General features: G+C 43.3%; 3 protein-coding genes and 2 long non-coding RNA genes across 7 annotated transcripts; 3 read left to right on the top strand and 2 right to left on the bottom strand.

Annotated features, from left to right (window-relative positions):
- The first annotated feature begins 441 nt into the window (after positions 1-441).
- LOC109646692 (CDK5 and ABL1 enzyme substrate 2-like) lies at positions 442-8,829 on the top strand. 2 transcript variants are annotated; one of them, XM_069527510.1, is made up of 9 exons: positions 442-1,326; positions 1,668-1,760; positions 3,368-3,445; positions 3,588-3,687; positions 4,532-4,700; positions 4,802-4,899; positions 5,550-5,656; positions 5,781-5,985; positions 7,153-8,829. In XM_069527510.1, the coding sequence occupies exons 1-9, from the start codon at positions 749-751 to the stop codon at positions 7,291-7,293; spliced, it is 1,569 nt and encodes a 522-aa protein (XP_069383611.1). In that variant the 5' UTR covers positions 442-748; the 3' UTR covers positions 7,294-8,829. The 2 variants fall into 2 exon arrangements, with proteins under 2 accessions (XP_069383611.1, XP_069383612.1); XM_069527511.1 differs by lacking the exon at positions 3,368-3,445.
- A 287-nt stretch (positions 8,830-9,116) lies between these two features.
- LOC109644454 (proteasomal ubiquitin receptor ADRM1) lies at positions 9,117-14,193 on the bottom strand. Of its 2 annotated transcripts, none has more exons than XM_069527513.1 (10): positions 14,007-14,193; positions 12,713-12,940; positions 12,514-12,630; positions 12,239-12,362; positions 12,061-12,147; positions 11,867-11,972; positions 11,529-11,770; positions 10,183-10,340; positions 9,857-9,959; positions 9,117-9,451 (listed from the first exon to the last, which is right to left on the bottom strand). In XM_069527513.1, the coding sequence occupies exons 2-10, from the start codon at positions 12,920-12,922 to the stop codon at positions 9,348-9,350; spliced, it is 1,251 nt and encodes a 416-aa protein (XP_069383614.1). In that variant the 5' UTR covers positions 12,923-12,940; positions 14,007-14,193; the 3' UTR covers positions 9,117-9,347. The 2 variants fall into 2 exon arrangements, with proteins under 2 accessions (XP_069383614.1, XP_019965406.2); XM_020109847.2 differs by lacking the exon at positions 14,007-14,193 and adding an exon at positions 13,668-13,955.
- LOC138410616 (uncharacterized) lies at positions 10,229-11,070 on the top strand. Its single transcript, XR_011243316.1, has 2 exons — positions 10,229-10,363; positions 10,906-11,070. It is a non-coding gene; the product is annotated as an uncharacterized lncRNA (long non-coding RNA).
- Positions 14,194-14,754: 561 nt separating the features above from the next.
- LOC109644455 (oxysterol-binding protein-related protein 2-like) lies at positions 14,755-23,901 on the bottom strand. The gene is made up of 14 exons (XM_020109848.2): positions 23,806-23,901; positions 23,382-23,531; positions 23,180-23,279; positions 21,291-21,366; positions 20,643-20,777; positions 20,200-20,297; positions 19,914-20,096; positions 19,550-19,657; positions 19,378-19,467; positions 19,183-19,288; positions 18,567-18,686; positions 17,883-18,006; positions 17,690-17,780; positions 14,755-17,118 (listed from the first exon to the last, which is right to left on the bottom strand). Exons 2-14 carry the CDS (start codon positions 23,419-23,421, stop codon positions 17,016-17,018), a joined length of 1,374 nt encoding a protein of 457 aa, XP_019965407.1. The 5' UTR covers positions 23,422-23,531; positions 23,806-23,901; the 3' UTR covers positions 14,755-17,015.
- Positions 16,628-18,351, top strand: LOC138410615 (uncharacterized). The gene is made up of 2 exons (XR_011243315.1): positions 16,628-17,198; positions 17,350-18,351. It is a non-coding gene; the product is annotated as an uncharacterized lncRNA (long non-coding RNA).
- Positions 23,902-51,654: the final 27,753 nt, after the last annotated feature.

The following is a 51,654-nucleotide window of genomic DNA, read 5'->3' as shown; positions in this document are numbered from 1 at the left end:
GATGCATAGACATAGATGGATGGATGGAGGGGAAGACAGACTCACTCTCGCTTCATGTTTAAGTCAATAAGGTGTGAAACAAAAATGAAAATCCTCTGCGATCACACCATCACAGTTTCACAGGGGTTTCTTCACTAATGCCAAATAGATGGCTGGAGATGTTCTCTCAGAATAAGAAACACTGGTGTTAGATACCTCAGAGGTGGAGGTATGCAGGTATAAATGGTTGTGAAACAAACCTTTAGCTCCAGGCTCTTTGGGGCCCTGATCATGTTCCAGGTGCCTATAGTTCCTCTCCTATAACCCCCATTAATAATGCATTAATCATTATTATAATGAATCACAATATTTGTTATTATAATCAGCATTGAAGCAGCACAAATATAACAGTGAACGTTCCTCACTGCCCAGTAACCAAAAGGAAAAATATGATTATTATTAATTCAGAATTTAAACATTTATTAAAATTTTCTATAAATGACACAAGATTAAACAGTTTTTCAACCATAAAATAAACAAGTTTAAAAATCAGTTTTTATTTGAGTTAGTGCTGAGACGTTTCCCACTGTTTTCATTCATCCAATCAAATCCGAGCGGCGGGAACGTGTTCCGCGTCTCTCAACCAATCAGCTTACAAGCAAACTACAGTATAGTTTGCATAAACACCATCTCAGCCAATCAGCGCACAGAGAGGGCGGGGCCGAGGTGCCGGTATCCTCTTCCTCCATCGGCCACATTTCAAACCGGAATGGCGACCGCGCTGTGCGGAGTCCAGGCCGCCGGCAGCGGCACGAAGCCGGCCAGGACTTACCGAGAGCACCGGCGGAAAGCGAAGGACTCCAGGCGGAGGCAGGCGGCTCTGCTGTTCCTCAACAACATCTCACTCGACGGGCGGCCACAGGGGGTTTCAGACGATGGGAGCACGGAGCAGAGAGACGCCACAGAGGAGCTGCGGCCGGGGGACAGAGACGGAGCCGCCTCGGTCTTATCTCCTCCGCCGCCGCCGACGCCTCCTCCTCCTCCTTCTCCTTCTCCGCCGAATGTCCAAGGAGCGTCCGCCCAGGTGACAGAACCCTCCGGCAGCGGCTCATCCTCCAGCGTCCCCGGGGTGGATACTCCCACCGGGCCTTCTTTGGTCATGTCTCCGGGACCTGCCACCACCGTGGGGGCCAACGAGGTATTTTTGGACGGTGTGAATGTGTCCGAGACCCCGGACACCCCCTTGTCTCCGGTGCCCACCGGCCACCTGCCCTGCTCCCGGGCCAAGTCCACGCCCGCCGCCCTGAGCCCGGTACCGGCGGGTACATGTCCGGAGTCTCGTCAGAGGTGAGTCACGGGCCTTTAAAAACCACCGGTTCTCATGAGAGGATCCTACTTTCACTCTCTTGTGGTTTCTCTTTCTCTTTCTGATGTAAACTGATCCTCCTGTCTTGTATTATTATTATTGGTAGTTAATAATTATTATTATTGTTTTGACTATGAAAGATTTTTAAATCTCTAGTATTGAAACATCACAAATCTTAAAGCTCTTGTCTAAAGGTGGGTTTGACTTGTCCTCGGTTACATTACATCCACACCTGAGACATTACTGACCAACAACACGTGAACGTCCTTTGTTTGGTTGACGAATGAAATAATTTTTAACTTCTTCCTTCTTCTCTGCTCAGGTTGAGAAACGTCTCTGGTTCTCCTGGACCCAAGGCGCCAAAGAAAGTCCACTTCATCAAGAGCATGAGGCAGTACGACACCAGAGGCTGCAGGTCAGGCTGCTGCTTGTGTTTACACAAACACACACTAAACATTTACATACAGCTGAGGAACACATGAGTAACTCTCACCTACATGTCAGAGAATTACAAAGAGACAAAGGCTGTTTCATTTTGGACTCAGGCCGTCTCTGGCAGGGTTACACTGCTCCTGCTACTATTGTAATAAGCTGCTTAACTCTGGCAGAGATTTAGTTTGGTCTGCGGACGACTAACAGCGGTGCAGCTGCTGAGTTGCAATTGCTACCGTGAATTTAATCACCCCTGGGAGCGGAGCAAAAGCTAAAAGAGGTGCAGTGGAATTGAAACAGCCCATTGCACCAACGGTGAAGTCACACCATGACCAAGACCGGACCGAAGTATCCCACTGCCGGCCGCTCCACCAGCGTTAGAAAGCAACAGCGTGGTTATGGATTTGTTATGATTCTGTTTTTATGCCGAGTCACTGACATAAACACGTCACAGAGATGTTTCTTCTTTTTCCACAGTTGTTGTTTGACCCCATGTTTTTCATTTCTCCTCCACATCACGTCACCGTCTGAGAGAAATTCATGTTCATATCCACCCACATGCTAATGAGTCACATGTTTACTGCGGGTGTGTGCGACACAATGATATCTTTAAGTGTCCTGCAGGTTTGTCGTTGTTTGAGGCAGGTACACATTGCAGGTATGAAGGTTATACAGTATATCTGAGATGATTAACAGTGATATTGTTCCCAGTAAGAGATTTGATATCTCTCCCTCAAGGTCTGACCTGAGTGTTTACTGCTGAGACGACCGACTGTATGTTACTGACTGACCGGTGTGTTGTGTGGAGATGTTTTTGTCGTCCCAAAGAGTGTTGTTGTGTTCACTAGTTGGGGCGAAGTTAGGTAGACTGTGAGAGATCAGTTTGGCAGTGGAACCTGTTTGCTAGTTTCCTGTTGAATTTATCTCTCAGCCCTGGTTTGTGCTGCAGAGATAAAAATATATATATGAATTAAGAAAAGGTGAATGTTTGTGACCCCTTTTTTAAGGTTTTTTGTTTAACTCCTAATCCAAATGGTTTAGTGAAGATATATTTTAAACTAAGATGGCTCTCTCTAAAGATATTATAACAATAAAATGTCTAGTGACGACTGGATCCATGTTTTATATTTTGTCAACTTATGCACTACAATACAAATTTACACTTTAATATTTTGATTATGTTTTAAAATGAACTGGTCTTTCATTTCCATTCAACTCTATTCTGAGATACAAAGATTATTTGATTATCAAAATAGTTTCCAGTGAACTGTAGGTTTACTAATGATTCAGCTCCACATGCTGTTTCTCTGTGACTTGAATTTAAAGATTATATGTGGGAGGCACCAAACTGGGGCTGGTCCTGCTCTCAGATTTCCCGGCTCCTGCTGTAAACTCTAGATTGCAGTCGATCGTTGTTTAGCTGTGGGAGTGATCCAAGTAGAAGTGGCTCTGTGACCGATTTCGCCGTCGCTGCAGCTCCAGCGCTGATCAACGTCGGGCGTACAGAAGCAGTTGAGTCGCAGTGACTGTCGTTGCTTGTAGACTGACGCTCCATCTGTTCTGTCTGCCTGTACTTGCTGTGTCCTGCAGGATCATGCTGATTTGTGCCAAGCGGTCGCTTTACGCTACTTTCTCAGTGCTGCCCTATGGAGAGAGTGCTGACCTCAGGTACAAAAAGAAGCACCATCCCAAGCAGAGAGCACCCATCCCTCACTTTTGTGTTTTCATCACCCTCCATATCATTTTCAGGAAAGGTCAGTGTGTGTGTGTGTGTGGTGAAAATGACGTAAATGTGATTCTTTGTGAACAGTGATACGAAGATGGAGACTCAGAGACAGAGGCTGTCTTCTGTAGGGGCTGCAGATCTTCTTCCCTCCTTGGAGGGTGTGGAGCTGGGCGCCTGCGGCAAGGTAAATTGTCTCGTCATACACAAACTCTTTTTTATTTTTGCATCCATCACACGCCCACTTGTTTGCTGTGAAATGTCCGGATCATCTCCTGACATCTCACATACAGCCCCTCAGGATAATTTCAGGAGATTATCCAGAGTTCAGTTCATGTCTGAAAGCAGCTTAAGGGAGTTTTCATACACAAATGTCTGGACTAAGGTCCAAACATAGATTATAGGACCCAAAGTATTTACCTACATCCTGTCATCGTCACCTGCATGTGTCTCTCTCTATTGGTTAGAGTAGAAAGGGGCGTGACTTCAGTGTGTTTCTTATGACAAAGAAAGTAACTGATAAATCTGTCAGGCTCTGAACCTGACGTAGTTTTTCTGCTGTCCTTCGTCCACCTCATGTTTTGACGTGTTGTTCATTGTAAGATGCTTTTCTGCTCACCACAGTTGTAAGGAATGGTTCTGTAGCCCTCCTGTCAGCTTTTCTGTCCTCTCTCCTCAACGAGGGGTTTCCGTCAGCAGAACTGTCGCTCTCTGGATTATTTCATTTTATTTGGCATCGCTGACTAAAGAGAATCACAGGAGAGCTACAGTTTCAGAAATATTCAAACCAGCCTTACTAATGCCAACAATCACGTCACTCTCAAAGTGAACGAGATCACATTTTTCTGACCTGTATCATGGTTTATTTGACTTCACTGCTGCCACATGATTGGCTGAGGCTGAGTGGCTAATCTTATGAAAAGGCAGGAGTGCGGGTGTTCCTAATAAACTGCTCGATGAGTATAAAGCGCTGTGGTGACCCTGACGTTATTCAGATAAGCCTGTTTGATTCTCTTGTGTTTCCTCCTCAGACGGTGTCGTACGCTCAGTTCCTTTATCCGACCAACGCCTTGGTGAGGCAGAAGAGCGGCAGCGTGCCGGAGAACGGCACAGCTCAGACCCCTCAGTCGCGTTTCCGTGGCAACGGGCAGAAGAACTTCACCCCGGGTCGTCTCAACAACAGTGTGACGCAAGAGCCGAGTATGTTTGAAATTCAGTCCAACAGAGACACACCTGCTTCTCGGCTCTTTGACTGACCAGACATGTTTTTACAAACGCTGTTCGTTTATTGTGGTTTCCAGATGTTGAGGAGGTGGTGGAGTACGACCCGAACCTGCTCAGTGACCCTCAGTGGCCCTGTGGGAGACACAAGAGGGTTCTTATATTTGCATCATACGTGGTGAGTTTATTTTTTTATTCAGTTCAAAAGTGTTGGTGTCTGGTCACCAGTTAAATGTCCAGTAAAATAAAAATCAAGTTTTTGTAATTAGGATAGGGGTTCAGAGAAATGTGGTTTCCTCAGGTGTTGTTCTGTGCAAATGTTTTAGCCTCTAGAAGTAAATTAATAATAAGTTAATCAAAGGAAGTGATGAGTGCTGTCATCGTCTTGTGGCCTCGCTCAGGTTAAACCCTTTGAAAAAACAAATGCACTGAAACTGTCGGCTCTGGAGAATGCTACGCTTCTGGAAATCACTTCTTCTTTGCTGCTCTGAAACCGAACTCTGAAACAGAACTCTGAAACAGAACTTGCATCATCTGTGTAATGACTCGTACCTTTTTAAAATGGCCACAGTTCTCTACACACCTGTCTGTCGGTCCCTCCTCTCACTGTTATGATAAAAACACACACATAAAAAATTCTCAACCAACAGGCTCTATTATTTTCACTGTTAGGTGAAAATAATAGAGCCATATTTTCAAAATATGGTTGTGGTTAGGGGAGAGGTCTGATGTGCTGCTTGTTTATTTGAAGTTCTCTCCTCTGTTTTACCTGGTGTCTCTGTTAAGTCATGTGAATTTGCTAATTGTTGTTTGTCGCTGTCTCTGCAGACGACTGTCATCGAGTATGTGAAGCCCTCTGACCTGAAGAAGAACATGAACGAGACCTTCAAGGAGAAGTTCCCTCACATTCAGCTGACACTGAGCAAGATACGGAGGTACAGATATCTTCAGTTCCACGTAGATGTTCAAACTTTCCTCTTTCTGAAGGTTGAACCTCTCTTTACCTCCTCACATGACAAACTCTTCTGATCGGTAACTGTTCCCCTTCCCCTGCACTAGCCTGAAGAGAGACATGCGGCTCGCGAGCGAGGAGTGCGGTCTGCAGCCCGTAACCATAGCGATGGCCTTTGTTTACTTTGAGAAGCTGGTGCTGCAGGGTCGCCTCAACAAGCAGAACAGGAAGCTGGTGGCAGCAGCATGCGTGCTGCTAGCTGCAAAGATCAGTAGTGATCTGCGGAAGCCAGAAGTCAAACAGCTCATTGATGTGAGTACACACACACACACACACACACACACACACACACACACACACACATACACACATACACATCTCTCTGTCAATGAAGCAGGATGATGTTTAACTTGTCAGATGTGAAGACAAAGTAGTAAAACCTGTAACACTCAAGTTATTTAACAAACTCAAACATTATTATTCAGGAATGAAAACAGGTCTTGTTAATGTTATGTGAGTAAATAGTGTGAAATTAGAATCTGAATTATTTAAGTTCATTAACGTTGAAGTACGAAGTCTTTATTTTACTGCACCACCGAGAACAACGGCTTCTGTGACTCACAGGGACCTGACAATGTAACCACACATTTAAATTTTAATGAATCCATTAAATATTGATCTTATGTTCACTGTATATAATGAGCAAACATCGGGACTACAGGAGGGAAGAATCTGACATGGTTTATATACAAACATGTCAAATACAAACATTTGGCACATCCCTTCACAACCCTTAATTACAAACATCTTCCAGTATTACATATATCAAAGTTGGAAAAAGAGGAAACACACATTATACTGAAATTTTCACTTACAGGACTAGAATGTCAATCAGTAGAACCACATTTAAATTGAATAGATCCAGAGTTTTATGTCATCTGCACTAGGGCTGGGCAATTACCCAAAAATGTACCAAACCCAATTTTGGTTAATACTTTCCACAAAGCGTGTATTCGCGAACTGACGTGTTTCTGCTACGTTCATTTTACAGCTGGGGCCCGGGTACCTTGTGCTGTATTACCCTGCCTCACTCCCCCACTGACCTGCACTACCATAACACTTCAACAATAAACACCATGACTAAAATTATTAGGACCTGAACAGTACTACTACTACTACTACTACTGCTGCTGCTGCTGCTGCTGCTGCTGCTGCTAGGCAAACATGACACAGATACGTCAGTGAAACAATAAATCTCGATGTGACGACTCCATCATCGACCTTAAAGACATGAATATTATAAAATGCACTAAATTCCACGTGAGTCGGAGGTCTTGGTAGATTTGGTACGTTGATAGAGTGACGTTATGTCTGCGTCGTACACCTGCATGAATGTGATTGGATGTTACACATCATAACATGTGTCCCTTTAAACTCCTCCTCTGTGTGTTTTTTTTTTTCCTCCCTGCGGACGAGCAGAAGCTGGAGGAGCGTTTCCGTATTAACGGGCGGGAGTTGATTCCCCTGGAGTTTCCGGTGCTGGTTGCCTTGGAGATGGGACTTTACCTTCCTGAGAGCAAGGTCATGCCGCACTACCGCAGACTGGTGCTGCAGGGTTAGGTCACGCCCAGCACGCCGCTGGTTTCATTGATAACACCAGGTGTGTGTGTGTGTGTGTGTGTGTGTGTGTGTGTGTGTGTGTGTGTGTGTGTGTGTGTGTGTGTGTGTGTGTGTGTGTGTGTGTGTGTGTGTGTGTGTGTGTGTGTGTGTGTGTGTGTGTGTGTGTGTGTGTGTTGAATCGACCAGTTTATAAGCTGTCATGTTAAAAACAAACTATTTATTTCCTGTTGGTAAGAAGAACTCGTTTACACTCGATCTGAATGTTGTTTTTTGTACATGTGGCGTTTTTGATGGTGATCCAGTCACGAGCTCTATGTTAGAGACGTCCAATCAGCACGTTATTTGTGCTTTTATTTTCTCATGATTTTTCTGGTACGTCATAGTGTTCCTCACCTGTTTTTTAAATGAAGTGCACGCTGTGATCTTTGTGGAAAACTCTTCGCTGGCACCTTTCTCCGGACTAAACAGTTTAAGTTTAGTATTTACTACAAATGACAGAGAACCACACTGCTGATTTTTGTGAATGCCTTTTTACAAACCACTGTGACGCCGAAGCATTTTTAGCCATTAGACATAAAACTGTAGATTGTGGTTGTGTAACACAGTTTTAGTTTTAGTCAGTTTTTAAAGAAGCGAGGTTTAAATTTTAAATGTATGTCCCACAATGATGCAGCCACATTCATGCATTTATCAAGAAAAAACCCTGTGGCAGCTCCGTGTTTAAGAATCTGTTGTTGTCGGTGATGAATCTGTGCTGGTTTCTAGTGTCTGTGGCGTCACGTGAAAGGTAAGAGGATTTCTGAGGTGTCGTATTTATAGAACTTGTATGTTTTTTAATGTCTCATTACCCAGGGATGTGTTTTTTGTTAGATGCACTGGAATCTAATGCTAGATGTCATATTTTTCAGTTCTCAGGAATCGTTGCTTTCTCATATCTTTGAATAGCTCATGAAGTCTAACCCAAAGAGAGGTGTAAACATTTTACTGCAGCTGTTTTCACTGAAATCGCCTGCGCTCCGTTGTGAGCCAGAGGCCGGTGTCTCAAGGAGGAATCCAACTGTCGTAACTCTGCAGTAATTTAATGGATGTACGAGGTTCTTGTGCCAATAATGGTCGAACCTGACCGCGGTGCCAAGCGTTCAGGTTTATGTGCCAAAAGGCGGATGAGTATGAGGGGAGGGGAGGGAGGGGAAAAAGTGCCTGAAACCACAGTGGCAGTGAAATGGTTAACCATCTTATCGTCAGTGATATTTAGCGTTGACATTTCTCCGTCTTGCTGCTGTAGAGATTTTAAAATGTTGAGGTCGTTCATGTCTGGTGATCACACACACTTTCTGGATACGTTTGTCGTGGACATGATGGTGATTCAATTTTCTGTGTCTGTGGTGGTGGAAAAAAAAAAACGTGTTGTGATGAAGAATCCAAATAGAAATGTGTAACTGCAGAAATCTGTATGTTGATGTCAGACTGTGAAATAGTCAGTTTTCTTACTGTAAAATGAATGTTTTGGTAAAATATATTTTCAGACACTGAAAAGACTTTTGAGTTTGTTTTCAAGTCCAACAACTTTGTGTGTGTCTGCATCAGTTTTTCAGTCTTCAGGGCGAAAAAACATAAATGTAAAGATGGAACGACATGACAGCTCCCAGAGTGAAGCCAAATCATCTAGATCGCCCCCTGGTGGCTGGCTACAGTGTAAGTAACAAACCCAGCCTCCTCCATGTTGGTGGACTTCACGTCAAATACATTTTAGTTAAAGATGGTCTTACAGGTGCTCAGTAAATTCTTCTGTGGCTCCGGATAGAAAATAAACGACAGTCGAGTATGTTTCTCATCACTTTACTCGTTCCCTTGTGTTAGGACAGCCGACATGCAGGAAGAACACATGTTCGATCGGTTAGATTAGTATATATGAGCTCAACACACTGTTACAGGATGAACACAGCACTATCTGCTAAGTCTTAACTATATTAACCACATTCCTTATCCTGGTAATATTAATAAACTGTAAGAAGCAGCTAAATAAATTAAATAAATAATAACGTCATCAGTTTTTAATCCAAACTCATGTCTTCATCGTCGTCTTTCTTGTCTTTGGAATCTCCGTCCTGGTCCGACTTTGTCTCCGTCTCCATGGCTTTAGCAAAAGCCTCCACATCTGCAAAGACAAATGTTTAGAAGTGAAGGCTGCGAATAAAGATTGCATTGAATATCATTTATATCACTGAAGATTAAGTTTAAGTCTATATTTTTAGAGTCTAAACAAACGTTTGCTAAAAACCAGATCTTTTAAAAACCTTTTTATGATCAAATGTTTAAAGTGTTTAAAATCTTGATCTGCAAAGTAACTATAACAAATGTGAATTAAAAAAAGTACAAATATAATATTCCCTTTGTACTGATGGAAATACTCCAACATCATTCCACTTCTGCTAAACAATAGTGTCTGTGTATTTAGTTTTCTAACGTTCATTTAAATCACGTGAAAAGAAAAAATGGAAGCGATCTCGTACAGAGAAAGAAGAATGAATTTTCCTGTGTGTGATGTGGGTATTACACTGACCTCCTTTGTTGGCGGCATCCACAGCCTCTGCAGGCAAACCAAACTGGTTCATCAGAGGTCCTAACTGCCCGGACGCCAGAGCGCTGCTGAACATGCTCATTGCCTGCAGAGACGATAAATACTGAGAGTCACAACCAGATGCTAAATACCAACAAGAGCAGATTCTGCTCAGAGCAGAAAACACAAAGTCAAACTCGAGGACAGTAAAATATTTAATGTCAAACTTGAAATAAAATCCTCGAGTGGTTTGTGGGTTTATCAGATGTAACGATTGAAACTGATTCACACGCAATAAATACAAAGTCTGTTTAAAGGAATGACCTGACCTGCTGAAACTGAGGAGAGCTGAGCGTGTTCTGCAGCTCGTCTGAACTCTGAGGCAGAGACTCTCCGGAGGGCAGGTACGGCGTCAGCCTCTGCTGCACCTCAGGGTTTGCCAGGATGGGAGCCATGACCTCCGGTGTCAGGACGCTGGCGAGGTCAACTGCAGGTGACAGACAGACGCTGGTTAGTATGAATTAAAAACATGCACATGTGACAACACACATCCTATTTCAGGGTTGGCAGCTTGATTTTGAGTAAAATACTTTAACAATACAACCATTTTAAGGAATTCACACATATTTTAATGGGAGAACTACTTGTAGCATTCACACCATGTAATCCAACTAATTCATATTTCATACTCAGATTTGTTTTTAAAATAAGAGAAATATTAAATTTCAGACCCTGTTTATCCTCCTGTCATGTCAGACACTTTTCTTCTGTCAGTTTCCAGTTCAACTCAAGGTTTTTTTATTATAACCTTATATTTCAACATCCAATGCACTTTGAAAGAGCTCAACTGTTTTCTGAATACATCACTTCATTTTATTGCTCAACTTATGTTTTAAACCTGCAATAACTCTTGTAATATACAGTGTTTATTTCCCTCTAAACCGATATCTGAGAAACGTTGAGTCACTGAATGTTCCTCTAGCCTTATCAACTAAAATGTTTGTCTGTCTGCTCTTCAGTGATAAACTGAGCTCATCACAGCTTTTCCACAGGAAACTGCTGCAGCTGAAAGCGACATGATGAGATTGAGAACTGCAATAAAGATCCACAGAGCGGAACTGAAGACTGAGATCGTTCCAGTTCGTCTCCTCTCACATGCAGAAAGTCGTGTGATCCACTCTTAGTATGAAAATATAGATTATATATTATTATTATTATTTTGTTCTTTCAGCCTCTTTTGACTCCTTCTATTCCCTCAGCTCGATCCAGTTCTGTTTGTCAATCTGTCGGCAGGGTGACGGTGATGAAGTGAGCCGGACTAGAGTGTGGATACCTGTGAGGTTTGAGTCCGGCTCAGCTAATTCTCTCTCAGGCTTGGTCGGGTTCAGACTAATGCAGAGTGATGCCTCATTTAGTGCGACACAGTCAAACTAAACCACACTAGGACAGATTGCAGTGTTTCCTGCTTCTGCAACAAACTGGATGTAATATGTTGAAATCACAGTGTCACAGAAACTGTTGTGTTCACAACTGTGACCATTTGCAGCATAATTAGTTGTAATTGAACTAACTAGGTCTACTGATGTTTTACTCCCTTTGGAGGCTGTTTAAGTGTTAGTTTTCTCTCAGCTCTGAGGACAGAAGGCGTTGGGCTTGTGTTGAACCGGAGTCTCACCTCCCTGGCCGCTGGCGGGGACGTTCATGGTGGCGAGGATGCTCTGCAGGTCTCTCAGCTGGATGGGCTGAGTGGGGTTGGCTGCCCCCGCGGCCAGAGACGACACCGCGGGGGTGGTGGGGGTGGTGGCTGTGGGGGAGGCCACTGAGGTGGCAGAGGGGGTGATGGGAGTGGTGGGCACCTGGGAGGAGCCGAGACGACTGGCAGCAGAGGTAGAGGTGGGGGTGACGGCTGTGGACGGACTGAGAGAAAAATAAAAACTCTGTATCAGAGAACAAACTTCAAACATGATGTAAACGTGTTTAGGGGAATATTTGAAGTGTAATTTTAGTTTCTACCTCGTTGAGGAGTTGCTGGCTGCAGGGACGCTGCTGCTGCTACTGCTGCTGCTGCCGCTGCCCAGGAGGTTGGCCAGGCCTGGACCGGCCAGAGCCCCGAGGCCACCTGATGATCAGAGAACGTGAATCAGAATCTAATAAGATGTTTTAACGAGATGTAACAGTGTCAGCTCCGCAGTCTGAGGAAGACGTACCAATCCCGCCCAGTCCGGTCGGTCCAATGAGCTGCATGAGCTGGTTGTGGCTCATGTTACCCAGAAGGCTCTGCAGGCCGCCCTCCCCTTCACGAAAACAGAAGATGTGACATTATAAGAGTGAAAATCTGTTTTCTGATGTATAAGTAGATAGATAAGTATGAGAATATGTGTTTACCTCCCAGAGCAGACAGGTCATGTCCTCCACTGCTGCCGCTGCCCAGAGCACCGGGCATCGGCGGGTTGTTCAGATACTCGTTCACTTTGCGGCAGTGCTCCTCATCCTTGTCGGTCTTTGGCTCCTGAGATCAGAACAAACAACTGAGTGAAGCACCAATCTAGTCACAAAGATTCAAATGTATGCTTAAACAAAAGATTGAACGCACTTAGATATTTATCTTTATTCAAGAGGAAACTAAATCTACATGAATGATGTAGCTGACAGCTTCATACCTGCATCCAGAAGAAGAGTCTTTTGGAGCCAGCCTTGAACTTCAGCACATAGACTCGTCCTGTGGTGCACTGGTTCACCCGTTTGAACTCGCAGTCGTCGGGGAAGATGATCAGGTCCTAAATTAACAAGATAAAACTGTTACTATAAAAAATATCGAACACAGAGCAGCCGGCGCTTCATGGAGATGGAGTTCCGTACATCATCCACGTTCCCGGTGGTCCGATCCTTCCAGCAGAAGTGGATGAGGGAGTCGTCGGTCTGCTGGATGTAGACCTGACCTTTGCGTTTGTCGGGGGTCACCGTGCTGCCCTTCATGGTCATCTTACCGGCCCGGAACTCCACCAGGTACTTGCTGGAGGAGCCGCGGGACCCGGACACCATGCTGGGGAACAACGCTCCAGACGCCATGATGAGGAGGACACACTTCTGCAGGGACAAACATGAGGAAGACACACAGTAAGTTATTATTATCATCAGCCAAAAATATGACAATACAAACACAGACTATCAAAAACTAAATCTTTAATAAATCCACACAATATTTAACATTTAGAGAAACTAAGAAAATGTTGTTTTCATCCTGGAACTCATCTTGAGATCCCTCCCACATTGGGAATCGCTGTCACAGGACGGCCATCGTGAGACAAAGGGTCCCTCGTCCCTTTCCACCCCCCCCACACACAAAAGTGACCTAATTCACCAGTGTGACACACAGACAGTGGACGGATGGTTGCATCCTCCTGAGTTTCATCTACAAAAAGTTAATACAACCATTTACCACCTGCACTGAGGTCGTCACATCAGCCTCCACTACATTTTAGAAATTAAGAAATGTGGATGTTTGTTTTGAAGGCCTGACACAACCCGACACAACCCGACACCTCAGGATCGTGCTTATGAAGCAGCTCCATCCCTCAGGTCTGCTGAGTACAAATATTTGATGTATAAGGTACTTATACATCAAATATAAATACAGATTTAAAGATAAATAACAGAAGCTGTACAAACTTGTGCATTAGACTGACACAGCCTTTAAAAATATTGGGCTGGTATTTTACAGCAGAAGATTAAAGCTTCAAATCCAAGTCTAGACACTGAACTGTGTATATAAAAGAGATCAGATACAGATAAACAGGCAGTAATGGTGACAGACCTGGCGACATGGTTCAAAACACATCGGTCCTGGAGATTTGGTTTATGAAGATTAAGAATTGAAATAAATAAACTCGAGCTGGACATTTTAAAAACATTATAATAATCCTCCAGGCTGGAGCAGATGGAACATGTGAAATACTAAAAAGCTGTGTTGGATCAGATGACTGTGCATCCTGCAGACAGGAGGCCTGACCTCAGCTGCTCCTCCAACACTGCTCCTCCAACACTGCTCCTCACACACACACTTCACACACACACACACTCTCACACACACTCAGGCAACATCTGGATCTCTGGTACAAACCGGAAACATGTGGAAATAACGTGTTTTACTCACATTTGTCTGAGAATCAGCGATCAGCCGCAAGATGGTCAACAGCTCACCGAGGATGACGGTGATTGGCTGACTGGCGCCGGTGCTTCACTGGGATTGGACGGAACGTGAGTCAATCATTGGGGGCTGGAAAGAGCTGCGCAGGTTCGGTAGAGATGACACAACACAACACTTCAATACACAAGTACACGGGAAAATACTTCAGTACTTGACATGATGTAGTAATATCTGATTTATTCTAAACTCAGTGTCCTACTTTGTTTAGTTTATTCTTTTATTTAATCATTTTTTTACGAAGCTTTTGTTTAGTTTTAATACTTGAATTAAGTTTGTTGATTCTGTCCTAATATTACATCTACTTCTGAGTGTCTTTTTTTATATCTATCTATAATATATTTATATATGTATATAGATGTGTATATATGTATATATATATATATATATATATATATATATAGTTATCTATCTATCTATCTATCTATATAGTTATATATATCTATATGTCATATTTATATAACATTTTCAGTTTTTTTCTCTGCGGTCATTCTACTTTATATTTGGCGACTTCACTTGTTTAGCTTGAAAACAATAAATCAATAATCATATGAGTTGTAGATTATTTCTCTAATAAAGAAAACATATATTTCTAATATAAAAAAATATGAATTGTATAAAAACAAACACTGGACTCATGAAATGCTGTTGAAGTGTTGAAAGTAACAAAACTGAGAGTAAAATCTTCAAACAAGGGTTTTGTTGGCAGTTTCAATAGTCCATCATTTATTTGTTAAATATGCCTTGTAAGCATATGGTTACGTGTGGATAAGCGTATGAGGAGGAGAACAGACCGATGAACACACAATGTAAACATTTCAGACGGGCGTCGCACAGAAAGACAAAGAGCACAGAGAGAGTTTGATCAGAGGAACCATCGGACAGAAGCTGCACCTCTGAGTGTGCAGGCCTCACAAAGTGCTTTGAATCCAGGAAAACAGATGAGAGCAGCGGGGGGGACGACACCATGTCAGACATTTCACTAAACATTAAGTGCATTGGACTGAGAGCAGGCGACTGTGCAGTTCAATGTGAGGTTAGTGCTCAGAAACCAAAAGGAACATCTCTACACTGCAGTAGTTTTTATCATCATCATCATAATCATCACACAACATTCATTAACTACAAGCTGGACAGAAATAAAGTGTTTTTATTTTTCACATTTCAGGAGGGCAGAGTGGATGGATCAGTTTGCATAGGTTCATGATGTCAACAGTTTCCTGTTATTTGTGGTGAACTGAAGAATGACTTGAGGACCTCCAACAGGAAACACTCAGAGAATGTCTTTAATGTGACACAGTTTTCTCTTTAAAGCAGAGAAGTGGGAGGTGCACCTCCTCAATCTGGCAAACGTCTGACAAGATCAACATTTGTCCTTTTAGATCCAGTGTCCAGAGAATATCACAAATCATTTATTCCACAGTGAATAAAAGTCTGCGTTGAAATGAGAGTTGAGGACGTTTGGGGGCAGATCAGCACAGTGTTTTCATGTTCTTAGCAGCTCTAGCAGATTTAAATGTGGTTTCATGAGGGGACGGCTGAGCCTGGGCAGAGGTTTGGCCCCTGATGAGAACTATTCTTGTTACACCCCTGTTCATTTGTTTGAAGCAAGATTACAGCGAACCAGGTGGAAGGTTCCGGATCAGGCAGATCCTGAATGCAAAATAGGGCATTTGTCAGCATGATCACTGTTTTCCCAGAGAATAATTCAGAATTCTTGATGAAAAATAATCAGATGTTTAAGGGACTGATAACTATGAGTGTGTAGAATTTTGTGCAGCTTGATTGAATTTAAAAGGACCGTTGGCAGAGGTACGCTCTCCACTGAGTGACATTCTACTTGGAGCTGTGATGCCCAGATCTTAGAGAATGATTGTGCTCCTACATTTAAGTGAGACAAGGAATAATAAAAGGAGTTAGAAAATCCATTAGTATGAACATTTTTTATGTTGTAGGCTAGTATTAATATTTTTTGACACTCCTAAGGCTCAGAATGTCTCATTGATGTCGTTATTTTCCTGGAACACTGATTCTCTCCTCTGTCCATCCACGTACAGGTATTATATTGACAACCTGTGACCGTCTACATAAACAGAACAATACAAAATAGTCAGGGGCCGGAGTCTGCAGCGTCAGACTTTGAACACCCCCCCTTCTTTTAAACCAACTAGCTCTGTATCCCTTTGCTCTAAAGTTTTATGTAAATGCATTGACGGTATATTATTCAGTGCAGAAAAAGGTTTTTTTATGGCTTAAACGTGTGTAAATAATCAACATGGTGGCCATGCATGCACCAGTTATTATACACATGACCTATGTTACAGCGGACAACAATATAATGTACCAACAACATCTGTTTACCGTGTCAGTAAACGTGGTTATAAGCAGCTTTCAACTTTACTGTCTGTCTCTAGTCACAGAAAATAATCACACTTGTGATGTTTCAGGGATGTTTAGTGCTAACTAAAATAAACATCTAATATTCAAATAGGCCATATATAAAAGTAGCAGATGTGTATAATAACCCCTGATATCTGAATGCAACTTGACAGAAGTGTGTGGTTCGTCTACAGGTACGATGATGATTGAAAACCTAAACCTGGGAAACACATCCTATGGGAGTCAGAGCTTTGTGTCCAGCAGCAGCACGGCAGCGATCACACAGAGGTTGACTGGTTTAAAACCCTCGTCAGGTGAGTAATGTGGACTATTATTGTACATGTACAGTAAGTAAACTCTAAAATTCTCCTTAATATAACAATTCTCCTGTGGACAACGTTCACAGTCGGTTGCAGATAACCTTGTTAATTGTCTGATAACATTTTGAAACCAGCGTTACGTTGACTCAAACAAAGACACAGTACCAGTGAGCGTCACAAAGACACAGATCTTCGATGCTCAGAGAAACGAAGTAAAACCTATCGGGGGAGGAGACGTTCACAGTGAGCTCCTCTGGCGTCAATAGATGTTGGGACAGTCAGTGTAATTCCTGTCAAAGTATCCACCTGTGTAGAGCCAATCATCCGCTCCCGTGTGGGGGTTTGTTCCCAGATTGAACCACCTGACGGAACATAAAACAAGGAAGACCTGTTTTTAATGACGGGTTGAAAGGACGTTACGCAACAGGAGCAATGTGCAGAGGTGAGAACATGTTAAAACACATTTTATCATTCTGGGTAATTTATTCTCTTTCAGACATGGAACATGTTGATTTGAACAATTTGTTCAAATGATGTCATTTTTTTGTCATGAAGGTGATTTTTAAATTCATGTTCTTTCTGGTTTTACTCAGAGAAGACGAAACCTTTCTGGAAACGGTGATGATGCTTGTGCAATATCCACCAGTTATTTCGCCAGATGGAGAAATATCACCACAGCACGAGGCTCTGCTGCCACCACACACATAAAACCTTGTATATACTTTCTCCACGATCTTTCTTCATTCTGTACAAAAGTAATATCTTATATAATCAGATACAAACAGTTCACTGGATGAAGTTCGAATAACTTATTGAGAAAATTAAATATCTAAAATTTGTTTTAAAATTGTAAATTTACAGTGTACAGTATCTTTAATGTAAAATAGACTCAGGCGTTATTCCAACTTGTTAAATAAACAAATGAACACACACCTGGTCGACCACTCCTCCTCATCCTTGGAGCGTTCCCGTCGTGCAGCTCTTTGCTTCTCTTCTAACCGCTCTTTCTCTACATTTGATGAGTCTATAAAACACAAAAATATAGATAAAGAAGACAGAATCATGTCAGTGCTGCAGTCGTGTGTATGGAAGGAGCAGTTTTGAGCTCATGTGAGGTCACTGTTACCTATGTCTCCATTTTCCATGGCTCTGATGTCGGGCCTCAGCCGGCAGTCTGTCGGTGGCATTAGCCGCTCTGTGCCGGGTTCCAGCTCGTTTAGTGTCATGGCAAAACTCGTGAAGTTATACATCTACACAGGAGGATTCACAGAGAGGTTACAGTATGAGTCAGCATCTTTTAAATGGTTTTACTTCTTATGTGACACAATATGATTTAAAAAAATGTAGTTCTTCATTTTGGACTGTGAGGCATATGATTAAACCTCGACGTGGCCTGATGCTTCTATTCTGAAGACAAGCTTGAAATATGGAAATGTGCCACTGTATTTGTTTTTAGTCAAATAGGCCTCATTCCTTGTTAGTGGGGGACAGATTAAATACAGATGTTGAAGCTGGTTTAAGGCATTTTGAGTTTTGCTAATGTATCTGTCACAGTGACTTTTAAATGTGAAAAGCAAAATAAAGCTTTTATAGAAGTTTTTTTGTTGTTTTTTCCTAAAACTGTTAAAGCTGCACTCTACACTCCTCGTTGTTCAAGCCCATGAACTGTATAAAGAAACGCACAACGCGTCTCCACTTGACCCCACTGACCAGAGACATTGTACACCAGACTTTGAGGGAGCTGCCATGTCGTCCAACTTTATATACAGTCTATATTCAAGCCTAAGTTCATTGTGTGTGTGATCCTGACCTGCGCTGAGTGAGCAGGCCGCGGTGTTATCCTCCACAATAAGGCACTTCCTGGTATCACAGTCACAGTCTCTTGAACTTCAGGCATCTCGTCTGCCTCTTCACCTTCACAGCTGGGTTCCTTCACACACACACACACACACACACACACACACACACACACACACACACACACACACACACACACACACACACACACACACACACACTGTTATCAGACAGATTATTTAGAGCTGACAGTGGAAACAGTACATGTGCAAACAGGTGACCCACAGAACTACAGTCACCACAAATTCAACATGTCTCTCAAGCAACAATGAATGTCATTGCAAGACATTTTGGATTAGAGCTGGCAATGATCTAATCATACACTGCACTTTGAACATAACTCCAACTGGACAACAGCAGTAGCACACTACAGATAACCAAGTACACTGTTACCTTACCTTCTACTAATGCCACTGCATGTTATTGTGAAAGGAAAAAATACCGTTTGAGAAAAACATTTCAGAGTGATGAGCAAATCCACAGATTACATCACATTGTACGAGACAAACATGTGAAAAGAACGAAAAGAAAGTTTCTTCTGTTTTCAGTCAAATCTGAGCATCACTCACCTGTTTCAGCTTCTTGTCTGACTTCTTATAGGCTTCATAAACCTTGGGGTCCACGCTGTACATGCACTCTGTCCACTTCCCATAGATCACTCGCCGCTTCTTCTTACTAGTTTCACAGCACAGACATTCAGTTTGCGTCAGAGAAAATGAATCAGCCACAGGTTGTTTGCAGTGCTGCTGAGCTCTTGCTCTTACCTCTTGTCTTGGATGTAACCTTCCACTTTGTGCAGCTCTTTCCCAAACATCCCACATGGTTTAAAGTTTAACACACACTTTTCTCCCGTGCTGAGGAATTAAATTGAAAAAAAGTATAAATATATATGTTTACTAGGGTTTAAATTTTGGAACACAGTATCTATCACTGTACCTGTGATTGACTATCTCCACTGTTCCGTACTGCTCAATCCAGAGTTTACCTAAAATGATATTATGCACACAGCACATTGGATTTGTCCACGTGTATGCTTCTTTATGTCTGTAAAAAAAGAAAAACAGCTTTTTAAATGAATAGTTTATCTGACAGAAAACCTTTTTATGCAGCAAAACTCACTTACAGCTGATTGAACTCTTCGCAAGAAGGCAAATAAGCTTATTTGGTAAAATGTGGAACTATTCCTTTATAGACTGCTTGGCTATATTGATGTCATGGCTGCTTGAACTTTCACATTTCTAAGCAAAATTGAGCAAGAAAGCAGGAAAGACTCAAATATTATATAAGATGAACGACTCACTTCAGTAACTCCAGTGTCATGGTGCCTTTGGGCTCAGCCTCCACACTTTTGCCCCAGAACTTGAGTTTCGGGTAGATAGAGCCATGAAACTCGAACTCTTGCTTCAGAGACTGAGCGTGGAAGGCACTGACGGGGGGATGGTGGCTCACCTGCTCTGAGATCAATCTGTATCCCTCATCCTCTCTTTAAAAAACCCAAAAACATTTAAAACCCTCATTAATGACATTTCTAAACATTTTTATCACCAAAGCAAAAACTGTGAAGTTTCCACTGTCTTCGATTATACCTAATGAGTTCATAAGTCTCCCCCAGTAAAGGATTAAATGGCTTTCCAGTCCTTTCCCATTGAGATGCTACGGCTGAAACGGCAAAAGCAGCAACAACCTGTCACAGAAACATGAAGTGAATCAGAGCAGAGCTGCAACGATCAGTCCATTAATCAATCGACTGAAAATCAATGATTAAAATGAGTTAGCTTGAGAGGATTTGTGGCTTTTTATGTTTTATATTTAAGTAAGTTCTCATATTTTTGGGATATTTTAAGGACAAAAAAATGAATCGACAGTCACTTAATTGATACAGAAATTACAAGTGAGTTCCAGCTCAAAATTATACTCATGTGCAGGTGTCCTTAGAACGGTGATAATACAGAGGGAATGTTATCCAAGAGAAATGAAAATACAAACCATAAAATATATAATACTTAACAGGGTAATGCATTATCTCTACCTGCATGCGGTCTATGGAGTCAGATAAACTGCAGGCTTTGTGAATAAGCTGAGTGTGTTCCATGTACTCCGAGATTCTCTGGAGAAAGCTGAGCGGCTCGTTAAACTCAACCGGCATTGCTATTTTGGACAGCTCCTGTAAAGCCCCAAAAATAAAAAGTAAATCAGAATAGTGAAGTCAAGAAACGGAAGAAAAGTAAACAGTTAGAAGCAGAGGCAGGTTTTACACTTCACAGCACTGTGCCGCAAAATACTTTACTCAAACAGTTCATGCACATTATATTACACTTCTAAACAACAATAACCATGAGAATGAGAAAATTGTGACTTTAGCATTTGTAATGTTGAGATGTTCATTTGAGTCACTGCGCTTCTTTCAGACAGCTGCAAAGAAAGTATTTCCCAAACCAATTACAGCCACGTGAGCAGATAAGAGGAAAACAAGACTGATCTTGTAGCAGCGAGGAGAAAGAAGCTGAAACACGTCATTCATTTAATGAGTCTCCAAAAAAAGAAAAGAAAAGCATGTTACACCAAAACAGAACCTGAATGCAACTTGTCCGTAGCAAAGTTGACGTCAGTAAAATCATATGAAACTGTCACAGAAGCTGAATAGTTCTCTGTTCTTGTGTTCGTGTCGGGGACTCACCATGCCGATGCATTTCTTCAGAATACTCCACACACTGAAGTTGTTTCTGGAGATCATTTCCGCAGGCAGGGTTTTCCTGGAACACATTTGGACCAAAAAAGATTAAACTGATTGTGTGAAATCAGACAAAAAAAACTTCTTTTTGCAGCGTCTCTGTTAGCAGCTGTCTCTTAACGGCTGAAAAGCTTAAGTCAATAATGTGACTGATGAGCGTAGCTACACAGAGGAGGTGCTCAAAGACTGACATGTTAAAAATGCAGTCACACAGGCCTCATCTGCCTAGACCCACACTCATATGAGGAGTCGTCATGTGCTGACATGCATCCACTCATTCAGGTGTGGGCAGAAGTTTGGCCACTTGCTGAGCAAGTTATACATTAAGTTTGTTTTAAAGAGAGGAGCAGAAAAAACAACCCCTGCAGCAAACAGACACTAAAATAAACCTTTTCTTCAGTTAACTATTTCTTTTAATTTAATGAACCTGAATATAAAAAAAGTTAGACACTTCACTGCCAACGTCAGATATCATCTCCTTATATCTCTTGCAGTATTTCATGGTGGATTTTGAGATATGCTTTGGATTATTGTCCTGTTGTAGAAACTCATGAAAATCATGTTAGTGCATCAGTGTTGCACAGAGGAAGAGTTTAACCCTCCTGCAGGTCTTCAGCTGTCATATTGAGGTTTTGATTTACCTTTCTGCCAAACAGATGCACAGTTTGATCTGAGTTTACTTGATTCATCAGATCTTGTCTTTCTCTTCCATTGTTCCCCTTTGCTGTTATTTCTGTGTGACAATTCAGACAGTTGAAGTTTCAAGCTGGAAAAGCTTTCATATCTTTTTATAGCCTCCTCTGCTTCGCAGGCATCAGTTAGCTTCATCTTAAGATCCTCAGTCGGTTGCTTAGATATTGTTAGTGTGAAAGTTATCGATACTGACTGACAGAAACATTTAGTCTTCATATAACTTTGGCCTTACAGCCCAGCCCTGAACGAGTTATTGATATCCTGACTGTTTCACAAACATTAACGTCATCAACATTAGAGGAAAGACTTATTTCTAAATGTCTGTTTGCTGCAGTGGTTGTATTTTAACCATAACTCAACATGTTCCCTCTGAGAGAATCAGGTGAAAGAGAAGGAAAAGAATGTTATCAGCCAACCTGATCATGTTTTGTCTCATGAGTTCACAGTGATGCCTTCAGGCCTAAACTCAGACAGCAACCAGTTTAAATGACATATTTTATGACTGTGCTTTTTAGACGATAACACATGTAACAAATTTCTATTTATTATCTTTTATTATTGCTATTTATTTTACTTCCTTAAAGGCTCAGTGTGTAAAATGTGGGTAGGAGGGATCTATTATAATCCCAGTAATGTTTTCATTAGAGTTTCATCTAAATTGGATGAATTGTTATTTTCTTAACCCTAGAATTTACCCTTTATATTTAAATGCTTTATTTTTACGTCTGGAGCGGGTCCTCTCTATGGAGGCCACCATGTTTTTTTTACAGTAGCCCAAACTGGACAAACTAAACACCTTTTGAGTTGTTATGGCAACTGAAGGTAACCACCTCTCTTTCAGGGTGACAACTTTATTTTGAGTGTATATAACTGTAACAGGGTGGTGAACAGGATAACAGCTGTGAAAACTGATTGTAAACAATAACGTAGATAAATACTGTGAATAATTAAAGTGATCAGAGTGCATTGAGGAAAGTGTTCAGCTGCAGCATGAAACTTCACCACTGAACTCTACACACTGAAGCTTTCATCTCGACCTGGACCTGTGCTCTTTGACATGTGTCATATTGGATGTTTGTGTGATGTGAAGGCTGCAGGTGAATCTGAACACTGACATGAACCCCACCAGACTGATCCCTCACCTGCGCTCCCACACTCCATTCTCCTGTGCGGCCGCCTGCTTGCTGTCCAACACCAGGGCATCTTTGAAACTGACCTCACAGGAATCATCTGACTCCAGCCCTGCAGATGATGGAGGAGGAGGAGGAAAGACACGGTTCACTCATGTCCGCGCAAAACAAGCGAATGCGACCTGCATCCTGTCCCCTTGTCTGTCCACCTCACCTGTCTCAGCGTCGTAAAACTCCTCCTCGCTGTTCATCATGAGAAAGTAAACAAGGAGTCACTCAGAAGCCATGTCCCCACCTCCGGTCTGTCCTGTCCCCGCAGCAGCCCGGCCTCTCCCCGGGCATCACTGACGGCCGCACACACGACCTGCAACACGGACACCTCGTTAGCACCGAACCGAGCAGACCCTGAGACTTCTCCTCATGCGGCCTGACACTGAAACAACAAGGGCCGTGTCAACAGCTCTGCTCTCCGGGGGGCGCTGCTAGTTAGCTGTGTGGCTAGCTAGCGTTAGCATCGCCGATTTAACTCGTCTGTGGGAGAACAACAGATTGTATATAAAGGGGGGAGGGGGGCGGAGCCAAGCTAACGTTAGCTACGCACACACACGAGGGTTCGAACGCAGCTCAGTCACACGTACCTGAGAGTTGAGGTCAAATTAAAGCGCTAAAGACGTAAACAACCGAGGAGTGGGCAACCGCTGGACCAGGGCGGAAGTGGGCGGCAAGGACAACGTGATAGACAGCGCGAGCGGGCCAATCAGATTGCCGCCAGCAGGTAAAGAGCAGATGTTGAGACAAGCCACTGTTTTAAACAACAACAACAACAACAACAACCACAAAAATAACCACCACCTCCACAACAACAACACCAACAACAACCACCACAACAACAACAAAAACAACCACCACCTCCACAACAACAACCACCACCACAACAACCACCACAACCACAACAACAACAACCAGCACAACAACAACAACCACCACCACAACCACAACAACAACAACCACCACCACCACAACAACAACAACAACCACCACCACCACCACAACAACAACAACCACCACCACCACAACAACAACCACCACAACCACAACAACCACCACAACCACAACAACAACCACCACCACCACAACAACAACCACAACAACAACAACCACCACCACAACAACAACAACCACAACAACAACCACCACCACCACCACCACCACAACAACAACCACCACCACCACAACAACAACCACCACAACCACAACAACAACCACCACCACAACAACAACAACCACAACAACAACCACCACCACCACCACAACAACAACCACCACCACAACAACCACCACAACCACAACAACAACAACCAGCACAACAACAACAACCAGCACAACCACAACAACAACAACAACCAGCACAACCACAACAACAACCACCACCACCACAACAACCACCACAACCACAACAACAACAACCAGCACAACAACAACCACCACCACAACAACAACAACCACCACCACAACAACAACAACAACAACCAAAAACCACAACAATACAGATGTGAGTTTAAAAAAGACCAAATTTTGATTAAATTTAAACTAATCAATATGTCTCCATAGAAACACACTTTAAACCATGCATTATATATATTAATAATACACTTTTTTAATATAGCACTGTCTAAAAATGCATTTTACAAAGTGCTTTGACAAAGCAAGAAAAGTAAATATAAGAGAAATAAGGTTTTGCAGGATGCAACGTGACAAGAGACCACATTTAGATCAGAAACAAAGTAGTGTTCAAATTAGATAAAAAAATATAGAGCTATGTTTTTGGTTTGTAGTTTTAGGTGACGTTTTCCTCATTTAAGTTGAGTATGTTTTTATTGCTCAGCGGACACTCAGCTGTAACACAAAATAGATAACAACATTTTGGTTATGCTCAGTTTCCCTTTGATTCACCAAGTCTTTCTGAGAATAGTTTAACAAAGTTTCCTTCAAAATACAACTGTACTCTGCACTGGGTAAATTAAAGTCTGAATGTTTGTAGAACAATTACACTTCTCATATCCCACATTAAACGTGGTGCTTTATATGCAAAGAATCCTATTTCTCTGTATGTATTTATGCTACACATCTTAAATATAATCCTAAATCCTAACCCTAACCCTCATTGCGAGCCTTTGCAGCACGAGGTTATTCACCCTATGGTGAATAAGGGTTAGGCTTGCAATGAGGGTTAGGGTTAGGGTTGTGGTTAGGGTTAGGGTTAGGGTTGTGATTAGGGTTAGGGAAGAATGCCCATTGGAGATCAAGATATTCTTCAATAACTTTCTTTCTGAAGGTCATAGAGACTTGGAAGTTGGTTCCATCTCCACTAATGTGGGTATGCCCGATGCATTGGTACCACCCCCGAGCTCCTACGACCTTTGGAAGGGTTAGGGTTAGGGTTGTGATCAGTGTTTGTTTTTTGGGTTGTGATTAGGGTTAGGTTTAGGAATGAAAACCCATTGGAGATCAAGATATTCTTCAATAACTTTTTTTCTGAAGGTCATAGAGACTTGGAAGTTGGTTCCATCTCCACTAATGTGGCTATGCCCGATCCATTGGGACCATCACCGAGCTTCTACGACCTTCGGAAATGGTGAAACCACCAAATCTCCCAAAAAAAGTACGAGATATTTTTGAATAACTTTTTTTCTGAAAGTCACAGAGACTTGGGCATTTCGGGATTAATGAAGGGTAGCCTGCCACGCGACCACACCGAATTTCAGCACGTTTCGAGCAAGCAGCGCAAAGTTATTCATCCTATGGTGAATAAGGGTTAGGCTTGCAATGAGGGTTAGGGTTAGGGTTAGGGTTGTGGTTAGGGTTAGGGTTGTGATTAGGGTTAGGGAAGAATGCCCATTGGAGATCAAGATATTCTTCAATAACTTTCTTTCTGAAGGTCATAGAGACTTGGAAGTTGGTTCCATCTCCACTAATGTGGGTATGCCCGATCCATTGGTACCACCCCCGAGCTCCTACGACCTTTGGAAGGGTTAGGGTTAAGGTTGTGATCAGTGTTTGATTTTTGGGTTGTGATTAGGGTTAGGGTTAGGAATGAAAACCCATTGGAGATCAAGATATTCTTCAATAACTTTTTTTCTGAAGGTCATAGAGACTTGGAAGTTGGTTCCATCTCCACTAATGTGACTATGCCCGATCCATTGGGACCATCCCCGAGCTTCTACGACCTTCGGAAATGGTGAAACCACCAAATCTCCCCAAAAAAGTACGAGATATTTTTGAATAACTTTTTTTCTGAAAGTCATAGAGACTTGGGCATTTCTGGATTAATGAAGGGTAGCCTGCCACGCGACCACACCGAATTTCAGCACGTTTCGAGCAAGCAGCGCGAAGTTATTCACCCTATGGTGAATAAGGGTTAGGCTTGCAATGAGGGTTAGGGTTAGGGTTAGGGTTGTGGTTAGGGTTAGGGTTAGGGTTGTGATTAGGGTTAGGGAAGAATGCCCATTGGAGATCAAGATATTCTTCAATAACTTTCTTTCTGAAGGTCATAGAGACTTGGAAGTTGGTTCCATCTCCACTAATGTGGGTATGCCCGATCCATTGGTACCACCCCCGAGCTCCTACGACCTTTGGAAGGGTTAGGGTTAAGGTTGTGATCAGTGTTTGATTTTTGGGTTGTGATTAGGGTTAGGGTTAGGAATGAAAACCCATTGGAGATCAAGATATTCTTCAATAACTTTTTTTCTGAAGGTCATAAAGACTTGGAAGTTGGTTCCATCTCCACTAATGTGGGTATGCCCGATCCATTGGTACCACCCCCGAGCTCCTACGACCTTTGGAAGGGTTAGGGTTAAGGTTGTGATCAGTGTTTGATTTTTGGGTTGTGATTAGGGTTAGGGTTAGGAATGAAAACCCATTGGAGATCAAGATATTCTTCAATAACTTTTTTTCTGAAGGTCATAGAGACTTGGAAGTTGGTTCCATCTCCACTAATGTGGCTATGCCCGATCCATTGGGACCATCCCCGAGCTTCTACGACCTTCGGAAATGGTGAAACCACCAAATCTCCCCAAAAAAGTACGAGATATTTTTGAATAACTTTTTTTCTGAAAGTCATAGAGACTTGGGCATTTCGGGATTACTGAAGGGTAGCCTGCCACGCGACCACACCGAATTTCAGCACGTTTCGAGCAAGCAGCGCAAAGTTATTCACCCTATGGTGAATAAGGGTTAGGCTTGCAATGAGGGTTAGGGTTAGGGTTAGGGTTGTGGTTAGGGTTAGGGTTAGGGTTGTGATTAGGGTTAGGGAAGAATGCCCATTGGAGATCAAGATATTCTTCAATAACTTTCTTTCTGAAGGTCATAGAGACTTGGAAGTTGGTTCCATCTCCACTAATGTGGGTATGCCCGATCCATTGGTACCACCCCCGAGCTCCTACGACCTTTGGAAGGGTTAGGGTTAGGGTTGTGATCAGTGTTTGATTTTTGGGTTGTGATTAGGGTTAGGGTTAGGAATGAAAACCCATTGGAGATCAAGATATTCTTCAATAACTTTTTTTCTGAAGGTCATAGAGACTTGGAAGTTGGTTCCATCTCCACTAATGTGACTATGCCCGATCCATTGGGACCATCCCCGAGCTTCTACGACCTTCGGAAATGGTGAAACCACCAAATCTCCCCAAAAAAGTACGAGATATTTTTGAATAACTTTTTTTCTGAAAGTCATAGAGACTTGGGCATTTCGGGATTAATGAAGGGTAGCCTGCCACGCGACCACACCGAATTTCAGCACGTTTCGAGCAAGCAGCGCAAAGTTATTCACCCTATGGTGAATAAGGGTTAGGCTTGCAATGAGGGTTAGGGTTAGGGTTAGGGTTGTGGTTAGGGTTAGGGTTAGGGTTGTGATTAGGGTTAGGGAAGAATGCCCATTGGAGATCAAGATATTCTTCAATAACTTTCTTTCTGAAGGTCATAGAGACTTGGAAGTTGGTTCCATCTCCACTAATGTGGGTATGCCCGATCCATTGGTACCACCCCCGAGCTCCTACGACCTTTGGAAGGGTTAGGGTTAGGGTTGTGATCAGTGTTTGATTTTTGGGTTGTGATTAGGGTTAGGGTTAGGAATGAAAACCCATTGGAGATCAAGATATTCTTCAATAACTTTTTTTCTGAAGGTCATAGAGACTTGGAAGTTGGTTCCATCTCCACTAATGTGGCTATGCCCGATCCATTGGGACCATCCCCGAGCTTCTACGACCTTCGGAAATGGTGAAACCACCAAATCTCCCCAAAAAAGTACGAGATATTTTTGAATAACTTTTTTTCTGAAAGTCATAGAGACTTGGGCATTTCGGGATTAATGAAGGGTAGCCTGCCACGCGACCACACCGAATTTCAGCACGTTTCGAGCAAGCAGCGCAAAGTTATTCACCCTATGGTGAATAAGGGTTAGGCTTGCAATGAGGGTTAGGGTTAGGGTTAGGGTTGTGGTTAGGGTTAGGGTTAGGGTTGTGATTAGGGTTAGGGAAGAATGCCCATTGGAGATCAAGATATTCTTCAATAACTTTCTTTCTGAAGGTCATAGAGACTTGGAAGTTGGTTCCATCTCCACTAATGTGGGTATGCCCGATCCATTGGTACCACCCCCGAGCTCCTACGACCTTTGGAAGGGTTAGGGTTAGGGTTGTGATCAGTGTTTGATTTTTGGGTTGTGATTAGGGTTAGGGTTAGGAATGAAAACCCATTGGAGATCAAGATATTCTTCAATAACTTTTTTTCTGAAGGTCATAGAGACTTGGAAGTTGGTTCCATCTCCACTAATGTGGCTATGCCCGATCCATTGGGACCATCCCCGAGCTTCTACGACCTTCGGAAATGGTGAAACCACCAAATCTCCCCAAAAAAGTACGAGATATTTTTGAATAACTTTTTTTCTGAAAGTCATAGAGACTTGGGCATTTCGGGATTAATGAAGGGTAGCCTGCCACGCGACCACACCAAATTTCAGCACGTTTCGAGCAAGCAGCGCAAAGTTATTCACCCTATGGTGAATAAGGGTTAGGCTTGCAATGAGGGTTAGGGTTAGGGTTGTGGTTAGGGTTAGGGTTAGGGTTGTGATTAGGGTTAGGGAAGAATGCCCATTGGAGATCAAGATATTCTTCAATAACTTTCTTTCTGAAGGTCATAGAGACTTGGAAGTTGGTTCCATCTCCACTAATGTGGGTATGCCCGATCCATTGGTACCACCCCCGAGCTCCTACGACCTTTGGAAGGGTTAGGGTTAAGGTTGTGATCAGTGTTTGATTTTTGGGTTGTGATTAGGGTTAGGGTTAGGAATGAAAACCCATTGGAGATCAAGATATTCTTCAATAACTTTTTTTCTGAAGGTCATAGAGACTTGGAAGTTGGTTCCATCTCCACTAATGTGGCTATGCCCGATCCATTGGGACCATCCCCGAGCTTCTACGACCTTCGGAAATGGTGAAACCACCAAATCTCCCCAAAAAAGTACGAGATATTTTTGAATAACTTTTTTTCTGAAAGTCATAGAGACTTGGGCATTTCGGGATTAATGAAGGGTAGCCTGCCACGCGACCACACCGAATTTCAGCACGTTTCGAGCAAGCAGCGCAAAGTTATTCACCCTATGGTGAATAAGGGTTAGGCTTGCAATGAGGGTTAGGGTTGTGGTTAGGGTTAGGGTTAGGGTTGTGATTAGGGTTAGGGAAGAATGCCCATTGGAGATCAAGATATTCTTCAATAACTTTCTTTCTGAAGGTCATAGAGACTTGGAAGTTGGTTCCATCTCCACTAATGTGGGTATGCCCGATCCATTGGTACCACCCCCGAGCTCCTACGACCTTTGGAAGGGTTAGGGTTAGGGTTGTGATCAGTGTTTGATTTTTGGGTTGTGATTAGGGTTAGGGTTAGGAATGAAAACCCATTGGAGATCAAGATATTCTTCAATAACTTTTTTTCTGAAGGTCATAGAGACTTGGAAGTTGGTTCCATCTCCACTAATGTGGCTATGCCCGATCCATTGGGACCATCCCCGAGCTTCTACGACCTTCGGAAATGGTGAAACCACCAAATCTCCCCAAAAAAGTACGAGATATTTTTGAATAACTTTTTTTCTGAAAGTCATAGAGACTTGGGCATTTCGGGATTAATGAAGGGTAGCCTGCCACGCGACCACACCGAATTTCAGCACGTTTCGAGCAAGCAGCGCAAAGTTATTCACCCTATGGTGAATAAGGGTTAGGCTTGCAATGAGGGTTAGGGTTAGGGTTAGGGTTGTGGTTAGGGTTAGGGTTAGGGTTGTGATTAGGGTTAGGGAAGAATGCCCATTGGAGATCAAGATATTCTTCAATAACTTTCTTTCTGAAGGTCATAGAGACTTGGAAGTTGGTTCCATCTCCACTAATGTGGGTATGCCCGATCCATTGGTACCACCCCCGAGCTCCTACGACCTTTGGAAGGGTTAGGGTTAGGGTTGTGATCAGTGTTTGATTTTTGGGTTGTGATTAGGGTTAGGGTTAGGAATGAAAACCCATTGGAGATCAAGATATTCTTCAATAACTTTTTTTCTGAAGGTCATAGAGACTTGGAAGTTGGTTCCATCTCCACTAATGTGGCTATGCCCGATCCATTGGGACCATCCCCGAGCTTCTACGACCTTCGGAAATGGTGAAACCACCAAATCTCCCCAAAAAAGTACGAGATATTTTTGAATAACTTTTTTTCTGAAAGTCATAGAGACTTGGGCATTTCGGGATTAATGAAGGGTAGCCTGCCACGCGACCACACCGAATTTCAGCACGTTTCGAGCAAGCAGCGCAAAGTTATTCACCCTATGGTGAATAAGGGTTAGGCTTGCAATGAGGGTTAGGGTTAGGGTTAGGGTTGTGGTTAGGGTTAGGGTTAGGGTTGTGATTAGGGTTAGGGAAGAATGCCCATTGGAGATCAAGATATTCTTCAATAACTTTCTTTCTGAAGGTCATAGAGACTTGGAAGTTGGTTCCATCTCCACTAATGTGGGTATGCCCGATCCATTGGTACCACCCCCGAGCTCCTACGACCTTTGGAAGGGTTAGGGTTAAGGTTGTGATCAGTGTTTGATTTTTGGGTTGTGATTAGGGTTAGGGTTAGGAATGAAAACCCATTGGAGATCAAGATATTCTTCAATAACTTTTTTTCTGAAGGTCATAGAGACTTGGAAGTTGGTTCCATCTCCACTAATGTGGCTATGCCCGATCCATTGGGACCATCCCCGAGCTTCTACGACCTTCGGAAATGGTGAAACCACCAAATCTCCCCAAAAAAGTACGAGATATTTTTGAATAACTTTTTTTCTGAAAGTCATAGAGACTTGGGCATTTCGGGATTAATGAAGGGTAGCCTGCCACGCGACCACACCGAATTTCAGCACGTTTCGAGCAAGCAGCGCAAAGTTATTCACCCTATGGTGAATAAGGGTTAGGCTTGCAATGAGGGTTAGGGTTAGGGTTAGGGTTGTGGTTAGGGTTAGGGTTAGGGTTGTGATTAGGGTTAGGGAAGAATGCCCATTGGAGATCAAGATATTCTTCAATAACTTTCTTTCTGAAGGTCATAGAGACTTGGAAGTTGGTTCCATCTCCACTAATGTGAGTATGCCCGATCCATTGGTACCACCCCCGAGCTCCTACGACCTTTGGAAGGGTTAGGGTTAAGGTTGTGATCAGTGTTTGATTTTTGGGTTGTGATTAGGGTTAGGGTTAGGAATGAAAACCCATTGGAGATCAAGATATTCTTCAATAACTTTTTTTCTGAAGGTCATAGAGACTTGGAAGTTGGTTCCATCTCCACTAATGTGGCTATGCCCGATCCATTGGGACCATCCCCGAGCTTCTACGACCTTCGGAAATGGTGAAACCACCAAATCTCCCCAAAAAAGTACGAGATATTTTTGAATAACTTTTTTTCTGAAAGTCATAGAGACTTGGGCATTTCGGGATTAATGAAGGGTAGCCTGCCACGCGACCACACCGAATTTCAGCACGTTTCGAGCAAGCAGCGCAAAGTTATTCACCCTATGGTGAATAAGGGTTAGGCTTGCAATGAGGGTTAGGGTTAGGGTTGTGGTTAGGGTTAGGGTTAGGGTTGTGATTAGGGTTAGGGAAGAATGCCCATTGGAGATCAAGATATTCTTCAATAACTTTCTTTCTGAAGGTCATAGAGACTTGGAAGTTGGTTCCATCTCCACTAATGTGGGTATGCCCGATCCATTGGTACCACCCCCGAGCTCCTACGACCTTTGGAAGGGTTAGGGTTAAGGTTGTGATCAGTGTTTGATTTTTGGGTTGTGATTAGGGTTAGGGTTAGGAATGAAAACCCATTGGAGATCAAGATATTCTTCAATAACTTTTTTTCTGAAGGTCATAGAGACTTGGAAGTTGGTTCCATCTCCACTAATGTGGCTATGCCCGATCCATTGGGACCATCCCCGAGCTTCTACGACCTTCGGAAATGGTGAAACCACCAAATCTCCCCAAAAAAGTACGAGATATTTTTGAATAACTTTTTTTCTGAAAGTCATAGAGACTTGGGCATTTCGGGATTAATGAAGGGTAGCCTGCCACGCGACCACACCGAATTTCAGCACGTTTCGAGCAAGCAGCGCAAAGTTATTCACCCTATGGTGAATAAGGGTTAGGCTTGCAATGAGGGTTAGGGTTAGGGTTAGGGTTGTGGTTAGGGTTAGGGTTAGGGTTGTGATTAGGGTTAGGGAAGAATGCCCATTGGAGATCAAGATATTCTTCAATAACTTTCTTTCTGAAGGTCATAGAGACTTGGAAGTTGGTTCCATCTCCACTAATGTGGGTATGCCCGATCCATTGGTACCACCCCCGAGCTCCTACGACCTTTGGAAGGGTTAGGGTTAGGGTTGTGATCAGTGTTTGATTTTTGGGTTGTGATTAGGGTTAGGGTTAGGAATGAAAACCCATTGGAGATCAAGATATTCTTCAATAACTTTTTTTCTGAAGGTCATAGAGACTTGGAAGTTGGTTCCATCTCCACTAATGTGGCTATGCCCGATCCATTGGGACCATCCCCGAGCTTCTACGACCTTCGGAAATGGTGAAACCACCAAATCTCCCCAAAAAAGTACGAGATATTTTTGAATAACTTTTTTTCTGAAAGTCATAGAGACTTGGGCATTTCGGGATTAATGAAGGGTAGCCTGCCACGCGACCACACCGAATTTCAGCACGTTTCGAGCAAGCAGCGCAAAGTTATTCACCCTATGGTGAATAAGGGTTAGGCTTGCAATGAGGGTTAGGGTTAGGGTTAGGGTTGTGGTTAGGGTTAGGGTTAGGGTTGTGATTAGGGTTAGGGAAGAATGCCCATTGGAGATCAAGATATTCTTCAATAACTTTCTTTCTGAAGGTCATAGAGACTTGGAAGTTGGTTCCATCTCCACTAATGTGGGTATGCCCGATCCATTGGTACCACCCCCGAGCTCCTACGACCTTTGGAAGGGTTAGGGTTAAGGTTGTGATCAGTGTTTGATTTTTGGGTTGTGATTAGGGTTAGGGTTAGGAATGAAAACCCATTGGAGATCAAGATATTCTTCAATAACTTTTTTTCTGAAGGTCATAGAGACTTGGAAGTTGGTTCCATCTCCACTAATGTGGCTATGCCCGATCCATTGGGACCATCCCCGAGCTTCTACGACCTTCGGAAATGGTGAAACCACCAAATCTCCCCAAAAAAGTACGAGATATTTTTGAATAACTTTTTTTCTGAAAGTCATAGAGACTTGGGCATTTCGGGATTAATGAAGGGTAGCCTGCCACGCGACCACACCGAATTTCAGCACGTTTCGAGCAAGCAGCGCAAAGTTATTCACCCTATGGTGAATAAGGGTTAGGCTTGCAATGAGGGTTAGGGTTAGGGTTAGGGTTGTGGTTAGGGTTAGGGTTAGGGTTGTGATTAGGGTTAGGGAAGAATGCCCATTGGAGATCAAGATATTCTTCAATAACTTTCTTTCTGAAGGTCATAGAGACTTGGAAGTTGGTTCCATCTCCACTAATGTGGGTATGCCCGATCCATTGGTACCACCCCCGAGCTCCTACGACCTTTGGAAGGGTTAGGGTTAAGGTTGTGATCAGTGTTTGATTTTTGGGTTGTGATTAGGGTTAGGGTTAGGAATGAAAACCCATTGGAGATCAAGATATTCTTCAATAACTTTTTTTCTGAAGGTCATAGAGACTTGGAAGTTGGTTCCATCTCCACTAATGTGGCTATGCCCGATCCATTGGGACCATCCCCGAGCTTCTACGACCTTCGGAAATGGTGAAACCACCAAATCTCCCCAAAAAAGTACGAGATATTTTTGAATAACTTTTTTTCTGAAAGTCATAGAGACTTGGGCATTTCGGGATTAATGAAGGGTAGCCTGCCACGCGACCACACCGAATTTCAGCACGTTTCGAGCAAGCAGCGCAAAGTTATTCACCCTATGGTGAATAAGGGTTAGGCTTGCAATGAGGGTTAGGGTTAGGGTTAGGGTTGTGGTTAGGGTTAGGGTTAGGGTTGTGATTAGGGTTAGGGAAGAATGCCCATTGGAGATCAAGATATTCTTCAATAACTTTCTTTCTGAAGGTCATAGAGACTTGGAAGTTGGTTCCATCTCCACTAATGTGGGTATGCCCGATCCATTGGTACCACCCCCGAGCTCCTACGACCTTTGGAAGGGTTAGGGTTAAGGTTGTGATCAGTGTTTGATTTTTGGGTTGTGATTAGGGTTAGGGTTAGGAATGAAAACCCATTGGAGATCAAGATATTCTTCAATAACTTTTTTTCTGAAGGTCATAGAGACTTGGAAGTTGGTTCCATCTCCACTAATGTGGCTATGCCCGATCCATTGGGACCATCCCCGAGCTTCTACGACCTTCGGAAATGGTGAAACCACCAAATCTCCCCAAAAAAGTACGAGATATTTTTGAATAACTTTTTTTCTGAAAGTCATAGAGACTTGGGCATTTCGGGATTAATGAAGGGTAGCCTGCCACGCGACCACACCGAATTTCAGCACGTTTCGAGCAAGCAGCGCAAAGTTATTCACCCTATGGTGAATAAGGGTTAGGCTTGCAATGAGGGTTAGGGTTAGGGTTGTGGTTAGGGTTAGGGTTAGGGTTGTGATTAGGGTTAGGGAAGAATGCCCATTGGAGATCAAGATATTCTTCAATAACTTTCTTTCTGAAGGTCATAGAGACTTGGAAGTTGGTTCCATCTCCACTAATGTGGGTATGCCCGATCCATTGGTACCACCCCCGAGCTCCTACGACCTTTGGAAGGGTTAGGGTTAAGGTTGTGATCAGTGTTTGATTTTTGGGTTGTGATTAGGGTTAGGGTTAGGAATGAAAACCCATTGGAGATCAAGATATTCTTCAATAACTTTTTTTCTGAAGGTCATAGAGACTTGGAAGTTGGTTCCATCTCCACTAATGTGGCTATGCCCGATCCATTGGGACCATCCCCGAGCTTCTACGACCTTCGGAAATGGTGAAACCACCAAATCTCCCCAAAAAAGTACGAGATATTTTTGAATAACTTTTTTTCTGAAAGTCATAGAGACTTGGGCATTTCGGGATTAATGAAGGGTAGCCTGCCACGCGACCACACCGAATTTCAGCACGTTTCGAGCAAGCAGCGCAAAGTTATTCACCCTATGGTGAATAAGGGTTAGGCTTGCAATGAGGGTTAGGGTTAGGGTTGTGGTTAGGGTTAGGGTTAGGGTTGTGATTAGGGTTAGGGAAGAATGCCCATTGGAGATCAAGATATTCTTCAATAACTTTCTTTCTGAAGGTCATAGAGACTTGGAAGTTGGTTCCATCTCCACTAATGTGGGTATGCCCGATCCATTGGTACCACCCCCGAGCTCCTACGACCTTTGGAAGGGTTAGGGTTAAGGTTGTGATCAGTGTTTGATTTTTGGGTTGTGATTAGGGTTAGGGTTAGGAATGAAAACCCATTGGAGATCAAGATATTCTTCAATAACTTTTTTTCTGAAGGTCATAGAGACTTGGAAGTTGGTTCCATCTCCACTAATGTGGCTATGCCCGATCCATTGGGACCATCCCCGAGCTTCTACGACCTTCGGAAATGGTGAAACCACCAAATCTCCCCAAAAAAGTACGAGATATTTTTGAATAACTTTTTTTCTGAAAGTCATAGAGACTTGGGCATTTCGGGATTAATGAAGGGTAGCCTGCCACGCGACCACACCGAATTTCAGCACGTTTCGAGCAAGCAGCGCAAAGTTATTCACCCTATGGTGAATAAGGGTTAGGCTTGCAATGAGGGTTAGGGTTAGGGTTAGGGTTGTGATTAGGGTTAGGGAAGAATGCCCATTGGAGATCAAGATATTCTTCAATAACTTTCTTTCTGAAGGTCATAGAGACTTGGAAGTTGGTTCCATCTCCACTAATGTGGGTATGCCCGATCCATTGGTACCACCCCCGAGCTCCTACGACCTTTGGAAGGGTTAGGGTTAGGGTTGTGATCAGTGTTTGATTTTTGGGTTGTGATTAGGGTTAGGGTTAGGAATGAAAACCCATTGGAGATCAAGATATTCTTCAATAACTTTTTTTCTGAAGGTCATAGAGACTTGGAAGTTGGTTCCATCTCCACTAATGTGGCTATGCCCGATCCATTGGGACCATCCCCGAGCTTCTACGACCTTCGGAAATGGTGAAACCACCAAATCTCCCCAAAAAAGTACGAGATATTTTTGAATAACTTTTTTTCTGAAAGTCATAGAGACTTGGGCATTTCGGGATTAATGAAGGGTAGCCTGCCACGCGACCACACCGAATTTCAGCACGTTTCGAGCAAGCAGCGCAAAGTTATTCACCCTATGGTGAATAAGGGTTAGGCTTGCAATGAGGGTTAGGGTTAGGGTTAGGGTTGTGGTTAGGGTTAGGGTTAGGGTTGTGATTAGGGTTAGGGAAGAATGCCCATTGGAGATCAAGATATTCTTCAATAACTTTCTTTCTGAAGGTCATAGAGACTTGGAAGTTGGTTCCATCTCCACTAATGTGGGTATACCCGATCCATTGGTACCACCCCCGAGCTCCTACGACCTTTGGAAGGGTTAGGGTTAGGGTTAGGGTTGTGATCAGTGTTTGATTTTTGGGTTGTGATTAGGGTTAGGGTTAGGAATGAAAACCCATTGGAGATCAAGATATTCTTCAATAACTTTTTTTCTGAAGGTCATAGAGACTTGGAAGTTGGTTCCATCTCCACTAATGTGGCTATGCCCGATCCATTGGGACCATCCCCGAGCTTCTACGACCTTCGGAAATGGTGAAACCACCAAATCTCCCAAAAAAAGTACGAGATATTTTTGAATAACTTTTTTTCTGAAAGTCATAGAGACTTGGGCATTTCGGGATTAATGAAGGGTAGCCTGCCACGCGACCACACCGAATTTCAGCACGTTTCGAGCAAGCAGCGCAAAGTTATTCACCCTATGGTGAATAAGGGTTAGGCTTGCAATGAGGGTTAGGGTTAGGGTTAGGGTTGTGGTTAGGGTTAGGGTTAGGGTTGTGATTAGGGTTAGGGAAGAATGCCCATTGGAGATCAAGATATTCTTCAATAACTTTCTTTCTGAAGGTCATAGAGACTTGGAAGTTGGTTCCATCTCCACTAATGTGGGTATGCCCGATCCATTGGTACCACCCCCGAGCTCCTACGACCTTTGGAAGGGTTAGGGTTAAGGTTGTGATCAGTGTTTGATTTTTGGGTTGTGATTAGGGTTAGGGTTAGGAATGAAAACCCATTGGAGATCAAGATATTCTTCAATAACTTTTTTTCTGAAGGTCATAGAGACTTGGAAGTTGGTTCCATCTCCACTAATGTGGCTATGCCCGATCCATTGGGACCATCCCCGAGCTTCTACGACCTTCGGAAATGGTGAAACCACCAAATCTCCCCAAAAAAGTACGAGATATTTTTGAATAACTTTTTTTCTGAAAGTCATAGAGACTTGGGCATTTCGGGATTAATGAAGGGTAGCCTGCCACGCGACCACACCGAATTTCAGCACGTTTCGAGCAAGCAGCGCAAAGTTATTCACCCTATGGTGAATAAGGGTTAGGCTTGCAATGAGGGTTAGGGTTAGGGTTAGGGTTGTGGTTAGGGTTAGGGTTAGGGTTGTGATTAGGGTTAGGGAAGAATGCCCATTGGAGATCAAGATATTCTTCAATAACTTTCTTTCTGAAGGTCATAGAGACTTGGAAGTTGGTTCCATCTCCACTAATGTGGGTATGCCCGATCCATTGGTACCACCCCCGAGCTCCTACGACCTTTGGAAGGGTTAGGGTTAAGGTTGTGATCAGTGTTTGATTTTTGGGTTGTGATTAGGGTTAGGGTTAGGAATGAAAACCCATTGGAGATCAAGATATTCTTCAATAACTTTTTTTCTGAAGGTCATAGAGACTTGGAAGTTGGTTCCATCTCCACTAATGTGGCTATGCCCGATCCATTGGGACCATCCCCGAGCTTCTACGACCTTTGGAAATGGTGAAACCACCAAATCTCCCCAAAAAAGTACGAGATATTTTTGAATAACTTTTTTTCTGAAAGTCATAGAGACTTGGGCATTTCGGGATTAATGAAGGGTAGCCTGCCACGCGACCACACCGAATTTCAGCACGTTTCGAGCAAGCAGCGCAAAGTTATTCACCCTATGGTGAATAAGGGTTAGGCTTGCAATGAGGGTTAGGGTTAGGGTTAGGGTTGTGGTTAGGGTTAGGGTTAGGGTTGTGATTAGGGTTAGGGAAGAATGCCCATTGGAGATCAAGATATTCTTCAATAACTTTCTTTCTGAAGGTCATAGAGACTTGGAAGTTGGTTCCATCTCCACTAATGTGGGTATGCCCGATCCATTGGTACCACCCCCGAGCTCCTACGACCTTTGGAAGGGTTAGGGTTAAGGTTGTGATCAGTGTTTGATTTTTGGGTTGTGATTAGGGTTAGGGTTAGGAATGAAAACCCATTGGAGATCAAGATATTCTTCAATAACTTTTTTTCTGAAGGTCATAGAGACTTGGAAGTTGGTTCCATCTCCACTAATGTGGCTATGCCCGATCCATTGGGACCATCCCCGAGCTTCTACGACCTTCGGAAATGGTGAAACCACCAAATCTCCCCAAAAAAGTACGAGATATTTTTGAATAACTTTTTTTCTGAAAGTCATAGAGACTTGGGCATTTCGGGATTAATGAAGGGTAGCCTGCCACGCGACCACACCGAATTTCAGCACGTTTCGAGCAAGCAGCGCAAAGTTATTCACCCTATGGTGAATAAGGGTTAGGCTTGCAATGAGGGTTAGGGTTAGGGTTGTGGTTAGGGTTAGGGTTAGGGTTGTGATTAGGGTTAGGGAAGAATGCCCATTGGAGATCAAGATATTCTTCAATAACTTTCTTTCTGAAGGTCATAGAGACTTGGAAGTTGGTTCCATCTCCACTAATGTGGGTATGCCCGATCCATTGGTACCACCCCCGAGCTCCTACGACCTTTGGAAGGGTTAGGGTTAAGGTTGTGATCAGTGTTTGATTTTTGGGTTGTGATTAGGGTTAGGGTTAGGAATGAAAACCCATTGGAGATCAAGATATTCTTCAATAACTTTTTTTCTGAAGGTCATAGAGACTTGGAAGTTGGTTCCATCTCCACTAATGTGGCTATGCCCGATCCATTGGGACCATCCCCGAGCTTCTACGACCTTCGGAAATGGTGAAACCACCAAATCTCCCCAAAAAAGTACGAGATATTTTTGAATAACTTTTTTTCTGAAAGTCATAGAGACTTGGGCATTTCGGGATTAATGAAGGGTAGCCTGCCACGCGACCACACCGAATTTCAGCACGTTTCGAGCAAGCAGCGCAAAGTTATTCACCCTATGGTGAATAAGGGTTAGGCTTGCAATGAGGGTTAGGGTTAGGGTTAGGGTTGTGATTAGGGTTAGGGAAGAATGCCCATTGGAGATCAAGATATTCTTCAATAACTTTCTTTCTGAAGGTCATAGAGACTTGGAAGTTGGTTCCATCTCCACTAATGTGGGTATGCCCGATCCATTGGTACCACCCCCGAGCTCCTACGACCTTTGGAAGGGTTAGGGTTAGGGTTGTGATCAGTGTTTGATTTTTGGGTTGTGATTAGGGTTAGGGTTAGGAATGAAAACCCATTGGAGATCAAGATATTCTTCAATAACTTTTTTTCTGAAGGTCATAGAGACTTGGAAGTTGGTTCCATCTCCACTAATGTGGCTATGCCCGATCCATTGGGACCATCCCCGAGCTTCTACGACCTTCGGAAATGGTGAAACCACCAAATCTCCCCAAAAAAGTACGAGATATTTTTGAATAACTTTTTTTCTGAAAGTCATAGAGACTTGGGCATTTCGGGATTAATGAAGGGTAGCCTGCCACGCGACCACACCGAATTTCAGCACGTTTCGAGCAAGCAGCGCAAAGTTATTCACCCTATGGTGAATAAGGGTTAGGCTTGCAATGAGGGTTAGGGTTAGGGTTAGGGTTGTGGTTAGGGTTAGGGTTAGGGTTGTGATTAGGGTTAGGGAAGAATGCCAATTGGAGATCAAGATATTCTTCAATAACTTTCTTTCTGAAGGTCATAGAGACTTGGAAGTTGGTTCCATCTCCACTAATGTGGGTATACCCGATCCATTGGTACCACCCCCGAGCTCCTACGACCTTTGGAAGGGTTAGGGTTAAGGTTGTGATCAGTGTTTGATTTTTGGGTTGTGATTAGGGTTAGGGTTAGGAATGAAAACCCATTGGAGATCAAGATATTCTTCAATAACTTTTTTTCTGAAGGTCATAGAGACTTGGAAGTTGGTTCCATCTCCACTAATGTGGCTATGCCCGATCCATTGGGACCATCCCCGAGCTTCTACGACCTTCGGAAATGGTGAAACCACCAAATCTCCCAAAAAAAGTACGAGATATTTTTGAATAACTTTTTTTCTGAAAGTCATAGAGACTTGGGCATTTCGGGATTAATGAAGGGTAGCCTGCCACGCGACCACACCGAATTTCAGCACGTTTCGAGCAAGCAGCGCAAAGTTATTCACCCTATGGTGAATAAGGGTTAGGCTTGCAATGAGGGTTAGGGTTAGGGTTGTGGTTAGGGTTAGGGTTAGGGTTAGGGTTGTGATTAGGGTTAGGGAAGAATGCCCATTGGAGATCAAGATATTCTTCAATAACTTTCTTTCTGAAGGTCATAGAGACTTGGAAGTTGGTTCCATCTCCACTAATGTGGGTATGCCCGATCCATTGGTACCACCCCCGAGCTCCTACGACCTTTGGAAGGGTTAGGGTTAAGGTTGTGATCAGTGTTTGATTTTTGGGTTGTGATTAGGGTTAGGGTTAGGAATGAAAACCCATTGGAGATCAAGATATTCTTCAATAACTTTTTTTCTGAAGGTCATAGAGACTTGGAAGTTGGTTCCATCTCCACTAATGTGGCTATGCCCGATCCATTGGGACCATCCCCGAGCTTCTACGACCTTCGGGAATGGTGAAACCACCAAATCTCCCCAAAAAAGTACGAGATATTTTTGAATAACTTTTTTTCTGAAAGTCATAGAGACTTGGGCATTTCGGGATTAATGAAGGGTAGCCTGCCACGCGACCACACCGAATTTCAGCACGTTTCGAGCAAGCAGCGCAAAGTTATTCACCCTATGGTGAATAAGGGTTAGGCTTGCAATGAGGGTTAGGGTTAGGGTTAGGGTTGTGATTAGGGTTAGGGAAGAATGCCCATTGGAGATCAAGATATTCTTCAATAACTTTCTTTCTGAAGGTCATAGAGACTTGGAAGTTGGTTCCATCTCCACTAATGTGGGTATGCCCGATCCATTGGTACCACCCCCGAGCTCCTACGACCTTTGGAAGGGTTAGGGTTAGGGTTGTGATCAGTGTTTGATTTTTGGGTTGTGATTAGGGTTAGGGTTAGGAATGAAAACCCATTGGAGATCAAGATATTCTTCAATAACTTTTTTTCTGAAGGTCATAGAGACTTGGAAGTTGGTTCCATCTCCACTAATGTGGCTATGCCCGATCCATTGGGACCATCCCCGAGCTTCTACGACCTTCGGAAATGGTGAAACCACCAAATCTCCCCAAAAAAGTACGAGATATTTTTGAATAACTTTTTTTCTGAAAGTCATAGAGACTTGGGCATTTCGGGATTAATGAAGGGTAGCCTGCCACGCGACCACACCGAATTTCAGCACGTTTCGAGCAAGCAGCGCAAAGTTATTCACCCTATGGTGAATAAGGGTTAGGCTTGCAATGAGGGTTAGGGTTAGGGTTAGGGTTGTGATTAGGGTTAGGGAAGAATGCCCATTGGAGATCAAGATATTCTTCAATAACTTTCTTTCTGAAGGTCATAGAGACTTGGAAGTTGGTTCCATCTCCACTAATGTGGGTATGCCCGATCCATTGGTACCACCCCCGAGCTCCTACGACCTTTGGAAGGGTTAGGGTTAAGGTTGTGATCAGTGTTTGATTTTTGGGTTGTGATTAGGGTTAGGGTTAGGAATGAAAACCCATTGGAGATCAAGATATTCTTCAATAACTTTTTTTCTGAAGGTCATAGAGACTTGGAAGTTGGTTCCATCTCCACTAATGTGGCTATGCCCGATCCATTGGGACCATCCCCGAGCTTCTACGACCTTCGGAAATGGTGAAACCACCAAATCTCCCCAAAAAAGTACGAGATATTTTTGAATAACTTTTTTTCTGAAAGTCATAGAGACTTGGGCATTTCGGGATTAATGAAGGGTAGCCTGCCACGCGACCACACCGAATTTCAGCACGTTTCGAGCAAGCAGCGCAGTTATTCACCCTATGGTGAATAAGGGTTAGGCTTGCAATGAGGGTTAGGGTTAGGGTTAGGGTTGTGATTAGGGTTAGGGAAGAATGCCCATTGGAGATCAAGATATTCTTCAATAACTTTCTTTCTGAAGGTCATAGAGACTTGGAAGTTGGTTCCATCTCCACTAATGTGGGTATGCCCGATCCATTGGTACCACCCCCGAGCTCCTACGACCTTTGGAAGGGTTAGGGTTAAGGTTGTGATCAGTGTTTGATTTTTGGGTTGTGATTAGGGTTAGGGTTAGGAATGAAAACCCATTGGAGATCAAGATATTCTTCAATAACTTTTTTTCTGAAGGTCATAGAGACTTGGAAGTTGGTTCCATCTCCACTAATGTGGCTATGCCCGATCCATTGGGACCATCCCCGAGCTTCTACGACCTTCGGAAATGGTGAAACCACCAAATCTCCCCAAAAAAGTACGAGATATTTTTGAATAACTTTTTTTCTGAAAGTCATAGAGACTTGGGCATTTCGGGATTAATGAAGGGTAGCCTGCCACGCGACCACACCGAATTTCAGCACGTTTCGAGCAAGCAGCGCAAAGTTATTCACCCTATGGTGAATAAGGGTTAGGCTTGCAATGAGGGTTAGGGTTAGGGTTAGGGTTGTGGTTAGGGTTAGGGTTAGGGTTGTGATTAGGGTTAGGGAAGAATGCCCATTGGAGATCAAGATATTCTTCAATAACTTTCTTTCTGAAGGTCATAGAGACTTGGAAGTTGGTTCCATCTCCACTAATGTGGGTATGCCCGATCCATTGGTACCACCCCCGAGCTCCTACGACCTTTGGAAGGGTTAGGGTTAAGGTTGTGATCAGTGTTTGATTTTTGGGTTGTGATTAGGGTTAGGGTTAGGAATGAAAACCCATTGGAGATCAAGATATTCTTCAATAACTTTTTTTCTGAAGGTCATAGAGACTTGGAAGTTGGTTCCATCTCCACTAATGTGGCTATGCCCGATCCATTGGGACCATCCCCGAGCTTCTACGACCTTCGGAAATGGTGAAACCACCAAATCTCCCCAAAAAAGTACGAGATATTTTTGAATAACTTTTTTTCTGAAAGTCATAGAGACTTGGGCATTTCGGGATTAATGAAGGGTAGCCTGCCACGCGACCACACCGAATTTCAGCACGTTTCGAGCAAGCAGCGCAAAGTTATTCACCCTATGGTGAATAAGGGTTAGGCTTGCAATGAGGGTTAGGGTTAGGGTTAGGGTTGTGGTTAGGGTTAGGGTTAGGGTTGTGATTAGGGTTAGGGAAGAATGCCCATTGGAGATCAAGATATTCTTCAATAACTTTCTTTCTGAAGGTCATAGAGACTTGGAAGTTGGTTCCATCTCCACTAATGTGGGTATGCCCGATCCATTGGTACCACCCCCGAGCTCCTACGACCTTTGGAAGGGTTAGGGTTAAGGTTGTGATCAGTGTTTGATTTTTGGGTTGTGATTAGGGTTAGGGTTAGGAATGAAAACCCATTGGAGATCAAGATATTCTTCAATAACTTTTTTTCTGAAGGTCATAGAGACTTGGAAGTTGGTTCCATCTCCACTAATGTGGCTATGCCCGATCCATTGGGACCATCCCCGAGCTTCTACGACCTTCGGAAATGGTGAAACCACCAAATCTCCCCAAAAAAGTACGAGATATTTTTGAATAACTTTTTTTCTGAAAGTCATAGAGACTTGGGCATTTCGGGATTAATGAAGGGTAGCCTGCCACGCGACCACACCGAATTTCAGCACGTTTCGAGCAAGCAGCGCAAAGTTATTCACCCTATGGTGAATAAGGGTTAGGCTTGCAATGAGGGTTAGGGTTAGGGTTAGGGTTGTGGTTAGGGTTAGGGTTAGGGTTGTGATTAGGGTTAGGGAAGAATGCCCATTGGAGATCAAGATATTCTTCAATAACTTTCTTTCTGAAGGTCATAGAGACTTGGAAGTTGGTTCCATCTCCACTAATGTGGGTATGCCCGATCCATTGGTACCACCCCCGAGCTCCTACGACCTTTGGAAGGGTTAGGGTTAAGGTTGTGATCAGTGTTTGATTTTTGGGTTGTGATTAGGGTTAGGGTTAGGAATGAAAACCCATTGGAGATCAAGATATTCTTCAATAACTTTTTTTCTGAAGGTCATAGAGATTTGGAAGTTGGTTCCATCTCCACTAATGTGGCTATGCCCGATCCATTGGGACCATCCCCGAGCTTCTACGACCTTCGGAAATGGTGAAACCACCAAATCTCCCAAAAAAAGTACGAGATATTTTTGAATAACTTTTTTTCTGAAAGTCATAGAGACTTGGGCATTTCGGGATTAATGAAGGGTAGCCTGCCACGCGACCACACCGAATTTCAGCACGTTTCGAGCAAGCAGCGCAAAGTTATTCACCCTATGGTGAATAAGGGTTAGGCTTGCAATGAGGGTTAGGGTTAGGGTTAGGGTTGTGGTTAGGGTTAGGGTTAGGGTTGTGATTAGGGTTAGGGAAGAATGCCCATTGGAGATCAAGATATTCTTCAATAACTTTCTTTCTGAAGGTCATAGAGACTTGGAAGTTGGTTCCATCTCCACTAATGTGGGTATGCCCGATCCATTGGTACCACCCCCGAGCTCCTACGACCTTTGGAAGGGTTAGGGTTAAGGTTGTGATCAGTGTTTGATTTTTGGGTTGTGATTAGGGTTAGGGTTAGGAATGAAAACCCATTGGAGATCAAGATATTCTTCAATAACTTTTTTTCTGAAGGTCATAGAGACTTGGAAGTTGGTTCCATCTCCACTAATGTGGCTATGCCCGATCCATTGGGACCATCCCCGAGCTTCTACGACCTTCGGAAATGGTGAAACCACCAAATCTCCCCAAAAAAGTACGAGATATTTTTGAATAACTTTTTTTCTGAAAGTCATAGAGACTTGGGCATTTCGGGATTAATGAAGGGTAGCCTGCCACGCGACCACACCGAATTTCAGCACGTTTCGAGCAAGCAGCGCAAAGTTATTCACCCTATGGTGAATAAGGGTTAGGCTTGCAATGAGGGTTAGGGTTAGGGTTAGGGTTGTGATTAGGGTTAGGGAAGAATGCCCATTGGAGATCAAGATATTCTTCAATAACTTTCTTTCTGAAGGTCATAGAGACTTGGAAGTTGGTTCCATCTCCACTAATGTGGGTATGCCCGATCCATTGGTACCACCCCCGAGCTCCTACGACCTTTGGAAGGGTTAGGGTTAGGGTTGTGATCAGTGTTTGATTTTTGGGTTGTGATTAGGGTTAGGGTTAGGAATGAAAACCCATTGGAGATCAAGATATTCTTCAATAACTTTTTTTCTGAAGGTCATAGAGACTTGGAAGTTGGTTCCATCTCCACTAATGTGGCTATGCCCGATCCATTGGGACCATCCCCGAGCTTCTACGACCTTCGGAAATGGTGAAACCACCAAATCTCCCCAAAAAAGTACGAGATATTTTTGAATAACTTTTTTTCTGAAAGTCATAGAGACTTGGGCATTTCGGGATTAATGAAGGGTAGCCTGCCACGCGACCACACCGAATTTCAGCACGTTTCGAGCAAGCAGCGCAAAGTTATTCACCCTATGGTGAATAAGGGTTAGGCTTGCAATGAGGGTTAGGGTTAGGGTTAGGGTTGTGGTTAGGGTTAGGGTTAGGGTTGTGATTAGGGTTAGGGAAGAATGCCCATTGGAGATCAAGATATTCTTCAATAACTTTCTTTCTGAAGGTCATAGAGACTTGGAAGTTGGTTCCATCTCCACTAATGTGGGTATGCCCGATCCATTGGTACCACCCCCGAGCTCCTACGACCTTTGGAAGGGTTAGGGTTAGGGTTGTGATCAGTGTTTGATTTTTGGGTTGTGATTAGGGTTAGGGTTAGGAATGAAAACCCATTGGAGATCAAGATATTCTTCAATAACTTTTTTTCTGAAGGTCATAGAGACGTGGAAGTTGGTTCCATCTCCACTAATGTGGCTATGCCCGATCCATTGGGACCATCCCCGAGCTTCTACGACCTTCGGAAATGGTGAAACCACCAAATCTCCCCAAAAAAGTACGAGATATTTTTGAATAACTTTTTTTCTGAAAGTCATAGAGACTTGGGCATTTCGGGATTAATGAAGGGTAGCCTGCCACGCGACCACACCGAATTTCAGCACGTTTCGAGCAAGCAGCGCAAAGTTATTCACCCTATGGTGAATAAGGGTTAGGCTTGCAATGAGGGTTAGGGTTGTGGTTAGGGTTAGGGTTAGGGTTGTGATTAGGGTTAGGGAAGAATGCCCATTGGAGATCAAGATATTCTTCAATAACTTTCTTTCTGAAGGTCATAGAGACTTGGAAGTTGGTTCCATCTCCACTAATGTGGGTATGCCCGATCCATTGGTACCACCCCCGAGCTCCTACGACCTTTGGAAGGGTTAGGGTTAAGGTTGTGATCAGTGTTTGATTTTTGGGTTGTGATTAGGGTTAGGGTTAGGAATGAAAACCCATTGGAGATCAAGATATTCTTCAATAACTTTTTTTCTGAAGGTCATAGAGACGTGGAAGTTGGTTCCATCTCCACTAATGTGGCTATGCCCGATCCATTGGGACCATCCCCGAGCTTCTACGACCTTCGGAAATGGTGAAACCACCAAATCTCCCCAAAAAAGTACGAGATATTTTTGAATAACTTTTTTTCTGAAAGTCATAGAGACTTGGGCATTTCGGGATTAATGAAGGGTAGCCTGCCACGCGACCACACCGAATTTCAGCACGTTTCGAGCAAGCAGCGCAAAGTTATTCACCCTATGGTGAATAAGGGTTAGGCTTGCAATGAGGGTTAGGGTTGTGGTTAGGGTTAGGGTTAGGGTTGTGATTAGGGTTAGGGAAGAATGCCCATTGGAGATCAAGATATTCTTCAATAACTTTCTTTCTGAAGGTCATAGAGACTTGGAAGTTGGTTCCATCTCCACTAATGTGGGTATGCCCGATCCATTGGTACCACCCCCGAGCTCCTACGACCTTTGGAAGGGTTAGGGTTAAGGTTGTGATCAGTGTTTGATTTTTGGGTTGTGATTAGGGTTAGGGTTAGGAATGAAAACCCATTGGAGATCAAGATATTCTTCAATAACTTTTTTTCTGAAGGTCATAGAGACTTGGAAGTTGGTTCCATCTCCACTAATGTGGCTATGCCCGATCCATTGGGACCATCCCTGAGCTTCTACGACCTTCGGAAATGGTGAAACCACCAAATCTCCCCAAAAAAGTACGAGATATTTTTGAATAACTTTTTTTCTGAAAGTCATAGAGACTTGGGCATTTCGGGATTAATGAAGGGTAGCCTGCCACGCGACCACACCGAATTTCAGCACGTTTCGAGCAAGCAGCGCAAAGTTATTCACCCTATGGTGAATAAGGGTTAGGCTTGCAATGAGGGTTAGGGTTAGGGTTAGGGTTGTGGTTAGGGTTAGGGTTGTGATTAGGGTTAGGGAAGAATGCCCATTGGAGATCAAGATATTCTTCAATAACTTTCTTTCTGAAGGTCATAGAGACTTGGAAGTTGGTTCCATCTCCACTAATGTGGGTATGCCCGATCCATTGGTACCACCCCCGAGCTCCTACGACCTTTGGAAGGGTTAGGGTTAGGGTTGTGATCAGTGTTTGATTTTTGGGTTGTGATTAGGGTTAGGGTTAGGAATGAAAACCCATTGGAGATCAAGATATTCTTCAATAACTTTTTTTCTGAAGGTCATAGAGACTTGGAAGTTGGTTCCATCTCCACTAATGTGGCTATGCCCGATCCATTGGGACCATCCCCGAGCTTCTACGACCTTCGGAAATGGTGAAACCACCAAATCTCCCCAAAAAAGTACGAGATATTTTTGAATAACTTTTTTTCTGAAAGTCATAGAGACTTGGGCATTTCGGGATTAATGAAGGGTAGCCTGCCACGCGACCACACCGAATTTCAGCACGTTTCGAGCAAGCAGCGCAAAGTTATTCACCCTATGGTGAATAAGGGTTAGGCTTGCAATGAGGGTTAGGGTTAGGGTTAGGGTTGTGGTTAGGGTTAGGGTTAGGGTTGTGATTAGGGTTAGGGAAGAATGCCCATTGGAGATCAAGATATTCTTCAATAACTTTCTTTCTGAAGGTCATAGAGACTTGGAAGTTGGTTCCATCTCCACTAATGTGGGTATGCCCGATCCATTGGTACCACCCCCGAGCTCCTACGACCTTTGGAAGGGTTAGGGTTAAGGTTGTGATCAGTGTTTGATTTTTGGGTTGTGATTAGGGTTAGGGTTAGGAATGAAAACCCATTGGAGATCAAGATATTCTTCAATAACTTTTTTTCTGAAGGTCATAGAGACTTGGAAGTTGGTTCCATCTCCACTAATGTGGCTATGCCCGATCCATTGGGACCATCCCCGAGCTTCTACGACCTTCGGAAATGGTGAAACCACCAAATCTCCCCAAAAAAGTACGAGATATTTTTGAATAACTTTTTTTCTGAAAGTCATAGAGACTTGGGCATTTCGGGATTAATGAAGGGTAGCCTGCCACGCGACCACACCGAATTTCAGCACGTTTCGAGCAAGCAGCGCAAAGTTATTCACCCTATGGTGAATAAGGGTTAGGCTTGCAATGAGGGTTAGGGTTAGGGTTAGGGTTGTGATTAGGGTTAGGGAAGAATGCCTATTGGAGATCAAGATATTCTTCAATAACTTTCTTTCTGAAGGTCATAGAGACTTGGAAGTTGGTTCCATCTCCACTAATGTGGGTATGCCCGATCCATTGGTACCACCCCCGAGCTCCTACGACCTTTGGAAGGGTTAGGGTTAAGGTTGTGATCAGTGTTTGATTTTTGGGTTGTGATTAGGGTTAGGGTTAGGAATGAAAACCCATTGGAGATCAAGATATTCTTCAATAACTTTTTTTCTGAAGGTCATAGAGACTTGGAAGTTGGTTCCATCTCCACTAATGTGGCTATGCCCGATCCATTGGGACCATCCCCGAGCTTCTACGACCTTCGGAAATGGTGAAACCACCAAATCTCCCCAAAAAAGTACGAGATATTTTTGAATAACTTTTTTTCTGAAAGTCATAGAGACTTGGGCATTTCGGGATTAATGAAGGGTAGCCTGCCACGCGACCACACCGAATTTCAGCACGTTTCGAGCAAGCAGCGCAAAGTTATTCACCCTATGGTGAATAAGGGTTAGGCTTGCAATGAGGGTTAGGGTTAGGGTTAGGGTTGTGGTTAGGGTTAGGGTTAGGGTTGTGATTAGGGTTAGGGAAGAATGCCCATTGGAGATCAAGATATTCTTCAATAACTTTCTTTCTGAAGGTCATAGAGACTTGGAAGTTGGTTCCATCTCCACTAATGTGGGTATGCCCGATCCATTGGTACCACCCCCGAGCTCCTACGACCTTTGGAAGGGTTAGGGTTAAGGTTGTGATCAGTGTTTGATTTTTGGGTTGTGATTAGGGTTAGGGTTAGGAATGAAAACCCATTGGAGATCAAGATATTCTTCAATAACTTTTTTTCTGAAGGTCATAGAGACTTGGAAGTTGGTTCCATCTCCACTAATGTGGCTATGCCCGATCCATTGGGACCATCCCCGAGCTTCTACGACCTTCGGAAATGGTGAAACCACCAAATCTCCCCAAAAAAGTACGAGATATTTTTGAATAACTTTTTTTCTGAAAGTCATAGAGACTTGGGCATTTCGGGATTAATGAAGGGTAGCCTGCCACGCGACCACACCGAATTTCAGCACGTTTCGAGCAAGCAGCGCAAAGTTATTCACCCTATGGTGAATAAGGGTTAGGCTTGCAATGAGGGTTAGGGTTAGGGTTAGGGTTGTGGTTAGGGTTAGGGTTAGGGTTGTGATTAGGGTTAGGGAAGAATGCCCATTGGAGATCAAGATATTCTTCAATAACTTTCTTTCTGAAGGTCATAGAGACTTGGAAGTTGGTTCCATCTCCACTAATGTGGGTATGCCCGATCCATTGGTACCACCCCCGAGCTCCTACGACCTTTGGAAGGGTTAGGGTTAAGGTTGTGATCAGTGTTTGATTTTTGGGTTGTGATTAGGGTTAGGGTTAGGAATGAAAACCCATTGGAGATCAAGATATTCTTCAATAACTTTTTTTCTGAAGGTCATAGAGACTTGGAAGTTGGTTCCATCTCCACTAATGTGGCTATGCCCGATCCATTGGGACCATCCCCGAGCTTCTACGACCTTCGGAAATGGTGAAACCACCAAATCTCCCCAAAAAAGTACGAGATATTTTTGAATAACTTTTTTTCTGAAAGTCATAGAGACTTGGGCATTTCGGGATTAATGAAGGGTAGCCTGCCACGCGACCACACCGAATTTCAGCACGTTTCGAGCAAGCAGCGCAAAGTTATTCACCCTATGGTGAATAAGGGTTAGGCTTGCAATGAGGGTTAGGGTTAGGGTTAGGGTTGTGGTTAGGGTTAGGGTTAGGGTTGTGATTAGGGTTAGGGGTTTGCCATTCAAAGTCAATTAGAAATCTACTTCCACCAGAATTCCAACGCA

Source organism: Paralichthys olivaceus, chromosome 6, assembly GCF_024713975.1.
Source record: "Paralichthys olivaceus isolate ysfri-2021 chromosome 6, ASM2471397v2, whole genome shotgun sequence".
Classification (NCBI taxonomy): domain Eukaryota; kingdom Metazoa; phylum Chordata; class Actinopteri; order Pleuronectiformes; family Paralichthyidae; genus Paralichthys; species Paralichthys olivaceus.
This window is presented reverse-complemented; position numbering and strand designations above follow the sequence as displayed.

Coding starts and splice junctions, on each gene's coding strand:
- LOC109644454 (XM_020109847.2), bottom strand. CDS start 13,691: ATGTGTTTTGAACCATGTCGCCAG. Junction 12,941..13,667: donor GTTTTGAACCATGTCGCCAG/GTCTGTCACCAT, acceptor TTGTCCCTGCAG/AAGTGTGTCCTCCTCATCAT. Junction 10,341..11,528: donor CCCCGCCAGCGGCCAGGGAG/GTGAGACTCCGG, acceptor TGTCACCTGCAG/TTGACCTCGCCAGCGTCCTG.
- LOC109644455 (XM_020109848.2), bottom strand. CDS start 23,421: ATGATGAACAGCGAGGAGGAGTTTTACGACGCTGAGACAG. Junction 21,367..23,179: donor AATGGAGTGTGGGAGCGCAG/GTGAGGGATCAG, acceptor AATGTGTTCCAG/GAAAACCCTGCCTGCGGAAA. Junction 18,687..19,182: donor CAGACAAGAAGCTGAAACAG/GTGAGTGATGCT, acceptor GTGTGTGTGAAG/GAACCCAGCTGTGAAGGTGA.
- LOC109646692 (XM_069527510.1), top strand. CDS start 749: ATGGCGACCGCGCTGTGCGGAGTCCAGGCCGCCGGCAGCGGCACGAAG. Junction 1,327..1,667: donor TGTCCGGAGTCTCGTCAGAG/GTGAGTCACGGG, acceptor TTCTCTGCTCAG/GTTGAGAAACGTCTCTGGTT. Junction 3,446..3,587: donor GGAGAGAGTGCTGACCTCAG/GTACAAAAAGAA, acceptor CTTTGTGAACAG/TGATACGAAGATGGAGACTC.